This window comes from Lithobates pipiens, unplaced genomic scaffold (assembly GCF_037356315.1).
Source record: "Lithobates pipiens isolate NorthernLeopardFrog02 unplaced genomic scaffold, aLitPip1_a1.2 Scaffold_10, whole genome shotgun sequence".
NCBI lineage: Eukaryota > Metazoa > Chordata > Amphibia > Anura > Ranidae > Lithobates > Lithobates pipiens.
This window is the reverse complement of record NW_027507686.1, coordinates 201,554,976-201,627,064: the sequence shown is the minus strand read 5'-3', so window position 1 is coordinate 201,627,064 and position 72,089 is coordinate 201,554,976. Positions and strand designations below refer to the sequence as shown.

Here is a 72,089-nt window from a genome sequence, read left to right as displayed (position 1 = left end):
CTTGGGACAGGCCCAAAAGACATGCAACATGGTTCCCTCCGCCTCCCCACAGCGCCAACAACAAGCAGGTACCTGAGGAAAGATGTGGTGGAGAACAGATGGGACCCTATACCACCTAGATGTGATTTTGTAGCACGCCTCCTGAACCCGTGTAGCCATAGAGGATTTCTGCGCAAAATGGAGAATTTTTTGCTGTTGATCTGGAGTAAAGTGGGTGCAGAGCTCCGCCTCCCACTTGGCCACGAATGGGGGGACATACCCCTCCGCTGGATGAATCAGGGCAGAGTAAAGGAGCGAGAGGCAGTGCCGCACCGGTTCCCCCGATGACAGATTCGCTCTAACTCCGTGAGGGGGCGAGAGATGCCCGGGGCCCTCAAACAGTTACGCAAGAAATTCCTCAATTGCAGGCCGCTCCAAAAGTCCAGTGGAGGGTCCACTGCCCGCGTCCCTGCCTCCGGAGTAAGTCGACCATCCGGGCCAATAAAGTCACATAACCGCTGCCTGTCGCCCATCTGCAGACGATGAAAGCAGGGATTCTGGATGCCCGGTGTAAAATCTGCCCAGGACCGGCACCATAGGGGAGGGCACCGGGGACACCGACGAGCTCCGAAAGGCCTCCCTCGTCACCCGCAAGGTACCCCCCAATGTGGGGTGATCTAGTATAGCCCTTGGCAGGGGCGCTGATAACCAGGGCCTGCTCCTGATCGTGTCCCCAGAATCCTCCCCCTCCATGGCCACCCAATGCTTTGCCCCCGCATGACAATGCCAGTCCACCAACCTGGTCAGGTGGACTGCCCTGTAGTATGCCCTCACGTCTGGAAGACCAACTCCACCCCTGTGTTTAGGCAGGTGCAGAAGCTGTAATCTAAGATGTGGTTTCCGGTGCGACCAGATAAAAGCACGGAACAGAGAATCTATCCGCTTGAAAAAGATGGGAGGGAGGTAAATGGACAACGCCTGTAATGCCGCGTACACACGATCAAACAAGAGGGTGGAAAAGTCCGGCAAACTCAAGTCCGCTGGACAATCCCCCCGTGTGTAGCCTCCGGCATACTTTTTTGACCCGAAAGTACGGCGGACTTAGAAAGTAGTTTTACACTACAATCTTCCCGCCGGACTCGCATTTCGGCGGACAATCCGGCCGTGTGTATGCCAGTCCGCCGTACTTTTGAAATGAACAGACTTTTCCCGCCCGGAGAAAAGTCCGCTCATTTCGAGCGGGTCTCCAGGTAGGCGGGGCCCGCGAAGGATACGTCGCTCGCCCCGCCGCCTGGTATGGACTTAAAGGGGAACCCCAACACCGAAAAAAAATCGGCGTGGGGGTCCCCCCAGGTCCACATCAGACCCTTGTCCGAGCACGCTACCCGGCCGGCCAGGAAAGGGGGGGCGAGCGAGCGCCCCCCCCCCTCCTGAGCCGTACCAGGCCACGTGCCCTCAACATGGGGGTACCTTGGGGAAGGGGGGGCGCGCGGCCCCCCACCCCAAAGCACGTTGTCCCCATGTTGATGAGGACAAGGGCCTCTTCCCGACAACCCTGGCTGTTGGTTGTCGGGGTCTGCGGGCGGGGGGCTTATCGGAATTCGGGAGCCCCCTTTAATAAGGGGTCCCCCGGATACCGGCCCCCCACCCTATGTGAATGAGTATGGGGTACAATGTACCCCTACCCATTCACCTGTAAAATAAAGTACAAAAAAAACACAACACACAAGGGTTAAAATAGTTTATTGCACAGCTCCGGGGGTCTTCCGTCTTCAGGGGTCTTCTCGCCGGACTCCTCCGGTATCTTCTTGTAGCTCTTTTACTAGCGGAGGAGCCCAGCTTTCTTCCTCGCCGCCGCCCTTCTTCCGACTTCAGGGGTCTTGTCCCACTCTTCGGTTCTTCTGCCGCCGCCTTCCATTCTTCTGTCCTTCTCTTCTTCTTCTTCTTCAGATGTTGCCTCGCCGAGTCCTCCGCTCACAATGACGGGGACCGGGCACGCGGCGACTTATATAGGGACAAGGGACGGGGTCTTCGGTTGATGTCACATGGGTTGATGTCACATGGTGACCCCACCCCCTTACGATGTCACAGTCCCGGAGGATGCTGGGACTGTCGCCATGTGACATCAACCCATGTGACATCAACCCATGTGACATCAACCGAAGACCCCGCCCCGTGTCCCTATATAAGTCGCCGCGTGCCCGGTCCCCGTCATTGTGAGCGGAGGACTCGGCGAGGCAACATCTGAAGAAGAAGAAGAAGAAGAAGAAGAGAAGGACAGAAGAACGGAAGGCGGCGGCGGCAGAAGACCGAAGAGGGGGACAAGACCCCCGAAGTCGGAAGAAAGGCGGCGGCGAGGAAGAAAGCCGGGCTTCTCCGCTAGTAAAAGAGCTACAAGAAGATAGTGGAGGAGTCCGGCGAGAAGACCCCCGAATACGGAAGACCCCCGGAGCTGTGCAATAAACTATTTTAACCCTTGTGTGTTGTTGTTTTTTTGTACTTTATTTTACAGGTGAATGGGTAGGGGTACATTGTACCCCATACTCATTCACGTAGGGTGGGGGGCCGGTATCCGGGGGCCCCCTTATTAAAGGGGGCTCCCGGATTCCGATAAGCCCCCCGCCCGCAGACCCCGACAACCAACGGCCAGGGTTGTCGGGAAGAGGCCCTTGTCCTCATCAACATGGGGACAAGGTGCTTTGGGGTGGGGGGGCCGCGCGGCCCCCCCTTCCCCAGGGCACCCCCCATGTTGAGGGCACGCGGCCTGGTACGGCTCAGGAGGGGGGGCGCTCGCTCGCCCCCCCTTTCCTGGCCGGCCAGGTAGCGTGCTCGGACAAGGGTCTGATGTGGACCTGGGGGGACCCCCACGCCAATTTTTTTTGGCGTTGGGGTTCCCCTTTAAGTCCATACCAGGCGGCGGGGCCAGCGACGTATCCTTCGCGGGCCCCGCCTACCTGGAGACGCACTCGAAATGAGCGGACTTTCCTCCTCGTGTGTGGGCGAGTCCGTTCATTTCAACAGTAGGGCGGATAGTACTGAAAGAGAAGAGAGGGCAGTTCTTCACGAGCCTTAAGAAGATCCTGAAGAACAGCCCGTGCCAAGTGCGCCTTATGCTGAGACTCCAGCCTCTGGATCGTGGCTAGGAGTTCGTCCGTGCGCTGCATCCTCTCCCGCTTAAGGCGGGCCCCTATTTTCATCAGCACACCCCTAATCACCACATTATGTGCCTCCCATACCGTAAGGCGGTTAGTCACCGAGGCCCCATTAATAGAGAAGTACTCCCGCAACGCAGTCTGGATCTCCAAACGAGTATCTTCTGACTGGAGCAAGGCCTCGTTGAGTTTCCATGACGGCGGGGGACGCGACATCGACCCTAACTGAAGGGTTAGGTGGATCGGCGCATGATCAGAGAACGAGATAACGTCGATGGAGGTGGATACCACTGTGGGCAGATCCCTATGCGACACCAACAAGTAGTCCAATCGGGAGTACGTATGGTGTACCTGCGAGAAAAAGGTATAGTCCCTGGTTTGTGCATGCAGCAACCGCCACGGATCGACCAAGCGTAGCGCCTGGAGATCCGTTTTCAGCCGCTTTAAGCGCGCGTATGATAAGTGGGAGGCCCCCCCTAGAGACATCAAGGGCTGGGTCCATGGCAAAGTTAAGGTCCCCACCAAAAACCAACAACCCGTCCGCAAACTCCAGCAGCTCAGGCATAAGATTCTGCAGGAACTGCACATGGTCAGTGTTTGGAAAGTACACGTTGGCAAAGGTGACCTGCCTACCAAACACCGTCCCCTTAAGAAAAATAAAGCGACCCTGCGCGTCCGTCCGCTGCGCCTCGAACGACCATGGAACAGATTTAGCTATTAAGATACTCACCCCCTTTGATTTGGAGTTCGGAGAAACACTGTGGTAAGCCCGGGGGAAGGCCCCATTGGTAAGTCTGGGTGTGCTACCCGCGCAAAAATGCGTCTCTTGTAAAAATGCTACCTGCGTCCCACCTTTATGCAGGTTCATCAATAGCTGTGAGCGCTTCTCCGGGGTGTTGAGGCCCCGCACATTCAGGGAGGTGACCTTCAGGAGACCTATCCCACCTCACTGGAGACCAATGGCAAAGGAGCTCGCAAATCCCCAACCCACAGGCCCCCCCCACGGCACGGGATCAACCCACAGAAGCCCGGAAGAGAATGGGCAGAAATTACAGGGGAAGAGGGGGGAGAGGAAAGGAAATAGGGGTGAAGAGAGGAGAAGGGGATCACCGAGAGAAGGGAAGAAAATAGAGAGGAGGAGGAAAGAAAAAGAGGGGGGAAAGGAAGAAAGAGAATCGGCTGTGATCGCTATTCAAACTTGTAGCCCTACGGTTGGGCACACTAGGTGTTCTCACCAGGGCCTACCCTAACGGGGGGGGGGGGGGAGAACGCTGAGATTCCCGAGGATGGTCAATCGAGAAATCGTAAAGAGACAAAGCTCAGCAATATTGGAGATGCAGGAGACTAGCCAATAAGAACTAAAATCTAGAAAAATACATAGCAAACATAACATTAATATATGAGGACATAACAGTTGTCAACAGTGGCATAACATATCATAACATAACATAACCCGGCCACCCAGGGCACTGTCCCCGGTCCCCATACTGGGACCAGAGACAGTGGGGCAGGAGAGGCTCAAACAGAGCATGAAAATTCCCATCATAATCAGCAATCTGGGGATGATCAGTAAGTCCACGCCCACGGCAGTATAAGGAGGAGGGTGACTTTCAAAACTTCAATCAGCAGTAATTGGGTAGGGGGAGGGGCAAAAGGGGCGGAGAGAGGGGCCAACACCACAAAACCTGCTGAGGGAGGCCTGAGTATGGTAGGATGATTGAGAGCACCACGGAGGGACCGAGGGCATCCCAACCACTGGCCAACGGGGGAGGAGGGAAAGGACACAGGGCCCCCAGCTACGCCGTGGGCGGGTGGACCCACCCATCCCCCCGCAAAAACCCCCTCACCCCCCACCAAAAATGCAACCCCCCCACCACACAGAAGAGCAGCCTCACCCCCAAGCAAACAGCTGACAGGGGATAAGTGGGAAAGGACAGGCAGTATAAATTGCAATAACCTCCCACAGTTCATCTCTGACAGAGTCCTGGGCACAAAGGAATGTACTGAATAATACAGTGGCAATGAGAAAAGAGTTCAGCTGCTTACCCAACCCCGGACAGGGGTAGGATCAGTCCTCAGAAGCCAATGGATGTCGTCTAGTGTCCTCTCTGCTGGGTGCACGGGAGCGGGGACGGCGCACCCGCTGCGGCCGTGGCAAAGGTGGTCCGAGTGCCTCCTGGGAGAGCAAATAGTCAAACCAGTTAGGTACCGAAACGGCTGGCCTGCCAAGAAACTCGAAGAGGTTCAGCAGCTGCTCAGGTGAACGAAGAAAAAACTCTGCTCCCCTCCTCCAGACGATTAGATGAAAGGGGTGGCCCCATCGGTAGGTGGCTTCAGCCATACGGATCACCTCAAGAAGGGGGCGCATAAGGCCCCGCATGGCTCTTGTTTGCCTGGAGACGTCAGGGTAGATCCTAATGAGAGCTCCATCAAAGTCAATAGGGCCTCTTTCCCATGCGAGGCGTAGAATGTCCTCCTTTACAGTAAAAAAGTGCACTCTGCAAAGTACATCGCGGGGTAGGTCCACTGCTCCTGGGTCCCTGGAGGCTGACGGTGTCGCTCTGGGGCCTGGGATCCGGTGAACCCGGTCTAGCTCCAGGTCAGTACCCGGGGGCTTCCCAAGGACCTGATTCAGCAGGCCCACCACTGTAGTACGCAGGTCAGGTCCCATGGTCGCCTCTTAGATGCCCCGGAGGCGCAAATTGTTCCTCCGACTTCTGTTTTCGCCGTCATCTACATGGAGTTGCATCTCAATTAGGTGTCGCTGCAGGGCTTGCTGCCCGCACTCAAGGGCAGCCAGGTGGGTTTCCGAGGAAGAGCTGGAGGCCTCCAGTGCGGTGACCCGTTCATCAACAGTGTCCACTTGCTGGCGCAGGTCGTGGAGCTCGCGAGACAGGGCATTGACTATGGAAGCTGCTGTCTCCTGCAGGTGACACTGCCACTAAGTCCCGCCAGGAGCCATCTGCCCCAACCCCCGTGCCCCCGCCACCTGTTAAACTGCAGGGAATGTCCATGTTTGGAGAGGCCAGAGAGGCGGGGGGGCCAGGGGAGATGATCCTTCTGCCTGAGGGGGGTTCGGACGGGATGTAGCTGCCCCCGCTGTGCCACCCGACCCCTGTAGAGTGGTACCTTGAGAAGATGAAAGACGCTGTGGCGCCATCTTGGCCAGAGCGGCGGGGGAGTCGAGCCCGTGCTGGCGAAGAAAGTAGTTGCTAATGCTGTGTCCTGACGGTGTCCCCGAGCCCCGTTGGTGTCTGCGCGCACCTGGCATGTATTTTTCACCGCGTCTGGCAAGTCCGGTTCTCTGGCTAGCTCCCGCAGAGCTCCACAAAGTGTGTCTTCACATGTCCATCTTTAAGCCATGTCCCCCAGGACGGCTACTTAGCAGGGCAGAAATCGCAGTACGAGGCCGTGCCGGCCTCGGAACACTCCCGCGGGTGACGGATTCAGGAAAGGCTGGGGAACCACAGGCCTCACTAGGCCGCACTAGGCCGGAGCCTGCCGCGTCCTCTCCGAGTGATGTACGGGCCCCAAAACACCTCCGGAGTGACCCCTAGCACTGGATGCGTGGCAGGGGGGAAGGATGGAGGTCTCCTACCTGCCCGAACGGCTCGGTGTAGCGGCGGCCGGGAGGCCTCGGGGAGGCAAGATGGCGGCTGATGCCGGTTCTCCTCGCGGCTCCGCGGGATGGTGAAGTTCCAAAATCCCCGCAATGGCCACCTGGGGGGAAGCAGGACAGCGTCCTGGACCCGATGGTGTGGGTCTCGGGTGTAGATTCCTCAGTGGAGGTGCGGATGGCGGCGGATTGCTCCGTGAGTCCTAGGAGCCAGCCACGGACACGTCCGCCGCCATGCACGTCAGGCCACGCCCCCTCATATGTTTATTTTATATTGTTATATTGTTGACTCTTTCCATGTTTCCCCACCCATCCTAGTTTTTGCCAGGACATTCGTTCTCAGGCTTGCAAGCTCAAATTAATTTTCTGCAAACTCCAAGACATAGTTTATTGAGCAGGGGGAGGATGAAGCACCCAGGGGTTTAGTCAGGGATGCGCCTCACAAATTTATTTGTCAGGAGTAGTTACCCTGATCAATTGTTAGAGATCCATTGATTGAAGTTTGGCCTTTTTGTACTTTTCTCTTCTACCACTAGGTGGCCGGGCACTCAGTGGTATTAGATATGAGAAGGACAACTCAAGGTCAGGTTATGGGTATATGGGGTATTTCAGCCAATAGGCAAGGGTTTTCTTCAATCCCTTGGCCGGCCAGGAGAGCCAGTCAGCAGGGGTGAAGCTTGAGAAATATCTGGAGTGCCAAGATAGGGACCCAGCAGGAAAGTGTGGGTGATGCTTGAGGGAGATACCACCGCAAAGATTGGAGGAGTTCAAAGGGATTCAGATTCAGTGAATCATAGGGTCTAGTGATAGACTGGGAGCTCAGCTTTAAAGAACTACAAGAGGCAGTTGTAGTGAAGCTGAAGGAACTGTTACGTTTGAGTTAGGAACTGTTAAAGACTGTTGCCATAGGAGACAGAATTCCTGCATGTGCAAATGTGGCGCCTTGCTGGGGCCTTTTCCTGCACAGCTGTCCTCCTGTTGAAGTCTCAAGGTCTACCAATTGAATCTTCAGCTACTTAAGGGTGTCCTGGCCCTAACCCTCTTTCCCCAAAAAAACCCAAAAAGGACTGTTAAGAGAAATAAAGCCTCTTTTACATACAAGAAGTGTCTGGTGCCCACTAACTTTGTCCACCTTGTACCCACTATGCCTCATAACCCACTACATACAGAAAGATGTCAGCTATCTTTGGCCTTGAAAGTTCTCATTAGACTGGACAAGGCCAGAGACCTTCGTTAAAAATGACGAAAAACGCATACAAAGTGCTAGTGCTGAACAATAAATAGATCTGAAAAGAAAATCTGCTAAGTCAAAGTATATGTGTAACAGTGTACAAAAGTAATCATTAGCTAGATAAGGCAAAAGATGTAAGTAATGCTTGCCTTGTGACTAAAGAAATCGCATATGGTGTTAAAGCCAAGGGAAGGTTAAGCAAAGTGACTCTGTGCGGGTGTCTTTATACCATAGACTTAAATATCGGTGCAGTGCACTAAATTGAATCATACAATCAAAGAAAATAAATCAAATTGTTGAATCAAAACAAAAACGCATAAACGATCCAAGTGTTGGTGAGAGGGAAACAACCCTCTGGGAATAATCCAAAACAGAAGGAAAAAGGTGCACAGTGTTTGAAGCTATAAAAAATATAAAAAAAACAACAATGGAACAGTAATCCTAGTTAAAATTGTCCATTCAGCTGGTGCAACAACAAGTGGCGATTAGCCCAAAATCGCATGTAACAAGACAGTCGCCTGCAATGCTGGTGCTTAAAATATATGTGCACTATAAGGTAGAGATTTAAACAGTGATAATGGTGATGGTGGATATCTCCCACGTGGTCCTGTGTAATCAGAATATGGGTGTCCCCTTACCTTACAGCTGTAAGGTAACAGCATATGGTATATGTATCCTCAGGGTTCCTGGTGGTCCTTATCCCTCGAGGTCCTATTCACGTGTCCCCGGGTCCTGGCGTCTCCTGCCTACTGTGCCGTATTGGGCTCTGTAAGTGGTCCCTCAGCGGTACTTCAGCGTGGGGAGGGGAATTGGTGGTATACCTCGGCGGTTTTATGCAGTTTTTATGCAAGGGATTAAACAGATAAGGAGGAAGGGAGCCCCATAGTATAGTATTTTTCAACAGTATTGAAATTTATTTATAAAAACAGCTTTGGTACTCACAAACAGACAGAGTTTTTGTATGGTGTATAAACGAGCCTCGAGCTCGATTGCGTCACTTCCGGTAGCGTCCCGACTAGTGTTCGTCACGGTCACGTGACTTCATCAGGGGATCCCCTGATGATCCCCTGATGAAGTCACGTGACCGTGACGAACACTAGTCGTTTATACACCATACAAAAACTCTGTCTGTTTGTGAGTACCAAAGCTGTTTTTATAAATAAATTTCAATACTGTTGAAAAATACTATACTATGGGGCTCCCTTCCTCCTTATCTGTTTAATCCCTTCCATAAAACCGCCGAGGTATACCACCAATTCCCCTCCCCACGCTGAAGTACCGCTGAGGGACCACTTACAGAGCCCAATACGGCACAGTAGGCAGGAGACGCCAGGACCCGGGGACACGTGAATAGGACCTCGAGGGATAAGGACCACCAGGAACCCTGAGGATACATATACCATATGCTGTTACCTTACAGCTGTAAGGTAAGGGGACACCCATATTCTGATTACACAGGACCACGTGGGAGATATCCACCATCACCATTATCACTGTTTAAATCTCTACCTTATAGTGCACATATATTTTAAGCACCAGCATTGCAGGCGACTGTCTTGTTACATGCGATTTTGGGCTAATCGCCACTTGTTGTTGCACCAGCTGAATGGACAATTTTAACTAGGATTACTGTTCCATTGTTGTTTTTTTATATTTTTTATAGCTTCAAACACTGTGCACCTTTTTCCTTCTGTTTTGGATTATTCCCAGAGGGTTGTTTCCCTCTCACCAACACTTGGATCGTTTATGCGTTTTTGTTTTGATTCAACAATTTGATTTATTTTCTTTGATTGTATGATTCAATTTAGTGTACTGCACCGATATTTAAGTCTATGGTATAAAGACACCCGCACAGAGTCACTTTGCTTAACCCTCCCTTGGCTTTAACACCATATGCGATTTCTTTAGTCACAAGGCAAGCATTACTTACATCTTTTGCCTTATCTAGCTAATGATTACTTTTGTACACTGTTACACATATACTTTGACTTAGCAGATTTTCTTTTCAGATCTATTTATTGTTCAGCACTAGCACTTTGTATGCGTTTTTCGTCATTTTTAACAAATCGCATGGTGATTCACTTTATATATTTTTTATTTCGTCCACTATTTTATGTATAGTACTTTAGTCACTGAAACAAATACAGTAGTAGTTATTTTCACGGACCTTCTTTATATTCAGCACTGCCACTTTATGCAACTCTGCTACCTAAAAAATCGCATTGGGACCACCAGTCTTATTTATCATTAATTGTTTTTCTTATCCATTTGTCTACCACTCAAAATACTACTACGCATAGGAGTGAGGGTCCCTCACTATATATACATATATATATATTTTTTATATTTTTTATATACATATATTGTCTTTTCTTTTTCTACGTTCCATTTATTACCTGTAGTGGAGACGATATTACATTTATCTTCTAATCTTTTGAGTACCTATTGAATATATTAAACCTGTTTTAACTAGATTCTTCACCATAGTACCGCGCACCACTACCTTTTTACCTTTTGTCTTCTCCAATTGGGGTTCAAGTACCCCATTTCAGTGTGTGCAGCGGTGCAACAATTAGATTACTCTTTGATTAGGCGCAGGAATATTCTCTTTTATACTTAGCTTGAAGGCCAGAGACCTTGCTACACACACCTGTGACTTCTATCCAAGGTCTGTGAAAGAGACACCAGCCTTAATTTAAAAATAAATTGTTAATCTTGACCTGAGTGTACTATAATTTGGCTTCTTTACATAAGTCAACACTGTGGTGCAAAACATTTGTATTTCCATCCAAAGTCTGCCAAAGAGAAACCAGAATTCATCCAAAAAATCTCTAGCCGTGTTCAAAAAATGTTCTAATCTTGTTCTTGTGCACTAAATTGTAGCCTTGTCATACAGACTGGCTCCATAAGCCATTGTTTAAAAAATAAAGAAAGCTTGCCAGGAAAATCTATTTAAATGTCATTTTTTTCTTTATAGCTGGCAGTTTTGCTGCAGCAGGTTCTATACACAGTACAGATGTGCCACTTTACAGGCAGACTAGGGGACCCCCAGGCATTATATTTAAAGTAATTTTAAATTTGTATTGTTTCACTTTAAACAACATTAAAATCACTGCTCATTTTTGCATGTCCCCCTGGACAGTAGCCAGGCCCCCATATCTTTTTATGGCCAATAACTTGCATATAAGCCTTCAAAATGGGGGCTTTTTATTTTTCAAGTTCGGTCCCATAGTCTTTAATAGGGTCCACAGTTCGAGTCCCAACTTTTGCGGTGTTCGAGAGGTCTGGGGGGGGGGGGGGGCGTTCGGCCCATCTTTAGTCAGCAGCTACAAATACTGTAACTGCTGACTTTTAATAATAGGACACATACATGTCTAGGGATTCATCCTTACCCAGGCTAGTTCTTCACTAGCATTCATGTTCCTGCCACCAGCATCATAACTGTGGGCAGCACTGGCCATTGCCCATGCAAGAGCCACAGTTTATGAATGGTCCCGCAGTCTTATGGGAACTGTGACTTGACCCAGAACACTGCGGGAGGGAAGGGAAGAGCAGAGCTGCCAAATGTGCCAGAGAAGGGGGAGAGGAGAACTTAAATGGGTTTACTTCCTCTTTCATTCCCTGCAAAGCCAAAACATAATGGACTACTATGCATCGCATAGTAGCCCATTATGTGTCACTTACCTGACACAGGAGCCAGCGAAGTTACCGCTGTCCCCTGTGTTCCGGCGCATCCATCTTCTCGTGGGGTCTCGCAGCTCCGCCGCTGTCATTCGGTGAAGCCGCGATGACGTCACTCCAGCGCATGTGCACGGGAGCCGAGACGCGCGGCATCTTCGTCATCGACGATGCCACGCTCAGTGCGCCTGTGCGCCGCTGTCTACGGCGCATGCGCCGTAGACAGCGGTGCCTGTCTTCGGGCAAATATCTCCTAAACCGTATAGGTTTGGGAGATATTTCTTGGACCTACAGGTAAGCCTTAATCTAGGCTTACCTGTAGGTCAAAGTGGTTTGTAAGGGTTTACAACCACTTTAAAGTGGAACTTCCCCATTTGGGTGAAGCTTTTCTTTAATTCTTTAATTAACCACTTTTATACTACACTAAGTTGGTGAGTTGTTCTCTTCCTTTTGGACTGGTTCACACCACATGCATTTTTTCCTGCATTAAAAATGCATGGATGGTAGGCAGTGTGTTCCAGTACTGTCAACAAACATAGAATGTGCTGCATATTTCCTGCAAGGAACTGCACTGGAATGCAAAAAAACACAAAAAAATGCACAGGAATTCCTAAAAAAAAATACATAAAAAATTAACCAGAACTATAACATTATATCAAAATTTATAAAAGAAAACTGGACAGAAAAGAAAGAAAACAGGAAACTTTGGAGGAAACGCACTGGAATGCATTGAAAATGCATATGCAGAAACGTATCTGGACTGGGTTTCTTTGGTGGGAACTGGTCCTCAATGTTTGGTTTGGTAGCTGTTCCTGCCACATTTGAACTGCAAAACCCATGTTTCCATTGCACTGGGATTAGAGCATTTTGCCTCTGAGTGTTTGGACATATATAAAAAAAATCCATCAAACTGCAAGTTATTGGAGCCTTAGTCCCTGTACACACGGTCGGAGATTTCGACAACCAAATCCGTCGGATTTTCTCCGTCGGATTTTGTCCGTCGGATCTTGTCCGAAACTGTTGCATACACACGGTCGGACTAAGTTGTCGAAAAATCCGATCTTTCAGAACGTGATGACGTAATTTCGTTATGATGGGACTACGTTCAGGCTAGTAGCCAATAGCTTTGATGTAGGAATTTGATCTGAGCATGCGTGGCACTTGGTCCGATCAAAATTCGCTACACATGATCGGAGTATGTCTGACCAGCCCAGTTGGTCGGGAAATATTTCCAACATGTTGGAAAATTGGGTCCGACGGATATTCGGATGGAATCAGTCCGATGCATACCACACACAGTCGGATTATCCGACGACATGGTCCGATAGGACACATTCCGACGGATTCTCCGACCGTGTGTACAAGGGCTTAGACATCTTTTCTACACTTACTATTAATTGCAACTCTGGAGACTTTTATTGCTCATGCCACTGTATTATTTTTGATTTCTTTTAAGAACACAGCGGATATTGGACTGTTGCAGTTTTGAAAGGGATTCTCACATGGAGCTGGAACTGCCAACAGAAAGAGAATCTAGACTATCCTGTTGTGTTCTGTAATAAACATTCTACAGGAAACAGACTGTGTGGCTAGAATATTTTTGTTTCCCAATATAATGGTCTACACACTGGTATCAGGCAGTTGAAGCATGCCAAGAATAAAAAAAAAGAAGAGTTGTAGTTTGTTGGCTTTCGTTACATTTCCATTGAATAAGTTGCACAATACAGAACTATGAAACAGTGGGCCAGATAAAATATTGTTAGTATGTCAAATATTTGGCACACAGAAACCTGCTTTTTTTGGATGCGCCAAATAGTACAAATAATAGTTCAGTTTCAAGAGTTTGAAATAAAATATGTGACTGCTGCAGCAATTATAAAAATAAAAAAAATACCAAGGGCAACTTCGCACAAAAAATCCCAAGTATAACTTTGGTCACAGAAAGTCACACAATTTTCTTCAAATAAACAATGGTACAAAGCATGTGTTTGTCAATATTTGTCATAATAGAGTTGTGCAGTAGTGTCCCTCCCTACGTGTTACGTCACTAGCTTGTGACGTCCTCAGGAGCTACATCTATCTCAGTTTGCCAAATAAACTATATGTACCGCATAATAATAGTTTATTTGACATGTGATGCATCAAAATAAGATGCTGCACCCAATCTGCATGCCTCAACAATTCCTAGGGGTTGATTTACTGAAGGTAAATAGACTGTATAGACTTTGAACTTAGTAAATGACGTAAAACTTCACTTTGAAAAGAATTAACCAATCATGTACAAGGAAAAATAAAATTTCAGCTGATTTCAGCAGAGCTTCTGTTCATTTTCTAAGCTCTGGAGCAACTACACTTGCAAAGTGCACAGTCTTTTTGCCTTCAGTAAATCAACCCGCTAGTCTCAGTTTATCTGACCCATTGTGTAATATACCACATTTTGACCCCTGGATGTCATTTTAGCAGTTTCTTGGCTTTGTATTCTTCCATTTTTCAAAGTAGCAAAGTCAATACAACTACAACTAGCCTATGAAATGGTGAAAAAACAGTTTAATGTTAGTAAACATAAACTTATTAATTTGTTGCCATCTCTTTTTTTAACACTGTCCAGGTAAAAGTTCACAATCCTGTGATCTAGCCGCTAACTTCCATTTTTCCTGCTGCCTGTGTATCGCCATTGACCTTTCACCATGAAGGGTTTCCTCAGTTACCAAAACATGGCAGGCCAGAGCAGATGACCACAAAAGTTGGTTGACACTTAAGCCTCGTACACACAATCGGATTTTCCGCAGACAAAACCGTGGACTTTTGCCCGAGGGCTGTTGGCCCAATTTGTCTTGCATACAAACGGCACACAATTGTCAACCAACAAACACGAACATAATGACGTACTATGTGGTTTTTCAGCTCTCTAGCGCCACCCTTGGGCTCCTTCTGCTAATTTCGTGTTAGTAGAAGTTTGGTGAGTGTTAATTTGTGCTTTTCATTTGGTGCTTTTCATTTCGCGCTTTTCAGTTTGTCAACTAGACATGTTGCGGAATCGGAGGAGATAACCTGTTATTTATTATTGGCCTTGGAGTTATTGCTATGACCCAAGTCCAGGAACAAGAGGAGGAGGATTTCTTGGACCAAAAATTGGTTGCTTTATTAATTGTGACCAATTATGCCATATGCCTTTGCTACGGGAGCTCCAGGAGAATAATCCAGATGATTTTCGGAATTAACTTCTGATGACGGACCACTGCTTTCACCAACTCTTGGCATTGTTGGCCCCCTATATTAAGAAGCAGGACACATGCATGAGGCTTTTATTTCATTTTTTGGTTGAATAATGATTTGATTTGGTATATTTTCTATATTTTTGGATGCATAGGGTGCACTTTTTGGTTAAGTTCTATTGGCAGATAGCATGTCTAATTTTATTTGTTTTCTTTTTTTAATGCACAATAAAAAAATTGTGTAGAATAATACTTGGCTATGTGTTTTACTTCAAATGAAAGTTTGGGAGTAGGCAGTTACATTTAAAAAAATGAAATGTAAAATTAACAAGGGACACCAACATAGTTGTATCTTTGATCTTAAAAACTACGGGATAATCGTGTTAACTTGCACCAAAAAAATAAAAAATAACAAGCACAATAATATTATTCTTTATCACTAGAAAAAAATGCCTTTGAAAATGAGTTTGTCATAACTCCATCAGTATCACCAGAAAACCAGCTTCATTATTATCCCATTAAATAAAGAAGAAGAGAATGTGCGCTGCATTTTGAAATTTCATAATTTGCCTCGTCACAAATGTTAATTCTACATTACAAACGCTAGTTTACAAGACCGACCGATTCCAGCTCGTCCTTGCTTCCGAGCATGCGTGTTTGTACTACACACGCTCGGAAAATCCGACAACAGACATTTGTCCGTGGAAAATTTTAAAGCCTGCTATCCAACATTTGTCCATGAAAAATCCGAAAACAATTATCTGAGAGCGTACAGGCGATTTTCCGACAACAGCCTGTCATCGCACAATTCCTGTCAGAAAATCCGATCGTGTGTATGTGGTTTTAGTCGCACATAGCACAACTGTGGTGTTTTCTAGGCGACATTTTATAAGAAATTGAAACTAATGCTAAAGTGGTTGTAAAGACTGAATGTTTTTTACCTTCATGCATGCTATGAGTGAAGGTAAAAAACATCCTGTGTGCTGCTCCCCGCACAGCCCTCCCCCCATAATTTACCTGAGCAGGATCTCGATCCAGTGATGAATGTGCATGAGAGCCTTTGCTGTCCTGGGACTCCTTCTCCTCATTGATTGAGACAGCAGCAGGAGCCATTGGCACCCACTGCTGTCAATCACAGCTACCGAGCCAATGAGGAGAGAGCAGGGGGGCGGGACCCAGCAGCTCTATGGGGTTGATTTAATAAAGACTAATAGACTGTGCACTTTGCAAAGGTGCAATTGCTCCAGAGCAGGGGTGCCCAACATTTTGAAGAGTGAGGGCCACTTAAGTGACTTGGTAACCAGTCAAGGGCCACAATGAAATGAAATGGTTCTGAATGTAATTTTTTTTTTTTTTTTGAATAGCATAATGAACATCTTAAAGAACAAACAGAATCATCATTTTGTGTGTGACCAATACCCATTGGATGTTTACCCACTGTTTACTCACAATCACAAAGAAAGTGGACGACACTAGTGTGAACACTGACTTTGTTTACTTTTTACAAGGTACTCTATGTTAGGTTTTATTTCAGTTGTTCCTAAGCAGAGATACTGTTCCAGATGACAGTCTATTAGTCTTGTTCTAATTTTCGATTTTGCATGCTTCATTCTTGAAAAAAGTTGCTCACAAAGGTAGGTGCTTCCAAACAGGGAGAAAACCTTAGCTGTGTTTCTTCTTAAATTTGGAAAGTTGTCCTTAAACAAATACTTCTGGTACAAATTCAGGATGGGTAGTTCAGAGTGTTTGATTTTAAGTTCAGCATTAGTCTGAAGTTCAATTAGTTCCATCTGAAGATCTCCCAGAGCAGTGGCCACATCTGCAGAGAAGGGGTTGATCACCAGCATCACGCTCTTCTCCTGCGTATAAAAATCTTGAAATCTGTCCTGGAACTGACTCTGCAGCTGACTTATTGCAACAGCATAACCAGGTGCCTACTCTGCGACCTGTAGTTGTGCTATGGTTTTAAAATGAGTGAGATTTTGACTCTCCAGTTGACTTTTGAACAGTTCCAATTTAATTAGAAAAGCCTTGACGTCGGACCTTGGCCCTGGTTGGGTGGGTGTCTCTCCAGGACATCCCAATGCAGACCGATTTATCCAACATGGTTGTATCTCTTCTTTAATATATGACATATTTGTGGGAGTCTGCACGCCCCGCAGACCCCCACAACTACCGGCCAGGGTTGTGGGGATGAGGCCCTTGTCCCCATCAACACAGGGACATGGTGCTTTGAGGGGTCACAGACCCCCAAAGCATTCTCCCGATGTTGAGGGCGTGTGGCCTGGTATGGTTCAGGAGGGGGGGCGCTCTCTCGTCCCCCCCCCTCTTTTCCTGCAGCCTGCCAGGTTGCGTGCTCGGATAAAGGGTCTGGTATGGATTTTTGGGGGGAACTCCACGCCCTTTTTTTTTTATTTGGTGTGGCGTTCCCCTTAAAATCCATACCAGACCTGAAGGGCCTGGTAATTGAATTTGGGGGGAACCCCACGCTATTTTTTATCAATGACTTTCAATGACAGTTCTCTGTATTACAGGGAGCCGACAATTCATTATAACCACAAGTGCTTTTAAATTACTTTTTTTCCTGCAGAAATTACACTTTGTGCAGGGACAGTTCTAAGCACGGGAAACATGCGCCCCTTTACAGGCATACTATACACACCCCCCCCCAGGTACAAAATTTAAAGGAGTATTACACTTTTATTGTTTGACTTTAAGCATTATTAAAATCACTGCTCCTGAAAAAACGGCCGTGTTTAAAAGTTGTTTTTTCCATTGATACATGTCCCCTGGGGCAGGACCCAGGTCCCCAAACACTTTTCATGACAATAGCTTGAATATAAGCCTTTAAAATTAGCACTTTAGATTTCTCCCATATACTTTTACAGGGTGTTCCACGGCTTTTCGAATTTTCCGCAAACACCCCAAATTGTTCGTTGTTCGGAGAACAGGCAATGTTCGAGTCCAACATGAGTTTGACTCGAACTCGAAGCTCATCCCTAATCTTGGATACTAAGCTGATATTTTTGGAGGATAGCTTTTGTTGCACTGAAAATATCGACTTCCAATGTAGCCCCTTTCAGTGGACACAGTGCTAAAAATTCTTCCAACACTTCTAAATTGTCATTCAATCCATGAATGAAAATCGCTAACTGAGCAGCGTCTGTTAGGTCAGTGCTTTCATCCAGGGCTAAAGAATAACATAAAAACCTTTTTAATTTCTTCACCAAGGTTTCTTCTACATTTTCAGCTAATTCCCCTACTCTTCATGTGACTGTCTGTCTAGATAGGCTTATTTTTTTGAAGGCATCAATCTTCTTAGGGTGCACGCATTCCACGGCTGCTAAAATACACTCTTTTGCGAATTCTCTGTCCGATAAAGACTGTTTTTTTCGTAATAATTTCAGCAACCGCAAAACTTGCTTTTACTACACTGTCGGCATCATCTGACACTCTCTTAAATACAGACTGTTGTGATTTCAGTGACTTCTTCAGTAAGTTTATCTTGTCTGTTTGCAATTGGTCCTGAAGAGATTTAAAATTCTTTGCATGCTTTGTTTCATAATGTCTTCTAAAATGATATTCCTTTACAATCGCAACTGTTTCTTTGCATATTATACAGAGAGGCTTGGAATCATTTTCCACAAAGAACTATAGATCTGTAAACGTTTCACGGAAATTTTGAGACAATTCACCATGACTTAGTTTTTTTGCTGTTTTGGATACACTTGTCATCATTGAGTTGAATGGCAGAACTTGAATACAGGGCAGGGGTAGGCAAGAGATGGCGATCTACCTGAACAACATGAAAGAGATCAAAAATCACTGGAGTTCAGTGCCCTTTAATGTTTAATTTTTATTTTTTTAAAGAAATTTACTAGCAAGGCCTGGCCCTAACTAAAATAGTAAGGAAAACTTACAAAGATGTCACTGTAAAAATATAAACTTAGCCTAGAGCAGTGCATGGTGTCAGTGGAGCAGTGGAAGGTGTCAGTGGAACAGTGGATGGTGTCAGTAGGACAGTGGACTGTGTCAGTGGAGCAGTGGACGCTGTCAGTGGACGGTGTCAGTGGAGCAGTGGACTGTATCAGTGGAGAAGTAGATGGTGTCAGTGGACCAGTGGATGCTGTCAGTGGACGGTGTCAGTGGAGTAGTGGATGGTGTCAGTGGAGCAGTGGATGGTGTTAGTAGGGCAGTGGACTGTGTCACTGGATTAGTGTATGGTGTCAGTAGAGGTAGGCGGGTGTAAACAGGTACAAGCCCATTTACCCCCTGTTGCTCTATAGAGGTGAACGGAGGGTCTGACTGGGTCTGCCTGAAAAACATTTGGATGGACCTGATTGGACCGATCGCGTGAAAGGGACCTAAGGCTGCTATCACACTGATGTGCTGCGGTTTGCCGCCACCGTGGGTGCAGCGTAGTGCACCTGTGGCTTTCCTGCGGGTTAGTTGCACTTTGCCGTAGAAATCTATTATATCCTGCAGGCATGGTGCACTTTCTGAAAGCACACCAAAACTGCAGGCAATAACAGAAGTCTATGACTCGGTGCAGATAACCCGCAGGTGCACTGCACTACACCTGCAGATCAGTTTGAAGGCAGCCCAGTGTAGCTAGTGTACCATTGTAGAGAACAGATATGCCCATTGCTGTTTAATTTTAATTAAAAACTGACCTTAATCTTCACTTCCTTCTCACAATTCCTGCAGGCTGCTGCTGTCCCCCAGGTGGTTAAGGCTGGCAGCTGTTGCTGGCATTCCCCCTGGGTGAGTATTGCTGGCAGGTACTGCTGGTGGGTACTGCAGGCAGGTATCACTGGTGGGTACTGCTGGTGGACATCACTGGCGGGTAATGCTGGCGGATATCAGTGGTGGATAGACTGGTGAGTACACTGGCTGGTACAGTGGTGGGTACACTGGCTGGTACACACTGGTGGGTACACTGGTAGGTACACTGGCGAGTACGCTGGCTGTTACACTGGTGGGTAAACTGGCTGGTACAGTTTCAGGTACACTGGCTGGTACAGTGGTGGGTACTGGCTGGTACAGTGGTGGGTACACTGGCTGGTACGATGGTGGGAACCATGGCTGGTACAGTGGTCGGTACACTTATAGGTATACTGGTGGATACAGTGGTGGGTACAATGGCTGGTATAGTTTCAGGTATACTGGCCTGTACAGTGGCAGGTACACTAATGGGTACCCTGGCTGGTATAGTGGCGGGCACACTGGCTGGTATAGTGGCGGGCACACTGCCTGGTATTGTTGCGGGCACACTGCCTGGTATAGTGGCGGGCACACTGCCTGATATTGTGGTGGTCACACTGCTCTGTATTGAGAGAAGAGTAAATACTCACTGATATGTGCAGAACAGAGCCCGCGCTACAGGAAGCATGCGGCTGCAGTAGAGAGCAGAGCCGATGCTTCCAGTACAGTCCCGACCCTGTCATAGACAGAGTGATACCAAATGCACTGTGACGAAAGCGATACAGGAAGCATTGGCTCTGCTCTCTGCTATAGCCACATGCTTCCTGTAGCGCAGGCTCTGTTCTGCACAATGATACTTGGAGATCCGGAAACCCTGCGATCTGGTGGCGGGCCAGCGGTTGGGTATCCCCTGCTCCAGAGCTTAGTAAATTAGATAAATCTTCACTTTGATAAGAATAACCAATCACATGCAAGGAAAATAAAAAGAGACAGCATTTTTGCTTGCACCTGATTGGATGATGGAATTCAGCAGAGCTTCTGCTCATTTACTAAGCTCTGGAGCAACTGCAGGGCTTGGGAGCGGCTTGCTATTGGGGGCACTGGTCAAGGGGGAGGAGCCAGAAGTGCCAGCGGGGGACCCGAGAACAAGAGGATCGAGCTGCTCCGTGCAAAACCACTACACAGAGCAGGTAAGTATGGGGGGTTTTTGTTTTTATTTTTTAACCACTACACGCCGATATATATCGGCACAATGGCAGCAGTAGGCAAATGGGCGTACCTGTACGTCCCCTTTAATTGGCGGGGTTAGCGGGCGCCCATGCCCGCGGGACCCACAGACTCGATGTCCACCGATCTCCCAGGGATCGTGTCATGGAGCGGCAGAAGGGGGAGATGCCTATGTAAACAAGACATTTCCCTGTTCTGCCTTGTGACATGACAGAGATCGCTGCTCCCTGTCATCGGGAGCAGTGATCGCTGTCATGTGAGGGGAAGCCCATCCCCCCACAGTTAGAATCACTCCCAAGGACACACTTAACCCCTGGATAGTCCCCTAGTGTTTAACCCCTTCCCTGCCAATGTCATTTACACAGTAATCAGTACATTTTTATAGCACTGATTGCTTTATGATTGACAATGGTCCCAAAATAGTGTCAAAAGTGTCCGCCCTAATGACGCAGTCACGATAAAATCACAGATCGCCGTCATTACTAAAAAAAATAAATAAAACTATCCCCTATTTTGTAGACACTATAACTTTTGCGCAAACTAATCAATATACGCTTATTGCGATTTTTTTACCAAAAATATGTAGAAGGATACATATCGGCCTAAACTGAGGAAAAAATTTATGTTTTATATATTTTTGGGGGATATTTATTATAGCAAAAAGTTAAAAATATTGCTTTTTTTTTTTAAATTGTCGCTTTTATTTGTTTATAGCGCAAAAAATAAAAACTGCAGAGGTGATCAAATACCACCAAACGAAAGCTCTATTTGTGGGGAAAAAAATAACGTCAATTTTGTTTGGGTGCAACGTCGCACACCCGCACACTTGTAAGTTAAAACGACGCAGTGCCAAATCCCAAAAAGTGCTCTGGTTAGGAAGGGGGTAAAATCTTCCGGGGCTGAAGAGGTTAAAGCTGAACCTTTAATATCACTTCAAATCTAGATGGTATTTTTATTAATTGAACTTATATGTAGGCTTTCTTTAAAAGTAAGGTCTAATATAAAAATGTACCATTGAATGAGTGTCATTGATGCAGTATTTCTGCAAAATCGTGACTGAGCATGTATTTACAGTTAGTGGTTAAAACATTACAAAAATTTAATTGCCCCAAAGGCTCTTCCTGCAAAAGAAGAGAGTAAATACTCAGGTCTCCCTTGGTGCACAAATGTCGCTCTGTTGAAGAGAAATTGTCTGAATTCTGTGCAGCAATTGAAAACTCTGGACTGTTGTTCCCCTGCTACGATCATTGGTTCCTCCCGCTGACCTCACATCTCTGCATAACACAGTAGGGTTATGGAGGTTGATGGGAAAAAACACTGAGTGCAGGGGGGGATCAGGAGATCAAACTCTGCAAAAGTGTTGATGTCTAAACAGACAATAGAACAGCATTTGCATTACCATACAACAGTTGAGGTATTTACTCTTTTTTTCTTCGGGTACGTTTGACCAAATTCATAATCATGACAAGGTTGGTTTAAAAAAAAACTGTTGTAAACATATTCCTTCACTCTGCACTAGGTATCCTTCATTACCTATATTTAGGTGGACTGCCACTCCCTGCTGCACTGATTCCAGTCACTGTTCAGTAAGAATGCTGTATTTCTGGGTATAGGGAGGGAACTTGATATGTGCCTTGCTTCCTGAAAAAGCAGCATTTGGGGCCAGAGGGGGCAACAACCCTACTCCAGCACTGTCACAGGGGGCTAGGGACAATGTGATAACATTCTGATGGTGATGGCAAGCACATGGGGTGGGGGTGAGTTTGGAATCTTTTACTTTGATTTGGCATAAATTGTGAAGAATTTTAGGACCAGGAAGACCACTAATCGCTTTAGAACACATGCAGGGAGGAATTTGTAATAAAGATTGCTAAAATTTCCGCAATCCTTATAAACATTTTTTTCTTGAACTTTTTCCTTAACGTGTTTGTAAAGGTACAAATAAAGGAACATTGCACTGTCTCTTTAAATTATTTATTGTGATCTCTCTTGTCTGTATTGTATAGCTGATTGCCGATGCTCTAATTTACCTGGTTTATCCTGCCTGCGCCACTTCACCTACAAGTAAACTGACTACGGTAGCATGACAGCTGATCCATGCTACCATGTTCAGTTTATGTCTTGAGTCATCACGCTAAAGTCAGTGCAGAGATTGCGGGGTCTTGTTGCGTTCCATTGCCGTGGAGATGTAGAAGCTCAGCGGAAACATCACCCTCTTGTATAAGGCTGAACAGTGCTGTATAGGCAAGTTTATTTAGAATACAAAACTCATATTCCTTGTAGAGCTTGATTTTATCGGTTCACACATGGTGTTGGTACTACCAAAGGTTACAACTACTTTAAATTTGAACTACATACTGGAAATTTTGGGAAGGATGAGTGAAGTAACAATGGTACAAATATACCAAGATGTAACACTGTATAAACAACACATTTACAATGACTGCTCTGCTTTTAATCTCCTGAATAACCATAAACAAAACTGGCTTACTTATATATTATTTGTATGGACTGGCAATTCTCCTATACACAGCTGATGTCTCCTGTTGTTCCGGTCTGTCTAATGAACATTTGTTAATAATATTTCTTGAACGATGTAAGCTGCGCGAAAGGGAATCAGCGCTGCCCATCTCTGCTTCTGCTAGGAACTGATTGCGTGTAGGCTGTGTCCTATAGCTGAGCCAAGATGCATTACACAACTCTCTGTCAGGAACAGAACATATATACGATAAGTAAATGGCATGTTGTCACTGTGTATGTTGTTCCTGGCGCATTACATTATGGAAAACCTGTGCTACATATTTTTGAACGAACAAGCTATAATTCTATGCCAGTGAAATATGGGCGGACACTATTGTGCCAAATAAAATTCTGCATGCTGAACATATTCACAGCCATAACCTTTCAATTGGTCTCCTCCATATGGTGGCATAAAGGGTTTCCCAGTTTCCCCAAAATAAAGTGGTGGATGCTCTGGCAGCAGCACTCCTGGGTGCTAGACTCCCCAGATCTCCATTACTGTCTCCCACAGACTCACAGACCCAGGATGGGGGGGCCACTGTTCTTCCAGGCTTAACAACAAACTCATAATTAAACTCACTTAGTTTGGTACAGTCCTCAAATGATCCCTGTCAGGTCTTTCAGGAATCCTAGGCCTTCTACAACTCACAGGATTCCTGCCAGGTCTTTTAGGATTCCTAGGCCCTCTACTATTCACAGGATTTCTGACAGCTCTTCCAGGATTTCCAGAATCCCTAGGACCTCCAATGCTTCATTGCTGTGTCTTCTAGGATTTCTAGGACCTTCCCAGTAACAATGTTGGGTGTGTCCTGTAACCAAAAGAATATTGAAGCACCAGCTGTCTGAGAGAAAAAAAAACGCTATAATACTTATTTGCTAGTTGCCAACCCATATTGACCTGACTACTCTCTCACCAGCCTCGACCTGATTTCTCACTCGCTTGTTACCAGTCTTGGTTTAACTACTCTCTTGTCTGCCACCTGGCTAGACCTTACTACTCTCTCGCCTGCCACCTGTCTCGACCCCTGCCTAGGCCTGACTACTCTTTCGTCTGCGGCTCTGTCAAAAGTCTCTGTTCCATAGCCTCCTTTCCAGCCACCCTTCTTGGTGGGATGATCCTGAGGGACTTGAGCTGGTGCCACATTGCAGCAAAGAAAACTGGAACTGCTGGGGTTTCTGATCCATCCCCACCATCAGGAGCTCTGGTGAAGACCAATTGTCACTTAGACTTCATGCCTCAAGTAAGCCTCGAGTAAGCCCTCATCACCTGCAAGGAGCTCAAGGTGTCAGGGCTCCACCCACCATCCTCGACTCAGGAATGGTACCAGTTCAGTGCCACTTAATGCTTTGCAGCATTTTGGATCAGCCAAAAGATGAGAGCAAAGGGGATTGGTGGCATTATCAGACCCAGCGGAAGACACTGTAGGTATACAGATTTTTTTTCATGGGTGTAGGGCTGCTCCATGAAGGGAAAGGGGTGTGTATTAACTGTGTGATGTATTTGAGTCAGCATTCCTATAAAGTTCCATAATTCTATGGTGTTTTTGTGTGTACTTTAAGAAAGATTGTAACCCTCATCATTTTCACTGGTGTTCATGATCTCTGCTACCCCAGATGCTTTCTGGAAGTCTTTAGAGTTGCAGGGGTCAACTTATATAGGGGCTTCCAGCATAGCCCCTGACATTGCCTAAATGATGCACATTATGTTCTTCATATGTATTGGTACAGAACATTGTCAGAGACTACAGACATGCTATAGAAGTGGTTGAGACATTCTGCAGGAGATGGTTAGATACAGGTTACATGAAACCCCTAGAGACCAGCTTTATTAGACTTGTAGTTTCGCAAAAGCTGGAGGGCCACCAGTTTGAGACCTCTGCTCTGGACTGTGAAAACCTTTGAAAACAATGTAAATTGAACAGAAAGGGCACCAGCATTGTGTAAGATTCTCAATAAAATATTTACATTTTTGACTTGTACTCACCAAAACACTTGATGTACATGCATATCACAAATCCTCTATAAAATTCCAAATCTCTCAGGCCAAGCTGGCCCAAACAAACTATTCCCTACACTAAAGGAATCGTGGTGTGCACCTCCTGCACTACCAATACAGTGATATTAGAAAATAATCCCCCACCTAGTTTTTTTTGTTTTATCCAGCTGTATTCACTTAGTGCGTCTTATAACATCCAAGTGAAAGAAATAACACCAACATGTCAGAAAAAAATCAAAAACAGAATCTCTGATTTGGAAAAAGGATTACCCCTTTGTGTCAGTATTTTTTTGAACCTCCTTTCGCTTTAAGTACAACCTTTAGACTGTTGGGATATGTCTCTACTAACTTTGCACATCTATAATTTGCAATATTTGCCCACTCTTCTTTGCAAAACTGCTCAAGTTCCATTAATTTTGATGGTGACTGTATGTGGACTGAGGTCTTCAAGTCATTCCACAGATTTTGAAGAATTTTACAGTATTTTGCCCCATCTATTTTTCTTCTATCCTGACAAGTCCTTCAGAGAAACACCCACATAACAAGATATTACCACCTCCATGCTTTACTGTAGGAATGGTATGTATTTAGATGGTGGGCTTTATTAGATTTCTGCCAGACACATCGTTTGGTGTTGAGGCCAAATAATAACATTTTAGTCTCATCTGACCATAACACCTTTTTCCATGTGGCCTCAGAATCTTTAAAATGCGTTTTAGCAAAGCTTAATCGTGACCGCATGAGGTCTTTCTTAAGGAGTGGCTTTTTTCTTGCAACCCTCCCATAGAAGCCACATTTGTGGAGAATTTGTGATATTGTTGTCACATGCAAACAATGATCACTCTTTGTCATAAATTCCTGCAACTGCTTCAGAGTTACTGTAGGCCTCTTGGTAGCCTCTCTTACCAGTTTCCTCCTGGCTCTTTCATCCAGTTTGGAGTGACATCCTGATCCAGGGAGGGTCTGGGTTGTATCAAATGCCTTCCATTTCTTAATAATATACTTCACTGTGCTTCTGGGCATTGATAAAGCCTTTGATATTTTTTCTATCCATCTCCTGAATTGTGCCTGTCCACAACCTTATCCCAGAGATCTTTTGACAAAGCCTTGCCGCCCATAGTTCCTTGTTTGCTTCCGTTGCACTACCAGGGACGGAAATGCTCCAGGAAAGCTCTTTTCATGTTGAACTAATCAAAATCACCACAGATGATCACAGTTGAAAGTTAAATGGCTTTGTGTGCCATTGAGAAGGTGATTAGCTACACCTGATTGAGTTTACAGGTCATTTTTAGAAGGCGGAGGTCCTTTTTCCAACTCAGTGATTCTGTTTTAGATTTTTTTTTTCTTCTCTTTTCTGTTGATGTTATATCTTTCACTTAGATATTATAAGTTGCACTGAGTTAATACAGCGGGATAAAACAAAAATCATTTCTGTTTTCATTTTGGGCTGTAAAGCAACAAAATGTGATTATTTTAAAGGGTGGTAATTCTTCCCTATACCCACTGTATGTAAAATAAAAAACAATGCTTCTACTAATGTGCTTATGTGCTTAAGAAGAAAAAATCTTAATATGTTACAGTGGCTTCCAGATGCTACTAAAACACCAGTTTGTGTTCCCACAAATTACAGTAAATATAAATCATGAAAAAGTATAGCATTGCTGTGAATTAATAATAAGTGTGCTAAATGAAAAAACATGTTAGGTGTTTATGTGGTAATGCAATGTCACCCAAAACAAAGTAAAAATATGTAATAGTAAGTTATAATAATAATAATATAAGTAAGTAATAGTAGTAAAAGTAAGTTTATAATTGGGTCTTTTAAAAGACATTTCTTCGGATATATAGTACTCTAGGTCATCCTTGATATATATTTATATCCCACACCATTGTGAATAAAACAATAATGCCTGTGTTTTAGGACACTGCGTGCTCCCTCCAAGCTTCCAAAACTCTCACTTCCAATTTGAAATAAAGTAGCATGTATCAACCAGATCCTCTAGACAGAGATCTGACTTGGAGGCGACCTCCATTGAAATCAATGGGTACAAGTTGCCTACAAGTCGGATTGAAGTAGTACAGGAACTTCTTTTGAAGTCGGAGGCGACTTCAGTCGCGTGCATTAAGACGGCTCTCATTCACTTACATTGATTTTTAAATGTTGTCCGACCTGAGGCGACCAGGGGCGACCTCAAGTCGGATCGCAGTCGCCCCTGTGTGAACCGAGCCTAATGGACCACTTCAGCCTCCATCCGGAGGGGTCGCCCTTGGAACACAAATCTCCAAAAGGTATATAAAGTGATGTGCCTTTAACATGTGTTAGGTATTCATGCTGCCATGATATAATGCTCTCAACAGAATAAGCAAAAATACAAAGCTCCCATACTGTAGTAATATTATGAAACTCACCAATTTATTAAAGAATTGCACTTACACAATAAAGCATTTAACAAAAATGGCATAGAACAATGCATGCCGCTAGATACCGGACTTCCTTGTACGTCACTTCTGTTTAGCTGTTGAGCAGTGACAGCGTGGGAACGAATATGAAGTACAAGGAAGTGGGTGGGCACACGTTAGTGTAGGGAATAGATTAGCGGAAACAAACTATTTAACAGCTTAAGGACCGAGCCTCTTTCTGAGATTTGTTGTTTGCAAGTTAAAAACAGTTTTTTTTGCTAGAAAACTACTTAGAACCCCCAAACATTATACATATTTTTTCTAATGCCCTAGAGAATAAAATGGCGGCCGTTGCAATACTTTCTGTCACAAAGTATTTGCGCAGCGGTCTTACAAGCTGACTTTTTTTGGAAAAAATAAAAAAAAATTTAAATTAAAAAATAAGATAGCAATAGAGTTAGACAATTTTATTTCTATATTTTGAAAGATAATGTTACGCCAAGTAAATTGATACCCAACATGTCACGCTTCAAAATTGCGCCCGCTCGTGGACAAACTTTTACCCTTAAAAATCTCCATAGGCGACATTTAAAAAATTCTACATGTTGCATGTTTTAAGTGACAGAGGAGGTCTAAGGCTATAATTATTGCTCTTGCTCTACCGAACGCAGTGATATCTCACATGTGGTTTGAACACCGTTTTCATATGCGGGCGCTACTCACGTATGCGCTTGCTTCTGCACGCAAGCTCGTCGGGGCGGGGAACATTTAAAACATTTTTTTTTAGTTCTTATTTATTTTATCTTTTATTTTTACACTGTTTTTTTTTTTTTTAAATTGTGTCACTTTTATTCCTATTACAAGGAATGTAAGCATCCATTGTATCTTCCCCTCACTCGTCTCCATGTCACGCCACAGGAAGGATTCAATCGCTTCCGCTACTGCCAATGGCTCCGGTAAGTGGCGGAAGGCACTGATAAAAGTAATTTAGCAGCGAATCCGCCGCAAAGACCCCTTTTATCTTAAACCGGACCGCTCCCTGAAGGAGAGGATACCGGGTTATGGCAGTTAGTTGCTGCCATAACAACGATACCCTCCTTCAAAGTACCGACGTATATCGTCGTGAGCTGGTCTGGAAGTCGTTAAAGGAAAAGTTCACCTTTGATAACATGTTACTGTTGAAGCAGCCCCTGCACCGCCTCCCCCATTGTGACAGCAGGCCAGGGATCCCCTCACCACGACTGCTGTCACTTTTTTTTTCAAACACGGCTGTGCAGGGCTCCGACCACCTGGCTGCAGGAATCATTTTTTTACACAAGATATACCTGCAGTGCTGCTGTTAAAATGCAACATGTTTTTTTTTTCTAATGTATTCCAATGATGGGTATTGGTATAAATTGCCACCATTGATAGCAAGGCTGTTTGGCTTGTCCTTGTGTTGGGATTGAGTTGAGAATTACGGCCCAGTGCAGGTGGTATAAATGACCCCTAACAGATGTCATTGTACTCAAACTCTCCCATTCCCCTGCTGGAATTCTGGTTCTGGCTGAGTACTTTCCTTTGGCGTAAGGGTTTTGGCAGCACTGGTACTGTAATACCATGTGGCGGTTTTTGCAGTGCCTATATGGGGAGTACTTTGAAAGACCACAGTCACATGGGGCATTGTAATCCGTGCAGGGCTGCTTTTTACCGGCACAGAGATGTACGAGCATTGCGCGCATCCTAGTGCCATCAGTCCAATATCTGTCAATTGGGATGCAATGCCTGCATAGATACTGAAATAAATATGGGGTGATTTTGGATTCCCCCTATTTATAATAAATATGTATTAACTTGTCTATTCCTATAGTTAGCCAGTATATCAAAGCTCTGATGTTAATGGTGATGGTACAATAACAAGGTTATAAAAAAAAAACACTCTGCTTAAATAAGCACGGGTCTCATTTATTTAACAAGGAAGTAGAAATGCTAACATAAAACACTAAAAAGAATATTACAGAGCATGTAAAACACAGCAACATAAATTATACTTTAATTAAGATCGTCCTCTGTATTCGGTAGCTTTCAGCTGGGCTCAATGGGCAAGAGGAAGTCACTCCAGCTGGCCAGTACTTTTAAAGCTCACTCAGATACCACCCACACAAACACCCACTGCCAGCTCATACCAATGAAAAAATCCATAAGAGGCAGTCCTTCCTAATCACCAGGAAGTATTTTTCTTTGGCCTGCCCTTCAAGAAGTATGCTGTAATGTCCACTAGGGGCAGCATTCGACCATGAATCACCGCTATTTGACCAAGGTCATCCTTCAGTAACAGCTGGCCTTTGATTTTCCCTAACTCAGGAAACCAGTAACAGCAGCTGATCTTTGAAGCTTTGTTTGAAGTCGTGGTAATCAGGCAATTCAATCTTCATTACTCCAGGTGGTTTGAAGCCAAGCTCTACTCCCCCGCCAGGGGGTATTCGTGATTCCTTTCTTCCAGATGAAAGTTCTGATATGCATTCTTCAATTGCATATCCCTACTGGGTAAAACTGCTGTAGTGGCATTCCAAGATGACAAATTCCAACTTAGGCCAAATGGCTATATCAACCAGAAAGAAAAAAAACTCCAGAAATATAATATTAAACCATGTTGCCTTCCAACAGATACACCTGCTGCTCCCAATGGGACATCCATGCGGGTTCAAAGCCCTGAACGCACCCAAGGTGAGTATGCAGTGGCTGCATCTGTGCAGCCACTTCGTCCTAATTGACATCTGTAGGACTATACAATACCAAGCCTGAAAAACACAGCACTGCACAGAGCATGGATCAAATCACCCCATGTATATGAGGCCTTGGACCAGTGGAAGGCAACTTTCCTGATATAGGAGGCCTCAAGTGCAGCCCTCAATATCACCCAAGGGCCTCACAAAAAACAGCTAACATTTAGTGTCAGACAGAAGACAAACAAACAAAAGGATATAGTTAAAGCCTACGGAATTGATACAGAGATGGTCAGAGACCACTGAAATTTTCCACATGTTGCAACCAGAAAGTGTGGCCTGCATTTGTATCCAGCCCACACCCCCCGAGCCAATACTTTGTAGAACCACCTTTCACTGCAATTACAGCTGCAATTCTTTTTGGGGATGTCTCTACCAGATTTGCACATCTAGAACGTGACATATTTGCCCATTCTTCTTTGCAAAATAGCTCAAGCTCTGTCAGATTGGATGGAGAGTGTCTGCAAAAAGCAATTTTGAAGTCTTGCCACAGATTCTCAATTGGATTTAGGTCTGGACTTTGTCTGGGCCATTCTAACACATGAATATGCTTTGATCTAAACCATTGCATCGTAGCTCTGGCTGTATGTTTAGGGTTGTTGTCTTGCTAGATGGTGAATCTCCAACTCAGTCTCAAGTCTTTTGCAGACTCTAACAGGTTTTATTCTAAGATTGCCCTGTATTTGGCTCCAATCCATCTTCCCATCAACTCTGACCAATTTCCCTATTCCTGCTGAAGAAAAGCATCTCCTACACATGAGGCTGCCACCATCATGCTTCACGTGGGGATGGTGAGTCCAGGGTGATGTGCAGTGTTAGTTTTCCAACACACATAGCGTTTTGCTTTTAGGCCAAAAATTCAATTTTGGTCTCATCTGAAAAGAGCACCTTCTTCCACGTTTGCTGTGTCACCCACATGGTTTCTCGCAAATGGGACTTCTTTCAACAATGGCTTCTTCTTGCCACTCTTCCATATAGGCCAGATTTGTGGAGTGCATGACTAATAGTTGTCTTGTAGACAGATTCTGCCACCTGAGCTGTGGATCTCTACAGCTCCTCCAGAGTTACCATGGGCCTCTTGGCTGCTTCTCTGATCAATGCTCCCCTTGACTGGCCTGTCAGTTCAGGTAGACGTCAATGTCTTAGTAGGTTTGCAGTTGTGCCATACTCTTTCCATTTTCAGGTGATGGATTGAACAGTGCTCTGTGAGATGTTCAAAGCTTGGGATATTTTTTTAGAACCTAACCCTGCTTTAATGATTGATGAGCCCGAAGAGTTTGCTGCAGTCTGGCCCAGAGCATCTTGCTAATATGGATTGCATTGGATCAAAGTCTGAAGTAGCACAGTGGAAGGAACCTTTATCACATTTGCACCATTATCTGGGTCTTGAGAGTCCAACAGAGGTTACCAAGGACCAGCAAGAATTTCCCGAAGGGATTTTTTCACATAGTGCAAGGCGTGTTTGACCCTTTTTTAGGGTCTTGTAAGGAGGTGAGCGAGTATTGCATGTGGTGGTGGGAGCACTATGCATATAGAGGCTGTGTGAAGTAAAGAATTACTTTGCATCTCTCTACATGTTAATGGAAGAAATCATCACTTTATTATTTGGACTTTTATCTCTGATCACTTTTATTGCACATCACTTCAATTATTCTGTGTATTTTATTTTTTATTGATGCAGCACTGTCTCATTTATATTTAATTTAACCCTGCTTTAAACTTCTCCACAACTTTATCCCTGACCTGTCTGGTGTGTTCCTTGGCCTTCATCATGCTGTTTGTTCACTTAGGCTCTCTAACAAACCTCTAAGTGCTTCACAGAACAGCTGTATCTATACTGAGATTAAATTAAACACAGGTGGACGCTATTTACTAATTAGGTGACTTCTGAAGGCAATTGGTTCCACTAGATTGTAGTTAGGGGTACCAAAGTAAGGGGGGCTGAAAACAAATGCACGTCACACTATTGAGATATTTATTTGTAAAAAAAAATTGAAATCCATTTATCATTTTCCTTACACTTCACAATTATGGGCCACTTTGTGTTGGTCTATCACATAAAATCCCAATAAAATACATTTACGTTTTTGGTTGTAACATGACAAAATGTGGAAAATTTCAAGGGGTGTGAATACTTTTTCAAGGTACTGTAATACAAGGTGATGGTCAGAGACTGTGTTTTTTGCTGCAGAAGACTGCAAACATGCTATAAGTGTTATTGGAGTCTGCGGACATATTACATGCTAGGGATCTGAGGCCATACAAAAAGTGCCAAGGGCCGCCTGTGGAGCCAACATGTTTCTGGAGGCTTTTCCTATGACCCACCACCAGTGGTCAGATCGCCTACACAAGTGCTGGCCCTCGTAAGTGTGATCTACGGTGAACCTTCAATGACAGTGGACTGTCAAAACTGTGGCTATAACCCAAGAGATGGTCAGAGACTTTGGACATGATACAGGAGATGGTCAGAGACTTTGGACATGATACAAGAGATAGTCAGATACTGTAACCATGCTGCAAAAGATGGTCAGAGACTGCAGACATGATAAAAGAGATGGTCAGAGACTGCAGAAATGATAAAAGAGAAGGTCAGAGACTAGATATAATAAAATAGATGGTCAGAGACCGCAGATATGATACAAGAGATGATCAAAGACTGCAGACATGATACTAGACATGGTCAGAGACTGCAGACATAATAAAAGAGATAGTGAGAGACTGCAGACATGATACAAGATATAGTCAGAGACTGCAGACAGAATACAAGAGATGGTCAGAGACTGTGGACATGCTATAGGAGTTATTGGAGTCTGGTGAAATGCTCCCCATGAGAATATCAGTGACTGTAGACACGTTACATGAGACTGCTATAAAAGGGAAATAGGGAATCACAGATCAGTGTGCCGCACACAAAGTGCCAAAGGTCCAGCAAGTTTCTGGAGGCTTTTTCTATGAACCACCAACAACCAACCGACCTTCATTGACAGTGGACTGTCAAGACAGTGAATATAACACATGATATGGCCAGAGACTATGGACATAATACAGGAGATGGTCAGAGACTGTGGATGTGATACAACAGATGGTCATAGATTGTAGACATTATACAGGAGATAGAGACTGCAGATATGATACAGGAGATGGTCAGAGACTGTGGACATGATACAGGAGATGGCCAGAGACTGTGGACATGATACAGGAGATGGCCAGAGACTGTGGACATGATACAGGAGATGGTCAAAGACTGTAGACATGATACAAGAGATGGTCAGAGACTGAAGACATAATATAGGAGATACTGAGAAACGGCAGACATGATACAAGAGAAGAGATGGTCAGAGACTGCAGATATGATACAAGAGATGGACAGAGACTATAGATATAATAAAATAAATGGTTAGCGACTGTGTAAATAATACAAGAGACAATCAGAGACTGCAGACATGATACAAAAGATAGTCAGAGACTGCGGACATGATACAAGAGATGGTCAGAGACTGCAGATATTATACAAGAGATGGTCAGAGACTGCAGACATCATACAAGAGATGGTCAGAGACTGCAGATTTTTTTTTAAATAAAGGAATTGTCAAAAACTGTTTATTGTCATTTTTACTTTTGTGACACTTTTTTTGTTAAATGGGTAGGGGTACACCCCTACCCATTCACATAGGGGGAGTGGGATCTGGGGGCCCCTTGTTAAAGGGGGCTTCCAGATTCTGATAAGTCCCCCACCGCAGGCCCCCACAACCACCGGGCAAGCGTTGTGGGGATGAGGCCCTTGCCCCCATCAACATGGGGACAAGGTGCTTTGGGGGACCTCCCCATGTTGAGGTCAATCGACCTTGCATGGTTCAGGGGGGTGCTCGCTTGTCCTCCGTTTCCTGGCATGCCATGGCTGCTTGCTCGGATAAGGTTCTGGTATGGATTTTGGAGGGGATCCCATGCCATTTTTTTATTTTGGCACAGAATCCCCCTTAAAATCCATACCAGAACTGAAGTGCCTGGTATGGATTTTGAGGGGGACCATCATACCATTTTTTATTTTTTGGCGTGGAGTTCCCCTTTATACTAGACCCAAGGGCCTGGTATGGGCTGGGGGGGAGGGGGTGCACGCCATTTTTTCAATGGTTTTTCATCTCTATTACTGGGAGCCGACAATACGTTACATCCGCAAGCATTTTAAATTACATTTTTTACTTTAGAAATGTAATTTTGCTGTGGTACTGTAATAAACACCGAAAAGATGTGCTGCTTTACAGGCAGACTAAGGGGACCCCCAAGGCAGGATATTTAAATTAATATTTCATTTTTATTGTTTCACTTTAAGCATTAGTAAAATCACTGCTCCTGAAAAAATGTCAGCTTTTAAAAAAAAATTGTTGCATTGATACTAGGGCAGGACCCGGGTCCCCATACACTTTTTAAGGCAATAACTTGCATATAAGCCTTTAAAATGAGCACTTTTGATTTTTCATGTTTGTATCCCAAAGACTTTAGAAGGGTTCACATGTTCACACATATGTTTTGCCTGTTCACATGTTCTGGTGCGAACCGAACTGGGGGAGTGTTCAGCTCATCCCTACTAATCATCCTGTACATACTATTAAGGGGATACCGGTTGGCCAAATTGTACGCATTAGAAGGATCTGCAGTGAGGATGTAAATTTTGAAAAGGAATCAGCTTTGTTGTATAATAGGTTCAGAGAACGTGGGTATCCTAATTGGATGTTGAACTGAGCTTACAACCAAGAATAGAAGTGGTCTTCTCAAAAAATATCATAGGTCTCGTCTAAATCTAGGAACAAACCTGTTTTGGTCACCCTATATAGTTCTGAGTTTCAAAGAGTGGGTAAAACAGTAAGGAAATATTTACCTCTACTATATGGAGAAGAATCTGGGGGTTTTGGTAGATCATAAGCTCAATAATAGCATGCAATGCCAAGCTGCGGTTTCCAAAGCGAGCAAAGTCATTTCCTGTATTAAGAGAGGTATGGACTCCAGCGAGAGAGATATCATTTTGCCCCTGTTCAAATCATTAGTAAGACCTCATCTGGAATATGCCGTTCAGTTTTGGGCACCAGTTCTCAAAAAGGATATCGGGGAACTGGAGAAAGTGCAGAGAAGGGCAACCAAACTGATAAGAGGCATGGAGGAACTCAGCTATGAGGAAAGATTAGAGGAACTGAATTTATTCTCTCTTGATAAGAGGAGATTAAGGGGGGATATGATCAAAATGTACAAATATATAAGGGGTCCATATAGTGAACTTGGTGTTGAGTTATTCACTTTACAGTCAACAAAGAGGACAAGGGGGCACTCTTTACGTCTAGAGGAAAAGAGATTTCATCTCCAAATACGGAAAGGTTTCTTCACAGTAAGAGCTGTGAAAATGTGAAATAGACTCCCTGCAGAGGTGGTTCTGGCCAGCTCAGTGGATTGCTTTAAGAAGGGCCTGGATTATTTCCTAAGTGTACATAATATAACTGGGTACTAACATTTATAGGTAAAGTTGATCCGGGGAAAATCCGATTGCCTCTCGGGGGATCAGGAAGGAATTTTTTCCCCTGCTTTAGCAAATTGGATCATGCTCTGCTGGGGTTTTTTGCCTTCCTCTGGATCAACTGTGGGTATAGAATTGGGTATATGGGATTGTATGATATTATTATTAATTTTTTTTTTTTTTTTTTTTTTTTTTTGTGGTTGAACTTGATGGACATGTGTCTTTTTTCAACCTGACTAACTATGTAACTATATATGAAGATGATATATTGTCGGAGCTGATGAAACAAGGCATAGATATTGTTCCTAGTAGGGGCCATTCCTTGGCTGGTTCTCTGTCCCCAAGTCTTTTTAAATCTGCTTCCAAAACCAGTACTACGTGGTTACAATTTAAAAGTAACTTTAAATGCCAGGGGAGAGAATGCCAGTGCTGTCCCTATATCGTTCCGGGTGATTTTGTCATGTCTATTGTCAATTAGAGACAGTATAATTTGAAAAAGTTTTTGAATAATATAGCTATAATATAGTTGTAATACACGATATGTAGTGTATGTAATTACGTTTCGAGCTTACCTAAAACAGCATGTGGGATGCACAACCATAGGCCTTAGAGATAATAATAATAATACATTTTTTTATAGTGCCCTTTTCATCAAAAGATCTCAAAGTGCTACGGGTTAAAAACAAAAAAAGAAAATTAAGCAATTTATACAATGAAACAAACATCTAAAGGAACAAAAAGCTTTGCTAAAAAGAAATGTCTTAAGACCTTTTTTAAAACAGTTAGGCTCGGTTCACACAGGGGCGACTTGTCCAGGTGACTTCGCCGCCTGACAAGTCGCGCCCCGTTCTGTACTATGGAACCATTCTAATAGGAGCGACTCAAGTCGCTCCGACTTAGAAAAAAGGTTCCTGTACTACTTTTGCGGCGACTTCGGGCGACTTGCATTGACTTCTATGCAGAAGTCGTTTTGCAAGTCGCCGCTGAGGTCGCAGCGCTGCAAGTCGTGCCACCTACTGTATGAACCGAGCCTTAGTAGATTGAGGAGCCCTCAAGGTGTCATGTGGGGGATTCCACAGGCGCGGGGCAGCTGCACAAAAGGGCCCGTCTCCCATTGTCCTGAGTCTACTTCTGGGTATATGAAGAAGGTTTGAGTGAATTGAGCAAAGGGGATGTGTTGTGTCTTGTGGTTTGAGAAGTTCTTTGGATATCTTTGCCGTCCATGGATACACTAGTGTGTGAGGAGGGAAACCTTGTACTCAATCCTGGAGGAGCCAGTGGAGTGAATGAAGAATGGGGGTAATGTGCTCATGTTTCTGCACTCTCATCAGGATCCTTGCTGCAGAGTTTTGGATGTACTGAAGCCTCTGCAGACTCTTTCTAGGAATCCCAATGAGAAGTGCGTTGCAGTAGTCCAGTCTGGGGGAGACAAAAGCATGAACCAGCTTTTCGGCATCTGAGAAGGAGAGAATGGGATGGAGTTTAGCAATGTTATGGAGGTGGTAGAAAGAAGTCTTGTATAGGTGATTTATATGGGCGTCAAAAGTAAGTTGGGAGTCCATTTTTATACCACAATTTGTGACTATTGATGAGAAAGGGATGTTAGAACCAGAAAAAGTGATGCTGGTTATGGATGATTATTTGGTCTGGTAAGCAGTGCCAATCAAGATGACTTCAGTTTTGGAACTATTTATTTGAAGAAAGTTGTGCTCCAACCATACCTTTATCTCCTCCAGACAGGTAGTGAGTGCTGATAGGGATGACTGTGAAGGTGGGATTTCAACTGTTGCATTTACATATAGCTATGTGTCATCGGCATAGCAGTGGAATTAAATTTTGTGGCGACTGATAATTTGACCAAGGGGGGGTAAGATAGAGGATGAAAAGAATGGGGCCAAGGACTGACCCCTGGGGGACACTGCAAGTAACTGTAGGTGGGTTTGAGATCCACATACAGAGATAGGTTCTGGGAACACTTGAATGATATTAGAACAAATAAGTCCACTAATGTAGCATGACCTTATAACAATTGCTATAAAGGGGACACCACTTTGGTGTCAGTTCAGGTCATAGAGAAAGTTAAGCTTAATGCCCGGGGGGGGGGGGGGTTAATTATTATGCAGGAGGGAGGTGTTTTGGATTTTTCATTTACAGACTAGAATTTCTGAGGGTTTGAAGTTTGAATGAGATGTTTTTCATTATCATGAGTGATTCCGCACCTCCTTCCAGCATATCTATGTGCTGTCAGGAATACAAGGAATACATGCTGCGATGGCCAACGGCAGAGAAATGCTATATATATACGATGGATTCTATATAACTAATACTTGGTTGTATGACATAAACGTGAGGAGTATATGCAAGTGGCATTTGTCTGGCTGGCGAGTATCCAGATCTCTTTAGTCTAGGATGAATTACATCTACTCATGGCAATATTCCTTCATATATATGATTTTTTGAGTCTTCTCTTTTCTCTCCCTTTTCTTTTCCAGTTGCTATTTGTTGATGGAAGGTTTCAATATGTTTTATACAATGGTAGATTTGCAATTTTTTTGCATAATGTGATAGATGAAGATACGCTGAGTAAATAGATACCCAACATGTCACGCTTCAAAATTGCATGCGCTCGTGGAATGGCGCCAAACTTTGGTATTTAAAAATCCCCATAGGCGACGTTTTAAAAATTTTTACTGGTTACATGTTTTGCGTTACAGAGGAGGTCTAGTGCTAGAATTATTGCTCTCGCTCTAACGTTCGCGGCGATACCTCACATGTGTGGTTTGCACATCGTTTTCATATGTGGGTGGGACTTGCGTATGCGTTCGCTTCTGCGTACGAGCTCACGGGGACAGGGGCGCTTTAATTATTTTTTTTATTTTTTTTTATTGTTAATTTTACTTTTATTTTTTTAGTTTGACACTTAAAAAAAAAAAAAAAAATGGATTACTTTTATTTCCATTACAAGGAATGTAAACATCCCTTGTAATAGAAATATGGCATGATCGGACCTATTTACAGTGAGATATGGGGTCAATAAGACCCCATATCTCACCTCTAGGCTGGGAAGCCTAATTAAAAAAAAAAAAACGATCCTGGCTTCCTAGCCAAATCGACACCGTTATTTTGAATGCAGAGGTCGGGCGTGACATCATAACATCGCGCCCGGCCTCTGAACGATCATAGAGACTCCGGGGACGATCTGGTCCGCCGGAAATCTCGATGGTATTATCCGGGGGCCAGCGGATCCTGTGACCGTCTCACCGATGGAAGCGGTGAGTCGGTAGAAGCACCGGAGGGCAGCGGGATGGGGGGACGTCCTCTCCCGCCTCCCGTAAGAACGATCAAGCGGCGGAACGGCCGCTGTGATCATTCTTATGGTGCAGGGAATCGCCGGCTAAAAACGCAGATATCTGAATGATGTCTGTGGCCTCAGGCATCATTCAGCTATACCCCCGGAAAGTCAAGGACATTCCTGGACGTACCTTGGGCGGGAAGTGATTAATGTCGGGGATTGCTCTGTCTTTGGGGATTCCTTTATGATGAGACAGTTTGGTCTGCCTTGTTTCTCTACAGAATTTGGGTGATGGCTCAATTGTTTTGATTATATAGAGTTATATCTTCGTTAGTACTTGGTTTTTTATTTTATGAGTTTCATCTAGGTTGATTTAGGTTTTCAATTTTCTCTTTTTGTGTTTATTTTCATAAATATGTATAATTTAGTTTTTTTTATTATCTATTCTTATTTTTGTCTTTGATTTGGGTTCTTTTCTGTATATATTTATGGTATTATTTTTAATTATTAAGAGTTCTGTAACATATATCTCTTGTTGTTTGTATCAATATATACTCTGTGTGTTTTGGCTTATCTGCTGGTTTGCAGGTGAGTGATATTAATTGGATTATTCCTCACCTGCGGATGTGTTGACTTAAGCCAGAGTAGAACCTGGAATTAATCAGCAATGACTAAGCACAGGTGTGTGAAACGCGTCTGCTGAAGCCACAGGAATAATGTGTGCCTTTCATGTTCCTGATTTTCATGCAACTTCAATAAACTATTATTTTTCTATGCTGGTGGTGCTGCCACTTTTCTTCCTATTCTGCTCACGATAAAAGAGATGGTCAGAGACTGCAGACATGATATAAGAGATGGTCAGAGACTGTAGATATAATAAAAAAGATGGTCAGAGGCTGTAGACATGAGATGGTCAAAGACTGCAGACATGAGACAAGAGATGGTGAGAGACTGCAGACATGAGACAAGAGATGGTGAGAGACTGCAGACATGAGACAAGAGATGGTGAGAGACTGCAGACATGAGACAAGAGATGGTGAGAGACTGCAGACATGAGACAAGAGATGGTCAGAGACTGCAGACTAGGGATGAGCTCCAGCGTGCTCGCATACTCCACATGCAGAGTCCGCCAGGAAGTCGGCGCAGTGCTGCGCTAATCACAGGCAGTGAGACATTGCCCGATCTCTGCAGCCGCAAATCCGGGCAATGTCTCACTGCCTGTGATTAGCGCAGCTCTGCGCCACCTTCCTGGTGGGCTCTGCATGTGGACCATGCGAACACGCCTGAGCTCATCCTTACTGCAGACATGACACATGAGATGGTCAGAGACTACAGAAATTATACAAGAGATGATCAGAGACTGCAGACATGACACAGGAGATGGTCAGAGACTGTAGACCTGATACAAGTGATGGTCAGAGACTGTGAGGACGTGATACAAGAGATGGTCAGAGACTGCAGATGTGATACAGGAGATGGTCGGAGACTGCAGCTGTGACACAAGAGATAGCCAGAGACTATGGACATGATAAAGGAGATGGTCAGAGACTGTGTACATGATACAGGAGATTGTAAGAGACTGCAGATATGATACAAGAGATGGTTAGAGACTGCAGACATGGTACAGGAGATAGTCAGAGACTGTGAGGACATGATACAAGAGATGATCAGAGAATGCAGACAGGAGAGAAGAGATGGTCACAGACTGCAGACCTGATAGAGGAGATGCTCAGAGACTGCAGCTATGATACAAGAGATGGTCAGAGACTGCAGACATGATACAGGAGATGGTCAGAGACTGCAGATATGATACAAGAGATGGTCAGAGACTGCAGACATGATACAGGAAATGGTCAGAGACTGTGGGGACATGATACAGGAAATGGTCAGAGACTGCAGACATGATACAAATGATGGTCAGAGACTGTGAGGACATCATGTAAGAGGTGGTCAGAAACTGTAGATATGACACAAGAGATGGTCAGAGACTGCAGACATGATACAGGAAATGGTCAGAGACTGTGGGGACATGATACAGGAAATGGTCAGAGACTGCAGACCTGATACAAATGATGGTCAGAGACTGTGAGGACATGATGTAAGAGGTGGTCAGAAACTGTAGATATGACACAAGAGATGGTCAGAGACTGCAGATAGACAGGAGTTATTGAAGGAAATGCTCCATAAGAGTGTCAGTGACTGGAGACAAATTACATGAGACAGGAAAGAGGGAATCATATTCCAGTGTCTGGAAGGGATCTGAGAGATGCACACAAAGTGCCAAGGGGCGGCCTGCGGAGCCAGCACGTTTCTGGAGGCTTTTCCTATGACCCACCACCAGGGGTCAGGTCAGGAAAGGCTTCTCTTAGGGCTCGCCTACACAAGAGCCCTCTGAAGTGTGATCTGTGATGGACCTTCATAGACAGGTGATGAGGATGTGTTATGTCGCCTCCTTACTGCCTGTTTTAAGCCCTGAAAACTGCCATGCTTTTTGCCACTCTGTGATGCTTGCCATCTGTGCCATGTGATCCCCCTGAGCGCTGCAGATTTATTATTATAATTGTCCAAGTCTCCCTGCCCCAGTGTTGGCCCCTCCCTCACGTTGCTTTACCAGAAAGTGAGGCAAGATCTCCGCAATAGAGTCACGGACCACAAGAAACATTTGACAGAAGTCTGTCCATAATATAATCATGTTGTAAGTGGAATAGAAGCCAGCCCTGACATTACAATGATGTTTGGTCTAGCTGTTGTAGAACTAAAAGTCCCAGCACAACAACCCCCCATGTCAGCCGCATTACGAAGGCTGAAGTCTCCTCAATGTCTGGACTTGTCCCCCTCCTTCCCTCCATCCCTGTCTCCACAGCAACCGCAGTACACCGAGCTCCGCATAGCGCGTCACTTCCGCTTTCTCACTTCCGGCTCGGCCTGGAGACAAGATGGCGGCGTCCGGGGAACCTGTACGGCTGGAGAGAGGTGAGCTGTCATTGGCCGCCCTCACCCCGATCTGAGATGTGTGCGATATCCTACCGTGTACAGCAGTGTGCGGAACACACAGACACCGAGCCCGGGGAGAGGGGGAGGGGCGGCACGAGGGATTGTTCAGAGTGACATTCCGGGAGAGGAGAATGACAGGAGTGATTGTTCAGGGTGACAGTCCAGGGGGGGAAGGATGACGGGAGTGATTGTCTGGGGAAGGAGGAGGGGAAAAGGAGTGATGAGAATGTAGGGTGACAGGAGGGACATTACAAGGAAAACAGCAGAGGAGAGGGGCAGGGCTCACAGCCTGGGTGGGAGAGGACAGGGACCCCCAGCCCGCGGGGGAGGAGGAGGACAGGGACTGCCAGCCCGCGGGGGAGGAATAGGATGACAGGGATCCCCAGCCCGGGGGAGAGGAGGACAGGGACCCCAGCCTGAAGGGGGGCGGAGGAGGACAGGGACCCTAGCCCGGGGAGGAGGAGGAGGACAGGGACCGCCAGCCCGCGGGGGAGGAATAGGACGACAGGGATCCCCAGCCCGGGGGAGAGGAGGACAGGGACCCCAGCCTGAAGGGGGGCGGAGGAGGACAGGGACCCTAGCCCGGGGGGGGGGGGAGGAGGAGGACAGGGACCGCCAGCCTGAAGGGGGGCGGAGGAGGACAGGGACCCTAGCCGGGGGGGGGGGGGGAGGAGGAGGAGGACAGGGACCGCCAGCCCGCGGGGGAGGAATAGGATGACAGGGATCCCCAGCCCGGGGGAGAGGAGGACAGGGACCCCAGCCTGAAGGGGGGCGGAGGAGGACAGGGACCCTAGCCCGGGGGGGGGGGGAGGAGGAGGACAGGGACCGCCAGCCCGCGGGGGAGGAATAGGACGACAGGGATCCCCAGCCCGGGGGGGGGGAGAGGAGGACAGGGACCCCAGCCTGAGGGGGGGCGGAGGAGGACAGGGATCCCCAGCCCGGGGGGGGGGGAGAGGAGGACAGGGACCCCAGCCTGAGGGGGGGCGGAGGAGGGCAGGGACCCTAGCCTGGGGGGGGGGCGGAGGAGGGCAGGGACCCTAGCCTGGGGGGGGGAGGAGGAGGGCAGGGACCCAAGCCCGGGGGGGAGGAGGAGGACAGGGACTCCAGCCCGGGGGGGAGGAGGAGGACAGGGACTCCAGCCCGGGGGGGAGGAGGAGGACAGGGACCCCAGCTCAGGGGAGGAGGAATAGGGGTGATGAGAATGGGGCAGGAAGGACTCTCCAGGGAAGATAGGAGAGTGACAGGGCTCACAGTCCAGTGGAGGAGGGGAATGGAGAGGGACGCTACAGGGAAGACAGCAGAGGAGAGGGACAGGGGGGACATGTCCAGGGCTGTGTCATACCTATGTCTGGGGAGGGACGTGTTATGCTTACGTCTCAGCCAGTTAGATTTTCTTGGAGGAACCCCCTTTATACTGAGATCTGTGTACCGGTATGGTATAGTGTCCCGTGTACCGGTATGGTATAGTGTCCCGTGTACCGGTATGGTATAGTGTCCCGTGTACCGGTATGGTATAGTGTCGTGTCCTGCGCACTGGTCTGGTATGGTATAGTGTCCTGTATACCGAAAATCAAACTCCTCGGTACCTAACAAGTAAATACAGAATGTATTTATCAGTCACATTTCGGTCTGTAGAATTCTATATTTTGTTCTTTTGTTCCACTGATTCTACTTTACATCTACAGCAGCTAACAGCACAGCCCCACCCCTACAGGAAAGTCACATGACCCAGAGCACCAGTGACTCCAGAGCCCCCATATCTGGCAGTGTGCACAGTGTTGCAGGTTGCTTGGCTAACAAGCGGGTCAGTTGTCCTGGTTGCTATGGAGCATGTTCTACTTGCCAGCGGGTAACGGATTTGTCCAACCCTGGTTTAATCCCATGGCTGCCACCAAAGTAACTATTATATGGGCTGCAGTACCTGCGTGTGTGCTCATTCACATGAAGAGATGTTTGTAAATGGACACACATCTGATGTGTAGATTCACCCACACAGCCAAGTTTGACAGGTGTGCAGGATGGATGCGCAGGCTCTGTGCCCATGTGAGGGAACCCTAAACAGGCTCTTCACCTCTATAGTATTCAGACGTTTCTTTACATTTTTTGCCCTGCTGCTGTTTATCTTTGTTTGTTTTGACCTGGTATCTTCTACATGTAGAAGAGGGTGCCATCCTCATCTGACACTCCCGCCATGTATGTGGGCACACCTATACCTCCTGGGTGCTCAGGGCCTCCATGTCGGGAGTCAGGGAATCCACCAACGTCTGTCCTCTGACCTCCCTGGGTAGTGGAAACCTGGAAGTTCTCAGTTGTAAGCGCTTCTAGGTTCCAGGCTGTCATACCCTTGCCTTTCTGGCTGATGTAGAAACTGATCAAATTGAACAAAGTGCAGAGGTGGCATTAAGGGGCCCGATGGACGTTACGTGTCGGGAATGTAATTGTCTCATTGGTTGTGCTCTCAACTAAACGGTCAAACCATCCAATGGCTGGTGCCATAACTGATTAGATAATAAGAGAAATAATACAGCGCTTAACAAACGTGTCCATATAAGTGAAAACATATAAGCAATGATCTATAATATGTAACAAAAGTCCAATATATCATTGCTTATTTGTTTTCACTTATATGGACATGTTTGTTAAAGTGGTTGTAAACCCTTACAAACCACTTTGACCTACAGGTAAGCCTAGATTAAGGCTTACCTGTAGGTCCAAGAAATATCTCCTAAACCTACACGGTTTAGGAGATATTTGCCCGAAGACAGGCACCGCTGTCTACGGAGCATTGGGCGTGGCATCATCCATGACGAAGATGCCGCGCGTGTCGGCTCCCGTGCACATGCGTGGGAGTGACGTCATCGCAGCTTCGCCGAATGACAGCGGCAGAGCTGCGAGACCCCACGAGAAGATGGATGCGCCGGACTACAGGGGACAGCGGTGACATCGCTGACTCCTGTGTCAGGTAAGTGACACATAATGGACTACTATGCGATGCTTAGTAGTCCATTGTGCTTTACCTTTGCAGGGAATGAGAGGAAGTAAACCCATTAGGGTTTACTTCCTCTTTAATAAAATAGTATAAAAAATCCATATAACCCCCACAAACATGCACAAACACTTAAAGCGGGAGTAAACCAATCATTTTAACAGTTAAAAAAAAAAAAAAGTTACTTTCCCATGTGCCAGGAATGTTGATTGTCTCATTGGCTGTGCTCTCAACCGAACTGTCTAACCATCCAATGGCTGTTGTCATAACTGAGCACGTGCAGCACCATGGCATTTGATGATAAACAGAGGCAAAGATGGCAGCTTCTTTGGCTGTAAACAATAGGAGGGTTTACTTCCTCTTTAATGTGTACACACCTATTAAATATCACCGAGCACGTCGGAGTCAGTGCAGTAATATTGGGTACTGTCGTTTTTCACAATTTTACAGGCATGCACAATTTTAGGGCTTAAAGTAGAAGTAAACCCTGATGGATTTTACTTCCTTCCTTTGCCCCTGCAAAGTAAAAGCATAATGTGCTAGTATGCATCACATACTAGCACATTATGGGACACTTACCTACAAACAAAGCCTCACGCTGTCCCTGCTGCACGCTGCATCCATGTTCACCCTTCTTCATTCCAGGGCGGGGACTTCGGCTCTGTGAATGTCTAGAGCCACGTGATGTCACTCCCGCACACGCGAGTGGGAGCCGCCAGTCATGGCTCGTGAAGAAACAGCTCGGGGAGGGTTTCTTCACAGCGCATGTGCCAACGACATCATCTTCACAAAACACAGTAAATATCTCCTAAACGGCACGCGTTTAGGAGATATTTACAGTACCTATAGGTAAGCTTTATTCTAGGCCTACCTATAGGTACAACTTCCACAGAGAGGTTTACAACCTCTTTAATTTTATAGAAAATATGCAGAGGGTTTGAGTTACCAAACATCATGCTCAAAATCTTAAAGCGGAGTTCCACCCAAAAATGGAACTTCTGCTGTCCGGATTCCCCTCCCCCTCTGGTGTCACATTTGGCACCTTTCAGGGGGGAGCAGATACCGGTCTAATACAGGTATTTGCTCCCACTTCCCACGAAAGATCGCCAAAGTATCAATGGCAATCTATGCCATGTCTGGTCCCTCCTCCAACCTCCCCGCCCCACTGTCTTCTGGGAGACACACAGGTCCCAGAAGACGGCAGGGTCCACTCGGAACGTGCAGCTCCACTCACGCATGCGCAGTAAGCAGGGAACCAAGCTGTGAAGCCGCAAGGCTTCACTTCCTGATTCCCTGTCTGAAGATGCTGGCGCCTGCACCCGGGAGCCGAGGAATGGGTCTGCTTCGGTTGAGGACTTTCCGGGTGCCCAGGACAGGTAAGTGTCCATATTTTAAAAGTCAGCAGCTGCAGTATTTGTAGCTGCTGGGTTTTATTTTTTTTTTAGGCAGAGCTCCACTTTAATGACTTGGAGAGGCTCTGCAAAGAGGAGTGGGACAAAATCCCTCCTGAGATGTTTGCAAGCCTGGTGGCCAACTACAAGACACGTCTGACCCCTGTGATTGCCAGCAAGGGTTGTGCCACCAAGTACTAAGTCATGTTTTTGTGAAGGAGTCAAATACCTATTTCACTCATTAAAATGCAAATCAATTTAGAACTTTTTTGAAATGCGTTTTTCTGGATATTTTTGTTATTCTGTCTCTCACTGTTAAAATAAACCTACCATTAAAATTATAGACTGATCATTTCGTTGTCAGTGGGCAAACGTACACAATCTGCAGAGGGATCAAATACTTTTTTTCCCTGACCGGTATAAGCTGATTCACAGAGATGAAACAAATCCTACTACATAAGTTGTACCTGTTTATCTGCTGTCTTCTCTTCATCCATTCAAAAAACTTTTTTTTTTTTTTTGTGAGAATTCAAAATAGGGGAGCGCAGAGCTGAACTTACACTCTGCAGAGAGCAGTTAGTGGTTGTAAACCCAATGTGAAAAAAAAACACTTGCAAGACAAAGGCATAATGAGCTAGTATGCATAGCATGCAAGCTCTTTATGTAAGACTCACCTGAGATCGAAGCCCTCACTGTGGTGACCGTACACAGCACCAGCTTGCAACATTACTCCCGGAGTTTATTTCCAGGTATTGCGGCTCCAGTGCTGTGATTTGCCAGAGCTGCAATGACGTCACTCCTGCGCATGAGCCGCCAGTAATGGCACAGTCTAATGTATGTGCCGTTGCATCAGTGCGCATGTGCCGATGACATTGGCACATGCAAATACAGGGGAGATCTCATAAACCGTGCAGGTTTAGGAGATATCCTGGGTAGCTATAGGTAAGCGTTATATGCTTACCTGTAGTAAAAAGTTGTCTGTAAGGGTTTACAACCACTTTTAGAGAGATCTGAGAGCTGTTTGGAGGGAAAGGACACACCCTCTTCGCACAGGAACAGAGCTGAGGCTGTCAACCAGCTGGAGGTCCCTCCCCTGTCACCTTTTTTTTTTTTTTATCTTGGTGTCAGAAGTGATTCAAATGAGGCATCAGACAGAAATGACACTTAGTGCTCTTAACCACTTAAGCCCCGGACCATTTTGCAGCTAAAGGAACAGGCCCCTTTTTGCGATTCAGCACTGCGTCACTTTAACTGACAATTGCGCGGTCGTGCGACGTGGCTCCCAAACAAAATTGCCGTCCTTTTTTTCCCATAAATAGAGCTTTCTTTTGGAGGTATTTGATCACCTCTGCCGATTTTATTTTTTGCGCTATAAACAAAAATAGAGCGACAATTTTGTAAAAAAAATCAATATTTTTTACTTTTTGCTATAATAAATATCCCCCAAAAATATATAAAAAAAATAGTTTTAGATATGTATTCTTCTACATATTTTTGGTTAAAAAAAAATCGCAATAAGCGTTTATTGATTTGTGCAACAGTTATAGCATCTACAAAATAGGGGATAGTTTTATGGCCTTTTTATTATTTTTTTTGTTTGTTTTGTTTTTTATTGTGACTGCGACATTATGGCGGACACGTCGGACAATTTTGACACATTTTTTGGACCATTGGCATTAATACAGCGATCAGTGTGATTAAAAATGCACTGATTACTGTAAAAATGTCACTGGCAGTGAAGGGGTTAATCACTAGGGGGCAGTATAGGGGGTTAAGTGTTTTTTTATTTTTTACGGTAGGGGGTGTGGCTTGGCATGTGATGTCACTGATTGTCTTTCCCTATAACGGGGAACAGACGATCAGTAACAGGCTCAGTAGGAAGCACAAGGAGAGGTTTGTTTACACTTACCTCTCCTCGTTCTTCAGCTCTGTGACCTGATCGCGGGACACCGGCGGTGATCGGGTCACGGAGCTCAGGACCGGGTCGTGCGACCCACGGCTGGGCACTTAAAGGGCAAAGTACCTGTATGTGCTTGTGCCCAGCCGTGCCATTCTGCCGATGTATATCGGCGTGAGGCTGTTAATAGAGACAAGTACACACTATAGAGGGATATGCTTTGTTCGTATTTCATGTCTGAGGTTTACAGCCACTGTAGGCCATTGATAATGGCATTTTGTCTATGTCAATATCAGATCAGTTAACAAAGTGTCTACACACAATACACATCAATCTGATCTACTATGTGCTGAGATGTCAGGACTGCTAATGTATAAACATAGTTTAGTTTTCCACATTAGATTTAGTGATGTTATATACAAAGGGAAGAATTCTTTATTTCTACTACTTATTCTGGGTCTTTTTCTAAGATCCCGTATCTGTGAACAGCTAAGAGCAGTATATATATATATATATATATATATATATATATATATATATATATATATATATTGCAGATGATCCTCACCCACTCGCTGAATTCAGTTGGATTTAATGTCATCAGACTCCAAGGAGAGAGAGAAGATTTGGAGCTTTGCGGTATTTTCTTGGTGTAACAGATGGCTGCTAAGTGAACAGATCCTATGTGGGAGCTGTACAGATAATACAGCCTTTACACTTGAAGCAAGCACTTTTTTGTGTGTACACCAAGGTCAGCTTTAGGTTTGAGGAAAGATTAACAGGCTTATTCAGCAAAAAAGAAAAACAATTGTGATTGTGTTTACAGCCCAACTTCAGAAAGTCTCATTGATTAAAGCTGAACTCCAGGGACGATGTGTTTTGCAGAGATACATTGGACCAGCTTGGCGAGATGTAAGTATACATAACGGGATACCTGACCGGCCTCTGTGGAAGCTGTATATTGCTGTAGTATCCTGAGGTTCTACAACAGGGGGGTCAGACTCAATTTCATTGCGGATCGCATCCGCATTACGGTTACCCTCAAAGCGCTGGTTGTATCTGTAAGTCCTCTTTCACACTGGGGCGGTGGGTGCGGAGGCCGTAAAACTCCGCTATTTTTAACAGCGCTTTACTGTCAATTTCACGGCGCTATCGGGGCACTTTTACCCCCCCCCCCTGCTAGCAGCCGAGAAAGGGTTAAAACCACCACAAAGCGCTACTGCATCAGTGCTATAGACGCACTGCCTCATTGATTTCAATGGGCAGGAGCGGTATACACACTGCTCCTTCACCGCTCCAAAGATGCTGCTAGCAGGACTTTTTTTTAGCGTCCTGCCAGCGGACTGCTCCAATGTGAAAGCCCTCATTGGAGAGATGGGAGCGGTTCTTTCGGGCGCTTTGCAGGCACTATTTTTAGCACTGTAGTGCCTGCAAAGTGCCCCACTGTGAAAGGGGTCTTAGACTAGATGTACAAAGCATCCCACCCCCCCCCCCCCCCCTTATATCAGATGTCAGGAGTCCCCCACCATCACACATCACATTGCACCCCCCTTATCTTGTGCTGCTGCCAGGAAGAAGTTGGGGGTGGACCTGGAAAGCAGAAAGTGTAGGGTCTGCAGGAGGACCACAGGGAGCCTGCAGTCAGCTGAGACCAGAGGAGGCGGAGACAAAGGGATGCTGCAGCTGCACAGAGAGGCGCAGGATCTGTGAGAGGAGTTCTGTACTCCTCTCTGCTATTGACTGTTGAAACGAGGTGGGAACAATGGGCAAGTCTCAGATGCAGGAGAGGTACGAGGGCCTTTTGAAATGGCCTGGATTTGGCCTGCTGGCCTTGTGTTTGACACATTGGGGGGGGGGGGGGGGGTTATTTACTAAAGGCAAATCCACTTTGCACTACCAGTGCAAACAAGAAGTGCAGTCGCTGTAAATCTGAGGGGTAGATCTGAAATGAGGGGAAGCTCTGCTGATTTTATCATCCAATCACGTGCAAGCTAAAATGCTGTTTTTTATTTTCCTTGCATGTCCCCCTCGGATCTACAGCAACTGCACTTCCATGTGCACTTGTAGTGCAAAGTGGATTTGCCCTTCGTAAATAACCCCCGTGGTGTTCTACAATGATGGCAGCAGTCCATGGGTGCAGTACTGAGGAGCTGCACTTCTAAATAAACCACAGGGGGCACTCACTCAGCATAACCAGCATTCTGTGATGTTGAGTGGTTGATCAGCTATCACATATACACTATATCACCAAAAGTATTGTGACACCGACCTTTACACACACATGAACTTTAATGGCATCTCAGTCTCAATCCGTGGGGCTCAATATTAAGTTGGCCCACCCTTTGCAGCTATAACAGCTTCAGCCCCTCTGGGAAGGCTGCCCACAAGGTTTAGGAGTGTATCTATGGGAATGTTTGACCGGTCTTCCAGAAGCGTATTTGTAAGGTCAGGTAGTGATGTTGGACAAGAAGGCCTGGCTCCCAGTCTCCGCTATAAAACATCTTAAAACCTCATGCACCCAGGTTTTTGCAGGCATTTTTTTGCCTTACATAAAATTCCTTGCGCTTTCCCACGCTTGGGAAACAAGTTGTATACGCATGCATGGGTAAATGTTGATACACAGAAGCCATTCAGTTGTATGATAGTACTGATGACTGTATGTGCCAGCTGTAGCTCTCTGGATGCAGGGAAGTACCAGGAATTCTACACTTGCCATATAAAATGCCTGCAAACATCTGCGTACATTTATTTTTTTATATATTATGAATAAAAAAATATTTTATATAATAAATATAAAATATAGCACCATCAATTTAGGCAGCACTTTACATATTGTACAGTCACATCAGTCCCTGCTGTCAAGGAGCTTACAATCTAAGGTCCCTAACTCACATTCATACATACACATACCAGGGATAATTTAGACCGGAGCCAATTAACCTACCAGCGTGTCTTTGGAATGTAGGAGGAAGCCCAAGCAGGCACAGGGGGGACATACATACTCCAGGCAGGTAGTGTCTTGGTTGGGATCCGAACTGATGACCTTTGTGCTGCTAGACGGAAGTGCGAACCACTTAGCCACTGCACATGAGGTCAAAGAGTACATAAAAGCATTTACCTTTACCGCTTATTCACAATGCCGCATGCTTGGTTTACTATTTGGAGGATATAGTAGCTGTATGCAGGTTCCATCTGACATTTTCCATCGGAATTTCCAACACAAAATTTGAGATCTGGATCTCAATTTTTCCGACAACAAAATCCGTTGTCGTAAATTCCGATCGTGAGTATACAATTCCGACACACAAAGTTCCATGCATGCTCGGAATCAAGCAGAAGAGCCGCACATTTTCTCGGCTCATCGTACGCCACAGCATTCTTAATGTTCGGAATTTCCAACAACATTGTGTTGTCGGAAATGCAAGACAAGTTTGTGTGTATGCAAGACAAGTGTGAGCCAACATCCATCGGAAAAAATGCCATGGATTTTGTTGTCAGAATGTCCGATGGTGTGTACGCTTTATTACACCCTTTTTGGAGGATATAGTAGCTGTGCGCATGGAACTCTTCATTAGGCAGGCAACTGTTTTCTGTTTTTCCGCTTCCTGGTTTAGTGAGGAACTGGTAATATAACCAGAGCCTCACAGATGCACCCTGGGAAGGCTACATAACCAGTGCTTTCCCCCTCAGTTGATGTGCACTGTCACTTGTCTTGGAAGGCAGCTCCAGACTTCTAGGCTTCCAGGAAGTAAAAGGAGATGGGTTCAACTACCCTTAGTGAAAATGGCCACCCCAGGAAGAAAAGAAAAATAAGGTATGCAAAGAATAAAAAGCCTGCAATTATCAATAGGTATCTGTTTGTACAGTACATTGCTATTACTGTACATGTGCAAAGATTGCTTCGTTATAATCTTTTAATATAAGGGTGAAGTTTCTCCTGGAATCAGCCTCTTGCATTCCCTGTACAGCAGGGCTAGAGTGTGAGAGGAAGAAGCATCACAAAGAGCCAATCCTTTCATGTGCTAAGAAGCCTGCTAATAGGAGGAGAAAGCAGTGATTCTATGAGCCCATTACAGTGCTGCTTCTCTTTTCCCTGTCCAGTCACAGGCTGGGCAGGTCCAGGGTGACCTGAACTAAGAGGAAGTGAGTTGAATGATTCTGGCCAGCAGACTGAGGACATCTAATGGCAGAAAAGAGTACTGCAAGGAAAAACTCTGACTTAAATGTGAATATTGCAGCAATAACTGGTTTTATTATTTTAGATTTTATTGAGCCATTTAATTTATTCTTTTTGGCTGGAGTTCGACTTTATTACCAAGTGCATTCGGTAAATTTGAATACGGGCTTTTCAGTATGTGTTTGAATTGTTTAACATCTGGCCAGGAACAAATACACAAATGTGATGACTATCGGCTATCATTTTACACGGGAACAAACTGTGGGGACCAAACACTGAATTTCCTCCTGATATAATGCCACCAATGTCAGTTTTTTTAATGACTTGAGATAACAATTGTTTGTTCCTGGATTTATCTAGGCTTTGTTTGCACTAAACGTATAAGATTTCCAGAACCTTAGAGATCATTGCCTATTTAAACAATATCCCTCTCCCAGAACTACAGGAAGAAATAATAAACCATTTTTATGAATGAGATCTCTTACCGTCACTTATTCTGTAGTCTGTTTTCATTATTCTCATCCGCCGTTGAGTAATTACCGTCCGTTCTGGTCCCCTTACTCTGATTTCCTGTTTATAAAGCCAGTGGCCACTATACCGTCCTTTGGTTAGGTATTTGCCACTTTGTAGTTTTCCTGTGTTTTTGCTTTTTTCCTTTTCCAGCTGTTTCTGCAAATTTCTGCAAACAACATGAATAGGAAAATCACAAATTTTTCTATATCGTACATCACGGGACACAGAGCAACCATAATAATGACTATGGGCTATACAACACCTACTGTATAGCCCATATAGCCATTATTATGTTTGCTCTGTGTCCCGTGATGTACGCCAAGAAAAGGATTTTCTATGTAAGTAGGACAGATAGAGACGCACCGATACCATTTTTTTTTTTTACAATGAGTACAAGTACCGATACTTTTTTTTAAAATCGATGCCAGTCGCCAATACCCACCACAACTGGTTTTTGTTTTAACTTCAGCTGTCGGCAATAGTACAAAGCATTAAAGCGGTAGTAAACCCGCACATTTTTTTTTTTTTTTTTTTTTTTTTTTTAAACCTGCAAAGCAAAAGGCATAATGAGCTAGTATGCACTGCATACTAGCTCATTATGAAATACTTACCTTAGAACGAGGCCCCGACATCTGGCCCGATCCACGCCGAGGGAGCTGACATGCTCCCTCGGCGTTTCTTCCGGGTATCGCGGCTCCGGCGCTGTGAGTGGCCGGAGCCACGATATCGTCACTCCCGAGCATGCGCGCGGGAGATTTCATTCCGGCCGGCCGGCCACTGACGGATTTTCAGGCCGAGAATCCCCTCGTGTGCATGCGCCGCTGCAGTCAGCGACGCATACCGAGGGAAATATCTCCTAAACCGTACAGGTTTAGGAGATTTTTTTTTTTTACCTACAGGTAAGCCTTATTATAGGCTTTCCTGTAGGTAAAAGTTAAAAAATCGAGTATACAACCGCTTTAAAAAGTTATTTACAATGGAAATAAATCGTTTATTTTAGTTTTTTTTTTATTTAGCGCTTTTTCAATGTGAAATGTGTAAATATATGTTAATATATATGTGTAAAAATATTCACTAGCAAAGCAAACAAAAAAAAAAAGTTTTGTTTATCGTTTATAAAATAGACGTGAACAAAAGAAAAAAAATAATTAAATGGAGGAGAATAGAGAGTTAAGGCTGATTGGAGTAAATTAAAGGTTATTAAGGGGTTAAACAGAGGAACATTTTATTCCCTTTGATCTGCAGATGAAGAAACAGAAATATACAAAAGGAAACAATGTTTCTTTTTATTTTAGTGTTTCAGGGCTGAGCAATGTTGGTAATAAACATAGCTGGCTTCTTTAACACCAGGGAGACCCACTGACAGCTCAAAGAACCGAGCCTGCAAGTATCGATTTCAGGTATCGGTGCATTTGCATGAGTACCGATACTTGTGCAAATAATCGGTATCGGCACCGAATACTAGTATCGGTGCAGCCCGAATGGCAGACAAATCCTAATATTTGCTTGTTTGGCCTCATTTAAATTACCGCATCATACAGTCGTTTATATAGCAGCACTCATATGGCTCCCACCGCTGCCAAAAGCCAGTTGGGAGTGTGAGTCTCCAGAGAGGTAAGGCTTTCGTGAACATCGCTGGATTGAGATTTAACTTCCCTTCAAACTTTGGGGGGGGGCTGGACTTTGGCAAGTGGGAGTAGAAAATGCCCTGGGAGTAAACAGTAACATAGGCTTGGTGTTCAGTGGGAGTAGAAATAAGTGCATCGTTGGTGTCAGTCGGAGGAATTCTGCCCCATAATTGGTGCCAGTGGAAGAAACAATTCCCTATCTCTGGTGTCAGTGAGAGGATTAGTACCCCATTGTTGGTGTGAGTGAGAGGATTAGTACCCCATTGTTGGTGTCAGTGGGTGGAATAGTACCCCATTGTTGGTGTCAGTGGGAGGAATAGTACCCCATTGTTGCTGTCAGTGGGAGGAATAGTACCCCATTGTTGGTGTCAGTGAGAGGATTAGTACCCCATTGTTGGTGTCAGTGAGAGGATTAGTACCACATTGTTGGTGTCAGTGGGAGGAATAGTACCCCATTGTTGGTGTCCGTGGGTGGAATAGTACCCCATTGTTGGTGTCAGTGAGAGGATTAGTACCCCATTGTTGGTGTCAGTGAGAGGATTAGTACCCCATTGTTGGTGCCAGTGGGTGGAATAGTACCCCATTGTTGGTGTCAGTGGGAGGAATAGTACCCCATTGTTGGTGTCAGTGAGAGGATTAGTACCCCATTGTTGGTGTCAGTGAGAGGATTAGTACCCCATTGTTGGTGTCAGTGGGTGGAATAGCACCCCATTGTTGGTGTCAGTGGGAGGAATAGTACCCCATTGTTGGTGTCAGTGAGAGGATTAGTACCCCATTGTTGGTGTCAGTGAGAGGATTAGTACCCCATTGTTGGTGTCAGTGGGTGGAATAGTACCCCATTGTTGGTGTCAGTGGGAGGAATAGTACCCCATTGTTGGTGTCAGTGGGAGGAATAGTACCCCATTGTTGGTGTCAGTGGGATGAATAGTACCCCATTGTTGGTGTCAGTGGGTGGAATAGTACCCCATTGTTGGTGTCAGTGGGTGGAATAGTACCCCATTGTTGGTGTCAGTGGGAGGAATAGTACCCCATTGTTGGTGTCAGTGGGTGGAATAGTAGCCCATTTGCGTCAGTGGGAGGAATAGTACCCCATTGTTGGTGTCAGTGAGAGGAATAGTACCCCATTGTTGTCAGTGGGAGGAATAGTACCCCATTGTTGGTGTCAGTGGGAGGAATAGTACCCCATTGTTGGTGTCAGTGGGAGGAATAGTGCCCGCACTTTGGTGTCACTGGAAGGAACAGTGCCCCAAGGGCCAGATAAAAGCAAATAAAGGGCCACATCTGGCCCGCAGGCTGTAGTTTGGAGAACCCTGAACTGAGTATCTTTATTGTTTTGCATTTAAACCTATCTAGGATCAACTTGCACTTGTAATTACTAGTATCTTTTTAATGTGATATTTGACCTTATCTCAATAAGATGCTGTCAGTTTTTTAAACCTATATTCACTTGGGTAGTTTGAAAGTCCTTCAGGTGTGTGGATTTTTCCTTGATATTTTAGTTTCCTGCACATCATACAGATGCTTGCTGGTAAATAATTTTTTGGCAGAAGAGAATTACAAAGTGTCTGCTACCTAAACACTCTGCCTAATAGCAAATGAGCTTTTCCTGTTTGATTCCACTTTAACTCTAAGAAAGTAGTGTCATCGTTGTGGTTGTACGGTGTGGTAGAGCTGTGTAAGTCTTAGGGCTCCTGATCTTGGGTAGAGTAGGTAAGAGCCTCCTGATAAGTATTTAATCTATGTATCTAGTTCTTTGCCTAGAGTTCAGCTTTAAGACAGCGACAGATAAAGTACAGTCATCATGAAGCATTTGCTCTGCAAAGATCACTATTTTTATTTAAAGTCTAACATAAGCTGTTTTCTTTTTTTAGATATCTCAAGGGCTATTGAGCTGCTGGAGAAGCTCCAGAGAAGCGGTGAAGTTCCCCCACACAAGCTTCATGCATTGCAGAGAGTCCTGCAGAGTGATTTCTGTAATGCTGTCAGAGAGGTGTGTGTGTGTGTGTGTGTGTGTGTGTGTATATATATATATTATACTAAGTCTTCAGTTTTAAAGTGTTTGTAAAGGCTGAAGGTTTTTTACCTTTATACATTCCATGCATGAAGGCTAAAAATCTTCTCTGGATAGCAGCCCCCCTAATACTTAACTGAGCCTGATATACCTACAGCGATGTGCATGAGAGCCTTGGCTCTCCAGGGACTCTCCCTCCTCATTGGCTAAGACAGCAGTGGGAGCCATTGGCTCCCACTGCTGTCTATAACAGCCACTGAGGAGAGAGAGGGGGCAGGGCCGAGCCGCAGCTGTGTGTGTGAATAGACATGCAGAGCCGTGGCTCGGAAGCCCCTATTGTGAGCTGCGTTCTCTGGGGGGGGGGGCGCACTTGGCGGGAAGGAGGGGCCAGGAGTGCTGGCGGCAGACCTGAGAAGAGGAGGATCTGGGCTGCCCTGTGCAAAACCAATGCAGAGCAGGTAAGTATGACATGTTTATTTAAAGATAAATTATTTAAAGATGTCCATATGAAGACTTGTCCAGCAGTGCAAAGAACATTGATGTAATAAAAACAACACAGGGTGCTGGCGCTTGAGGCTCAAATGTCTAATTAAAATCAGTCTAATGTTTAAAAGTTCATTCAAAGTTTAAAAAGTACTTGAGCACTGTGACAGATCCAATCGAGGTCACTTGCTGGCTGTAATGGATGGGGGACCAATGGTACATCTGCAAGATCACAGGCGGCAGCTCCTCTCCAGAGTGAAGTCAGCTCATAAGCAGGAGAAAATATAAAACATAGAGGAGCGCCAGTTCAGTAAAAAACTTTTATTTGTTTTATAAGAAATAAAGGACATTTTACTGAACTGGTGCTCCTCTATGTTTTACAAAGAACATTGATGAGCTATATAATGTACTACCCCTAGCAGCCAGTCAGACTTGAAATGGTTCACCACTGGACACCACAGTTTTTACTTTGTACTCTGCCTGCATTTTACAAGCCATTAATAAATTGCAGACTGTGGTGTAGAGCTTGCATTGTGTCCTTCATAGTGTTTTGCGGCATAACTTTTATTAACATTGTCCTTTAAAGGGTTAGTTCACCTTTTCACCCCCTCCTCGCTCTGTCCTAGCTCTGTCATGACTGAGGAGTATGGACCAGCTGTAAAATCATTCACTTAGGAACCTGACAGGTTAACTTTTGGAAATTGCTAGAAAAAAAATATAAAATGAGTTAAGTGTTTGTAGAAAGAGTTTTGGGAAGAAAGCACAGTTGATTACGTTGTCTTAATTGTTTAAGGTTTATGAACATGTATATGAGACTGTGGATATCAACAGTAGCCCAGAGGTGAGAGCCAACGCAACAGCAAAGGTAAGGTCCATCATCGGTTTTCTCATATGACAATTCTCTACCAATATCTGTTTCTGTTTAGACGACTTCTAATATATACGGTATGTTATTGCAGATCCTTTTCACTGGTGCTGCTACTTTTTATGTAGGTGCAAGGGCATCCTGTGATTCTGATGGCTGATTAGTCTGTCTGAAAGACAGCATACAGTAAATGGTCTTTGTTTAATGACAGCATTCCTATAAAAAAAAACTTTGGACTGCAAAGTCACATGACAAATCATACTCCATGATTTCCAGTGAGTACCATTCATATCTGTGCGACTTCAAAGTAGTCCCTGTACTACTTTGGTCCGACTTTGATACGAGGTGAGGTCTATAGACCTCAAGTTTACACAGGCATTCCCTGAAATTGGCTTTCAAGTCGCGGCGGTGTGAAAGGGGCCTTAGGCTTCATGTACACTGCTGCTGGTAAACTGACGTTTAGGAGCAGTTGGGCATTTTTTTCAGCTGCCCCTGAACTCTCCTCCATTATCTTATTAGTACATGTACGCAGGGTGGTTTATAGTTGTTTCTAGGCAGTTGTTTAGAAGCCTTTTTTGGAACGCCAAAAAAATGGGTCCAGACGGATGCTCAGAGGCATTTGAAATGCCAAATACCTGTAACAGCTTGTAAACGCTGCTAAACGTGGTAACTCGCATTTAGCAGTTTTGTTTACAGGCATTTTCCATTTTAACAAAAACATTTTCTTTTTTCCTTTACAAACGCTTCTAGACGCAAGCGCGGCTAATCCGACGTTTTTAGAAGCTAGTTTCTAGCTGTCAAGTTTAATCGTTCAGGAAAGGTAAACAACGTCCCGTGTACATGAAGCCTAAGAATCTCTTTAAGTAGAAAAAATAATATTGCCATCTGTCCACTAGATGGCAGTAGTAGCATATAGTAACTTAAAGAAGAGTGCTATATAAGTTTAAACTGCAGTTTACATCTCCATGCTATCCTTTACTGAATTATGCTCAGGAGTGAAGTTATTTATTTATTTTAAACTTTAAGTAAAATTATCCTTTTTATTTTCTAGGCTACTGTAGCTGCATTTGCTGCAAGCGAAGGCCATTCGCACCCCAGGGTTGTTGAACTCCCCAAAACAGAAGAAGGCCTCGGATTCAACATAATGGGAGGAAAAGAGCAAAACTCTCCCATTTATATTTCCCGCATTATCCCTGGTGGAATCGCAGACAGACAAGGCTCTCTGAAGCGCGGGGACCAGCTTCTCTCCGTGAATGGGGTGGTAAGAAGAGACTTTGCCTCTTTTGGTTGTCTGCAGAAAGAATTGTTTTATTTGTCGATGGGTAACTAGTAGGGGTTGACCGATTATTGGAGAGGCCATTTGCTTCAAGAGGTTGTACGGGGGTGCAGGCATCACCCCGGTACTGTTCTTTAGAGCGGATAGTCAGCTTTCTTGCGGCTAAGTAGCCGGTCGGCTGTTATTACAAGAAGCAGACTCTCTCCAGGTCCAAGGCTCCAGTTTAAAAAAAATAGAAAGTATTAAAAAATGCTGATCTTGGCGTTTTAAAAACTTTCAAGTGCAGAGAAGGGGTTTGGGGTCTTATAGACACCAGATGCCTCCATAAAGAGTACCTATCACAGCCTATTACTGTCACAAGGGATTTTTACATTCCTTGTGACGGCAATAAAATTATAAAAATAAAAAAAATTGAAAGGGTTAGTGTAAAAAATAAAAGCTTTAAATGTAAAGAATGTCGGCACCTGATATCGGCTATTAGCTTGAAAGGCAGCTGAAAAATCAGTATCAGTCGATCCCTAGCAACTAGTCATGCCATGTAGGTATGAATTGAGGCGGGTGATAGGATCTGACTCCCAACAAAAAAAAATTGTCTAAACAATAGTGGCATAAACATTAATGCTTATATCAGTAATGCATACATGTTTACCAACTGAGCAGGCATTCATGGCAGCCAGTCCTGTGGAGTACAGTAGGGATACTTTGGAAAAATTCATTATGGATAACCAAATCTTTGCTTCAATCGGTTGTTCAAGAGGTGTTTGTTGCAGTTTTAGAGAGTTCCCACTTGTACAATTGATCTTAATCCGCAAGATCAACAGTCAGTCATCTTGTGGTGATGGGTACCTTTAAAGTTCAACTTCAGGCAGATAAACCAGCTCATTGAGGTAGGTGTTCATTAAAAAATACATTAAGGGAATGAATTTTAACAAAGAGAAAATATCCACTCTCCTTTATACACTACAGCGCTAGTCTCTACTGCAGCCTGAATTTTATGTCCCATTCATATGAAGGCCAAAGTGGGGAACTTGCAGTCTCTCATGGAGAGCCCTTTGCTTGATGCAACAGAGAGGACACAATAGTCGGAGTATAGGCTGGTCATATTACTTTGACAGCTCACATTTAATTGGAATAAGACCTAGTTGTATTAGCTAGCAGGAGCAGAGAAAGGTCAAGTCACCAGGCTGCTTCTGCTATCTGGCAGAGCATTGTAAATCTCAAGAGCGGATGGATAGAAATCATTTGTCAAGTAAAGCATTTACCTCATATGAATTTATCTGATTGTCAGGAGTTTAACTTTAATCTATTTGTAAGGCCCTAAACTGACTGCTTGCTGTTGCCAGCACTAATAGTTCTTTTGCAGGCTGATAAATGAGCTTGCTGAATGTCTTAAGGTGCCAAATAGACATAATTGTTCCACCCTCAGGCATTGTTGTTTTCTCTATAAACATCACTGCTTGGCTGAACATTCCTATTTATGCCTATGCAGAGAATAAGGATGTCCAAGCATTATTACATTATCAGGAATAATGGTTATCAGAACAGGTTTTAAAACCTCCACCGTTGATTATCTACCATGTTAAGTCAGCTGAGAGTATTTTATATTTCTGAGGGCTTCTATTGGAGAGTTTTATGTGCTTGCATTCTAGGGTATACATGCCTAGTGTGGCCATAGTGAGGAGTTCCCTCGCTTGATAAGTAGTTTTATTTATTTTATTATCAGAAAGGAGAAGAAGGGGCAGAAACACAAAGACAGAGACTCCCAGATATGAAGGAACATAAACATCTCTCTAAGACTGGGGTCAGCAACCTGTAGATCGCGATCTACCAGTATATTGCGGAGAGGTGATTGGTAGATCGTGCTCTGAGCTTGCTGACCCACCATCCCATAACATTAAGCTGAGTGCAATGCAGAGGGACTACTTGAAAAGTTGGAGGTGTCGTCGGGAACAAGAGCCATATAAGCCGATGTCTCCTCTGTAGTGCTGGCTCCTGTCGCATGAGGAGTGATACCAGCTGCACTCCACCTCTTATTTAGACTAGTGGTCTCCAGAGTGGTGCCAGCAGCAGGAGAGAAGAGATCTTCAGGTCAGTGTGAAGCAATACACTGGGCATAATAGTATAGGGCTGCTTTCACACTCATGTGCTGCGGTTTACCCATACCGTGGGTGTAGTGTACAAAAACCACACAAGAAATGGAACTGTCAACCAGAATATTGAGCCTCAGAGGTGTAACAGTTATGTTTTCGTTTAACCCAATAGAACACCTTTGGGATGAATTGAAGCGGAGACTGTGAGCCAGGCCTTTTCAAGCCTTGTGTCTATGGTCAAACATTCCCATAGACACACTCCTAAATCTTGTGGACAGCCTTCCCAGAAGAGTTGAAGCTGTTATAGCTGCAAAGGGTGGGCCAACTCAATATTGAACCCTACGGACTAAGACTGGGATGCCATTAAAGTTCATGTGCGTGTAAAGGCAGGTGTCCCAATACTTTTGGTAATATAGTGTATATCCTCAAGAAAATTCCATACAACAGTGCTTTGCACACATGCAACTGTATCACTGCGAGTCCATGTGCAAGCTCCCACCAGGAAGTGTGGACACACTAGGTATATACCTATGCAGGTCTTTAAGGCTTCAGAGTAATATTGTAGCATCCGACGGTGTGGGGACACCACATTGCTGAATCCAACTCAGTAGGAGACACAAAATCATAGGAGATATCATAGCGCAATAACGTTTATTTTAAAATATGCACTTCAGATCTCTCCTCTTCCCTTAAAAGCATTCAAAATACCAAGATCTGTGTTTTTGAATGCCTTTGTTTTTTGTTTTTTTTAAATGGCGCAGTCGACATCCAGATAAACTGGAAGTGATGTCATTGCTTAGGGGTTACCATATGAGTCGGCTGGTCGCTCGGGTCTCCTGGGGGGACCAGAGAGCCCAAGCACACCAGGGTACATGTCCCCCCACCCCCACCTTGCTTCTTGTAAAAGCAGTCCAGCGGCTAGTTAGCCTCTAGGATTGCAAATGGTACCGGTGTGATGCCTGCTATAGCCACCGATCCTGGTACAGCTACCGAAATTCCAGCGATGTACAAGTACTTCACTGGTCCGGAAGGGGTTGAAGACTGCAATGGAAAAATAATGCTCAGTTTTTACCTGCAAAAAGATGTGCATTTATTATTATTTTTTACAAAATTTGAACTTATCCTTTAAAAATTGAAGAATTGATTGTAACAGCAGTAAAGAATTGCTCACTAACTCCCTGTACTGTACTATATTCTCTGATTTTGAAATACGATTGCTCATCATATTTTTCTCTTTCGCAGAGCGTTGAAGGGGAACATCATGAAAAAGCAGTGGAGCTCCTGAAAGCCGCCCAAGGCAAGGTAAAACTGGTGGTCCGGTACACCCCACGAGTCTTGGAAGAAATGGAGTCGCGCTTTGAAAAAATGAGATCTGCGAAGCGCAGGCAACAAAACTAAGAAAGGCGCCATGCATACAAGACACAAACTTTCTATTCCACTCTAGAATAAACCAAGTTCCACGTGAACTCTACATCCAATACAAAACTGGTTCTAATTTCCTCCTGTATCGCACACAGCTGGGATTACACTACCGTCTATGTCTTTATCACACAAACGTTTACAGGGCAGTTTTTACTTACCCTCCTTTTTTAAATCTTAACAGAAGTACAAGAAAAAAAAGCAATTTTTATTATAGTGGTGTATAATACATTTGTAAAAGGTGTTTTTTTTTTTTTTTTTTCAGTACTATAACCGTATCTCTTTGGTATTCAGTGGTCAAGTGATAAATGTGTTAGTGCTTGTTGTTTCAAGAGAACCTGTCACAACTTCAAGACTACTAAGATGAAAAGGTTTTGTTAAAGCACTTGCAATGCAAAAGCTGTGGCTGCATTTCTTTTAAGTTTTTCTGATAAAAGTGCTCTAAAAACACATCAGATTTTTCCGCTGAGCCTGCGACACTTTGCCGGAGTGTTTGAAGATCACTGCTTCAGCCTGAGGCAACGGCTGCTCCTCCGCGGCCCTGCAGTTACCTCTGCTCTAGGCAGCGGCTGGAGAAGCCTTATGTGAAGTAGTTTATGCAGCTCACACAAGGCTTCCACCCAGAGCACTTCTGCAAAGTGTTGTAGGTATATCAGAAATATTGGACGTGTTTATCAGAAATAAAAGGCATTTATTGTAAGTGCCTTAACATAACCTCTTCATCTTAATAGGCTTGGAGTGGTGACAGGGCCTTTAAAGAACCAGTCTGTTCAGAACTGACATTCCAGTTAGAGAGATGGCAGGTAGAGATGGCTTCAATCAACCGCTAGCTTTTTATATCTCTTTGTAGTTCCAGAGGTAAGTTCTCCCCACTGGGTTTTCTTATTTTGACCTCTACATACAAAGGATTCTCACTTCCTTTGCTGCAGCAAGAGGACACTAAGCTAATGAAGTACTTAAGAATACATGAAAACTCCAGATGGATGGTACTGGGAACAGAGAGCTGGATCACAAAGGTCCTAATATAAAAAAAAAAAAAAAAAATATATATATATATATATATATATATATATATATATATAATAAAATAAAATAAAAAAGGGTGGATGATGAAGCCTTCTGGTATCTAATTAAAATGTAATTTCAGCTTCGGAAGTGCTGACATTTTTAAAAATAAATAGGTCACCTTTGAGCATTTGTTCCAGCAGTATGCTCAGCTGCAAGAGATTACTTTTAAACTTATACTAGTTTCAAACAATGGGTGCTCCAGTCTGGAATTATAGCAGCCTTTCCCAATTAGGGTTACTCTAGAGCAGGGGTCTCCAAATTTTTTGAACCAAGGGCCAGTTAACTGCCCTTCAGACTTTGAGGAGGCCGGACTGTAGCCAGTAGGAAATGCCCTGGTGTCAATGGGAGTAAATAATGCCCCATCATTGGTAATATTGGGAGGAATGGTGCCCTATTGTTGGAATAAGGGGAAGGAATAGTGCCCCATCATTGACGTCAGTGGGAAGATTAGGGTCCTGTAGTGGGTGTTCTTGGTAAGAATAATGTCCTATAATTGTTGTCCATGGGAAGAATATTACCCCATTGTTGGTATCATGGGAGGGAAAAGTGCCCCATCATTGGTGTCAGTGGAAGGAATAGTGCTCCATCATTGGTGTCAGATTAGGGTCCTGCAGTGGGTGTTCTTGGTAAGAAGAATGTCCCATCATTGTTGTAAATGGGAAGAATATTGCCCCATTGTTGGTATCAAGGGAGGGAAAAGTGCCCCATCATTGGTGTCAGTGGGAGGAATAGTGCTGCATTGTTGGTTTCAGGACAGGAAATAGTGTCCCATCATTGGTGTCAGTGAGAAGAATAGGGCCATGCAGTTGGCATCAGTGTGAGGAATAGTGTCCAATCATTGTGTCAGTGGGAAGAATAGTGCCCTTTTGTTGGTGTCAGTGACATGAACTATGCCCCAGTGTTCATATAGAAGGAATAGTCACTTGTATCAGTGGGAGGAATAGTGTCCCAAGGGCCTGGTAAAGGTAAGCAAAGGGCAACTTCCAGCAATCAGGCCGCAGTTTGGAGACCACTGCTCTAGAGTTTGCTCGGGGTTGCCTGAGCATGAGCAATACCAGATTTGGAATCCTGCGTACAATAACTAAGGGAACAATTTCCCACTAATTATTAAAAGAAATCACGTCTAAACTGATCACCCGTGCAAGCGGATTTTTTTTAATGACTGACCACCAATGTAAGGAGACACTTTTCCACTGAATAGTGTAAGGGAACACTACATTTCTCCAATCATCATCCCGGACAGCAAGCCTACTTTCTAGATTTGCCGTCCTGGAAGATTTTCAGAAACATCATTACCAGTAGGTGTAACAGATTTTCTTGTTTATTGTTGATGTTTAGAGCAAGGGAATGTAAAAATTGTGTTTCTGGGTGTCATATATTCTAAGTATGCTATATTCTTTTTTTTTTTTTTTTTTTTTTTTTTTATTTAAATCTTTCAGCAGCTTACGGATTGTGCTATTTTACCATGATAGGTAAACATTTTTAGTATGGGTCTCTTGAGACCTCAAAATTATTTCAAGGCCCCCAGGGTAAGCAAGCAAAAAAAATAAAAAAAGGGTGAGAGTATCTACGCTCTGTCCTCTTGCAGCAGCTGCTCCTAGGCACCACTTGAGGGAACCTGTAGAGAAGACAAGAGATGGACTTTGTATTGTGATAATGAGTAGTCCATCCCTTCTTCAGTTCAGCCCCCTCTAGTGGTGGCTGGAAGAAGCCAACACAATACTGTACTTCCAGGTTGGAGCATCTCCTATCTAAAACTTCAGGCTAACAGCAAATCAGTTCTTGAAATTGACTGCAGCCACAAGTAAAGTGCTGAAATTACACATTACCTTTTAAAACTGTGCACAATCTATTGTACTGGAAGATTTAGATCAAATAATGATATTGGTTGTATAAAATATTCTAGCTAGATGAACATGTTAGTTTTGTACAGTAATGTAAAATGTATTTTTTTCCATATAGAAATTGTCATTGTGATCCTGTCATTTAGGGAGTTGTAGAACTTGTCACTGTGCTCCATCTTGTTTAGTGGCTTGTGGCACTGATCGTTGTAAAATTGTAGTGTCACTTGTGTGACCAAGCCAGGTACTCTAAAATTCAAAACTGTATGAAAGAAAAATGTTAAAGGCTGGGTAGTAAAACCAAGTAAAGCATTCTCCTGCTATGACTTTCATATGTTTGTATACTCACGGATTCAGAATTTAAATTTAATCTGAAGATTTGTAGCTCAGGCACTAGAGGGAGCGCTCACCCGGTTCTACCACTCTACTTTTTGCTTAAAAGAGAAGTATGGGTTTGGGGATTTTTCCCCCATCATACTTACCTAGGTAGATGTAACATCTGTCCCCCAACGCCTCTACACTGATAACCGAGCGATCAAACCTCGCCAATGGTTCAGTTCTCACGGCTCCCAGAGCAGAGAGCTGCTGGCTGTCAATCAGCATCTCTCCGCTCTGCTCCTCCATGCTCACGTCGGGATGATGCAGTGCTTGGACTGATTCATATGACATCAGCAGAGAGCGGACTTCAGTCCACTCTCTGCTGAAAACGGTCACAGGAGTGTAAAACGAATTGCACTTCTGTGACCCATAGGAGAAGCCCAGCCAAACAAGCTTAAGCTGGACTTATCTTTTACAGCAGAACTTAACACAAAAGGGGATGTCCTGCTTGTTTGCCTTCCCCCTGCCACATTTGGCATTTATATCACCGCAGTGATTCAAGCAGAAGTTCTCCCCCCTTCACCTGCAGCCTTCTGGGACACATCAGAGGTCCCAGAAGACTGGGGGACCATTCACAAAGTGCAGCACAGCTTGCAGTTGCACAGTGTGAAGCCACTGACTTTTATTTTATTTTTTGGGGGGGGGAACGCTAAAGCTTCTCTTTAACCACTTCAGCCCTTGAAGGATTTACCCCCTTCCTGACCAGAGCACTTTATGCGATTCGGCACTGCGTCACTTTAACTGACAATTGCGCGGTCGTGCGAAGTGGCTCCCAAACAAAATTGATGTCCTTTTTTTTTTTTCCCCCACAAATAGAGCTTTCTTTTGGTGGTATTTGATCACCTCTGCAGTTTTTATTTTTTGCTCTGTAAACAAAAATGAGTGACAATTTTGAAAAAAAAAAAGCATTCTTTTTTACTTTTTGCTATAATAAATATTTCCCAAAAAAATCAGAATAATCGTTTATCACTTGGTTTGCGCAAAAGTTATAGCGTCTACAAAACGGGGGATAGTTTTATGGCATTTTTATTAATAATTTTTTTTTTTACTAGTAATGGTGGCGATCAGCGATTTTTATCATGACTGCGACATTATTGCGGACACATTTTTGGAGCGTTTCTAACTGTCTGGGGGATGGGCCAGCAGTGACATGACACTGATCGCTGCTCCTGATGACAGGGAGCGGACGATCAGTGTCCTGTCACTAGGCAGAATGGGGAGATGCTGTTTACATCGGCATCTCCCTGTTCTTCAGCTCTGTGACACGATCGCGAGTATCCCAGTGGCGATCGAGTTCGCGGGTACCGCGGGCACGGTCACGGAGCTCGCTGCAGTTGTGTGCATGCACGGCGAGAATTTCAATGTAACGTACAGGTACGTTAGTTTGCCCAGCCGTGCCATTCTGCCGATGTATATATGCTGACAGTGGTCGGCAAGTAGTTAAAGCAGTAATAAACACAACACCAAAAATTTTATATATTGTCGCTTACTAATCATTATAAGTGGTGGCTGCTTTCATTTTCTGGCTTTAGACTTTTCTGTGTGTTCACCTGAAGATCTGGGCAGTAACACACCTCCTATATTAGAGTGCCTCAACTCTAGATTTGTCTACAGAATGCTGTCATAGAAGCTCACACCATATAGTCTGCCCATGGTAAGGGACAAGGTTTGTTCAGAAAAGTGCTTATACTATGGTATATCTTGACAGTTTTACTGCCCAGCCTTGAAATATTTAGATTTGTCAGAGAATAGTGGAGGTGTGTTTTCCAAGTATTCTGTTAATAATTTAACCAAAATGGATTCAGAGTGGTGTTTTTTGCTGCTGTAAGTAAATCAGTTCTTGCATAACACTAACGACAAACATTCAAATATTTGTACATCTTGCATTGATAGGAGGTAAGAGCATTGTTCCCTAACTTATACCCAACAGTGATCAGTTATCATTCAGTGAGTATGACTTCACTAAACTGCCATTCAGAGAAAAGTGACAGTGCCTTCTTTTACCCCCCCCCCCCCCGTCCGTCCGTCCGTCTAACGTGACAGGATTCCATGATGTAGGGGGCCATGTGACCTGCCTTATGTGACAGGTTACATGCCTGAATGACCAGTCACTAGGCCTACATACTGTCACAGTGATGTCTTATTCTTAAACAAGCTCTGATGCCAGAGCTTACCCAGAGCTGACTCCTGAATTACAAAGGGAGTATCGATCAGAGAGTTTACTTTGCTATAGTGAGCTATCGGGAGACAGTCACTTTGCCCTGAATGCAACAGTATCTCTTTAAATCTGATTGCTGTGGGTTAGCGCATATAATTGCTCTCTATATTGCTGTTATATAAGTTATGTGCTATTAAGTGTGTTGAATGGTGATTGGTATTTAACTGTACACTGTTCTATCCGCAACGCTGAAGTCCTCCCTTGTATTGGGAAACAATTTGCAAAGTCGGTGGCTTATATCAAACTTCCAAAGATGGCAAAACTTTAAGTAGGACATTAAATGGATTAAAAGCTTAAAACTTGGACCAATATGAAGTCTGGTGCTAGTAAAAAAATAAATAAATTGTTTTAGTCCATTAAATATAAAATTTGTGATATTAATATTCTGTGTTCTTTCAAGCCAGCAGGCTTTACATTTTCTCATGTTTTCCAGGCTCTGCTTTTAGCTTCTTTGATGTAAAAAGCTTATTGTTTGTTTATAGACCGTAAAAGCTCAAACTGCAATTTATACTCACAAGTGCATGGCTCATCATGTGAAGCAAAGAATGTATTTCAATAAGAAAAGCAGGTATAAACAACATTAAAGCTGAACACTTTTTTTTTTCTACCATGCAGTGGGGCTGTGCCTGCACTGCATGGGTTAATTGCTCCTTTTGGTCTAGGGCAGCGGTCTTCAAACTATGGTTCTACAGTTGTTCAGGAACTACAATTCTTATATTGTCTAGTCAGAGTTCAACAATGCCTCATGGGATATATAGTTCCGCAACAGCTGGAGGGCTGTAGTTTATAGATCCCTCGTCTAGGGATTCGGAGATCCTCCCAGAGCAAGACTGATCCCTTCGGGCTCCTGTCTCCCCCGCCGCAGTTTTGTGCGGTAGACTGTCTCTAACTTCATCACGCCCATAGATTGGCTCTGGACATTGGCTCTGCAGGATCCTGCGAGCCATCGTAGCTATACTTCGGCTCCTTTAAGCGGGATAGCAGGTGCGCACCCGCTGCACGTGGGGGGTGCCGATGCTCATGGCTGACAGGTGTGATGACCGCTGGCCAAGAGGGATTGCGGGCACGAGAGGCAGAACAGGGACGGTGTGTGTGTGTAAACCCACAACTCCCTGTTCTGTTCTGTGAGGAGAGAGAGATTGTGAGTCCCTAATCGCTAAGAACCACAATCTGTCATCTCCTATAGTCAATCTCCTCCCCCTACAGGTAGAAACACAGAGAGGGAACACAGTTAACCTCTTGATCGCCCCCTAGTGTTAACCCCTTCCCTGTCGGTGACATTTATGCAGTAATCCATGCATTTTTATAACGCTGATCATTGTATAAATGCCAGTGGTCCCAAAAATGCGTCAAAAGTGTCCGCCATAATGTTGCAGTCCCGATAAAAATCGCAGATTGCCGCTATTAATAAATAAATAATAAATAAATTAATAAAAATGCTATAAATCTATCCCCTATTTTGTAGACGCTATACCTTATGCCCAAACCAATGAATATATGCTTATTGCGATTTCTTTTTTTTTTTTTCCTTTTTTTTTTACCAAAAATAAGTAGAATAATACATATCGGCCTAAACTGAGAACAAATTTGCTTTTTAAAAAAAGGGCATATTATCGCAAAAAGTACAAAATATTGTGTTTTTTTTTTTTTTTTCAAAATTGTCGCTCTTTTTTTGTGTATAGTGCAAAAAATAAAAAAAACGCAGAGATGTTCAAATACAACCAAAAGAAAGCTCTATATGTGGGAAAAAAAGGACGTCAATTTTGTTTGGGTGCAATGTCGCAAGACCGCGCACTTGTCAGTTAAAGCAATGCAGTGCCGAATCGCAGAAAACGGCCTGGTCATTGAGCAGCCATATCTTCCAGAGCTGAAGTGGTTAATAAAATACTGGAACAAGAAAAAGAAGGGTCAACACTGCAAATATTGACTCTTCATGGAATGGTCAATAAAATACTTCGACCTATGAAATACTTGTAATTATACTTCAGTATACCATAGTAACATCTGACAAAAAGATCTAAAAACACTGAAGCGGCAGACATTGCGTAAATTAATATTTGTGTCATTCTCAAAACCTTTGGCCACGGCTGTATTCATTTACTTGGCTGAAATTCATCTTTAAATTTTTTTTTTATTTTTTTTACATATCCTCAAACATTAGCTGTGTAATATAATTACTTATGAGGTATGTCGTTTGTTAGAATCAAGAAGACTGACTGCGAAAGATAAAAAAATATATATACATTTTAATCAAATTTACACATATTTACAGTAAATAAAATCAGTAAATCATTTTTTTTTTTTTTTTTTTTTTTTTTTTTTTACACAACTAGGATAAGGACCTGCTTTTTTTCCTATACACTTTCTGCATGTCGCTATTGGTGCAGAATGGTCTGCAAAAAGGCTGGATCACAAGTCTGGCTGAACAGAATTACATTTTTTTAAGCAGGTGAGGCTGTTCAAAATAAAAATAATAAATATATTTCTGCTGGTTCATATTTGACTCTCTGCCTGGAGTTCAGCTTTGAAATGAGTGTGACATACCAACAGACAGGTTAATAAAATAAGGTGATTAGTCACCCATTCAGCCAGTCTAATGCCGTTACCTGTGCTTATGGTTCTCAGCCAGACAAACCCTGCTCTGTTGAATAGGAAGCTGGCCAAATAAAAAGATGTGGGGGAGAGATTTGGCTCATTTGGCTTTCCATGTATAATACATTTAAAATGTAGACTTTGATTTAGGAAGTTGGGCTTTTCAAGTCCAAGAGAGTGCTATGGAAAATGTATCTCGCCTTGAATAAGTGTTTCATTTAAAAGCTTGACTTTTTTTTAAATACATAAAAATATATATATACATATGGAAATTTACATGCTGTCTCTGCTTGTGAATATTTTATCCTTTTTTCACATATGAATATTGTTTTTTTCCAAAGACTTGTATTCTGTAATATATAGTTGTGACCATTAGGTGTCACTCTTGCAGCACGTTTAATGAGGCTGTACAGATAGTATTAGAGTAGTATGCTCTCTTTTTCTCCAAGGTGCTGGGATCCTTATAATTATTTAACGATGATGGATCATCATCCAATTCTAGCAATACTTCATATGTAATTTCAGTTTACGAAAGGCAAATCCACTTACAAGTGCAGTCACTGTAAATCTGAGGGGCAGATCTAAAATTAGGGGAAGCTCTGCTGATTTTATCATCCAATCATGTGCAAGCTAAAGTTCTGTTTTTTATTTTCCTTGCATGCCCCCCCTCGGACCACAGCGACTGCACTTTCAAGTACACTTTGCACTTGTAGTGCAAAGTGGATTTGCCTTTCATAAATAACCCCTATTGTGCACCTTTTGTATGAAGTGTAAGAATTTATGAGGACGCAGGCAATTCATCTACCTAAAACTTTTTGTGTGTATATAACTTTTAAAATGGTATAGTAAAATGCAATCGTTATCACAAAAAAGCACACAAAGAACACATTCCAAACACAATTTTTATCAATTCGGAAAATTCCTATGGAAAATTGAATGTTGGGAAAAGTTCAAAGCTACCCTTTGAGTGGTCACCCTTCCTAC

General features: G+C 44.2%; 1 protein-coding gene across 1 annotated transcript; it reads left to right on the top strand.

Moving 5' to 3' along the window:
• The first annotated feature begins 42,178 nt into the window (after nt 1-42,178).
• On the top strand, nt 42,179-68,894 carry LIN7C (lin-7 cell polarity scaffold C). The gene is made up of 5 exons (XM_077460849.1): nt 42,179-42,251; nt 56,736-56,854; nt 58,152-58,223; nt 59,275-59,484; nt 62,832-68,894. Exons 1-5 carry the CDS (start codon nt 42,215-42,217, stop codon nt 62,985-62,987), a joined length of 594 nt encoding a protein of 197 aa, XP_077316975.1. The 5' UTR covers nt 42,179-42,214; the 3' UTR covers nt 62,988-68,894.
• Nucleotides 68,895-72,089: the final 3,195 nt, after the last annotated feature.

Coding starts and splice junctions, on each gene's coding strand:
- LIN7C (XM_077460849.1), top strand. CDS start 42,215: ATGGCGGCGTCCGGGGAACCTGTACGGCTGGAGAGAG. Junction 42,252..56,735: donor ACCTGTACGGCTGGAGAGAG/GTGAGCTGTCAT, acceptor TTCTTTTTTTAG/ATATCTCAAGGGCTATTGAG. Junction 58,224..59,274: donor GAGCCAACGCAACAGCAAAG/GTAAGGTCCATC, acceptor TTTATTTTCTAG/GCTACTGTAGCTGCATTTGC.